Source organism: Triticum aestivum, chromosome 6B (assembly GCF_018294505.1).
Source record: "Triticum aestivum cultivar Chinese Spring chromosome 6B, IWGSC CS RefSeq v2.1, whole genome shotgun sequence".
Taxonomy (NCBI): domain Eukaryota; kingdom Viridiplantae; phylum Streptophyta; class Magnoliopsida; order Poales; family Poaceae; genus Triticum; species Triticum aestivum.
This window is the reverse complement of record NC_057810.1, coordinates 208,926,356-208,998,444: the sequence shown is the minus strand read 5'-3', so window position 1 is coordinate 208,998,444 and position 72,089 is coordinate 208,926,356.

The window sequence follows — 72,089 nt, the reverse complement described above, 5'->3', positions numbered from 1 at the left end:
GTGTAACTCCCGGATACCGTAGGAGTGCTTTGGGTATGCCAAACGTCACAACGTAACTGGGTGACTATAAAGGTAGACTACGGGTATCTCCGAAAGTGTCTGTTGGGTGACATGGATCAAGACTGGGATTTGTCACTCCGTATGACGGAGAGGTATCACTGGGCCCACTCGGTAATGCATCATCATAATGAGCTCAGAGTGACCAAGTGTCTGGTCACGGGATCATGCATTACGGTACGAGTAAAGTGACTTGCCGGTAACGAGATTGAACGAGGTATTGGGATACCGACGATCGAATCTCGGGCAAGTAACATATCGATAGACAAAGGGAATAGCGTACGGGATTGATTAAATCCTCGACATCGTGGTTCATCCGATGAGATCATCGTGGAGCATGTGGGAGCCAACATGGGTATCCAGATCCCGCTGTTGGTTATTGACCGGAGAGTCGTCTCGGTCATGTCTGCTTGTCTCCCGAACCCGTAGGGTCTACACACTTAAGGTTCGGTGACGCTAGGGTTATGAAGATATGTATATGCAGAAACCCGAATGTTGTTCGGAGTCCCGGATGAGATCCCGGACGTCACGAGGAGTTCCGGAATGGTCCGGAGGTAAAGAATTATATATAGGAAGTGCTATTTCGGGCATCGGGACAAGTTTCGGGGTTATCGGTATTGTACCGGGACCACCGGAAGGGTCCCGGGGGTCCACCGGGTGGGGCCACCTGTCCCGGGGGGCCACATGGGCTGTAGGGGGTGCGCCTTGGCCTAGATGGGCCAAGGGCACCAGCCCCTATAGGCCCATGCGCCTAGGGTTTCCACCATGGAAGAGTCCATGTGGTGGAAGGCACCCCTAGGTGCCTTGGGGGGGAGGGAAACCTCCCCTTGGCCGCCGCCCCCCCTAGTAGATGCCATCTACTAGGGCCGGCGCCCCCCCTGGCACCCCTATATATAGTGGGGGGAGAGGAGGGATTTTACACCAGCCCCTGGCGCCTCCACCTCCCCCCGTTACGTCTCTCCCTCGTAGTCTCGGCGAAGCCCTGCTGCTGTGACGCCCTGCATCCACCACCACGCCGTCGTGCTGCTGGATCTTCATCAACCTCTCCTTCCCCCTTGCTGGATCAAGAAGGAGGAGACGTCTCCCGTCCCGTACGTGTGTTGAACGCGGAGGTGCCGTCCGTTCGGCGCTGGTCATCGGTGATTTGGATCACGTCGAGTACGACTACATCATCACCGTTCTTTTGAACGCTTCCGCTCGCGATCTACAAAGGTATGTAGATGCATCCAATGACTCGTTGCTAGATGAACTCCTAGATGATCTTGGTGAAACGAGTAGGAAATTTTTGTTTTCTGCAACGTTCCCCAACAGTGGCATCATGAGCTAGGTCTATGCGTAGTTCTTCTTGCGCGAGTAGAACACAATTTGTTGTGGGCGTAGATTTGTCAACTTTCTTGCCGTTACTAGTCCTTTCTTGCTTCAGCGGTATTGTGGGATGAAGCGGCCCGGACCAACCTTACACGTACGCTTACGTGAGACCGGTTCCACCGACTAACATGCACTAGTTGCATAAGGTGGCTGGCGGGTGTCTGTCTCTCCTACTTTAGTTGGAGCGGAATCGATGAACAGGGTCCTTATGAAGGGTAAATAGAAGTTGACAAATCACGTTGTGGCTTTAACGTAGGTAAGAAAACGTTCTTGCTAGAACCCTAATTCAGCCACGTAAAACTTGCAACAACAATTAGAGGACGTCTAACTTGTTTTTGCAGCAAGTGGTTTGTGATATGATATGGCCAAAGTTGTGATGAATGATGAATGATCTATATGTGATGTATGAGATGTTCATGCTATTGTAATAGGAATCACGACTTGCATGTCGATGAGTATGACAACCGGCAGGAGCCATAGGAGTTGTCTTTATTCTTTTATATGACCTGCGTGTCATCAAGAAACGCCATGTAAATTACTTTACTTTATTGCTAAACGCGTTAGCCATAGTAGTAGAAGTAATAGTTGGCGAGCAACTTCATGGAGACACGATGATGGAGATCATGATGATGGAGATCATGGTGTCAAGCCGGTGACAAGATGATCATGGAGCCCCAAGATGGAGATCAAAGGAGCTATGTGATATTGGCCATATCATGTCACGTTTATTATTTGATTGCATGTGATGTTTATCATGTTTTGCATCTTGTTTACTTAGAACGACGGTAGTAAATAAGGTGATCCCTCATACTAATTTCAAGAAGTGTTCCCCCTAACTGTGCACCGTTGCGACAGTTCGCTGTTTCAAAACACCACGTGATGATCGGGTGTTTTATTCAGACGTTCACATACAACGGGTGTAAGACAGATTTACACATGCAAACACTTAGGTTGACTTGACGAGCCTAGCATGTACAGACATGGCCTCGGAACACGGAAGACCGAAAGGTCGAGCATGAGTCGTATAGAAGATACGATCAACATGAAGATGTTCACCGATGTTGACTAGTCCGTCTCACGTGATGATCGGACACGGTCTAGTTTAACTCGGATCATGTAATACTTAGATGACTAGAGGGATGTCTAATCTAAGTGGGAGTTCATTAATAATTTGATTAGTTGAACTTAATTATCATGAACTTAGTCTAAATATTTTACAATATGTCTTGTAGATTAAATGGCCAACGTAGTCCTCAACTTCAACGCGTTCCTAGAGAAAACCAAGCTGAAAGACGATGGCAGCAACTATACGGACTGGGTCCGGAACCTGAGGATCATCCTCATAGCTGCCAAGAAAGATTATGTCCTACAAGCACCGCTTGGTGACGCACCCGTTCTCCCTGCAGAACAAGATGTTATGAACGCTTGGCAGGCACGTTTCGATGACTACTCCCTCGTTCAGTGCGGCATGCTTTACAGCCTAGAGCCGGGGCTCCAAAAGCGTTTTGAGAGACATGGAGCATATGAGATGTTCGAAGAGCTGAAAATGGTTTTCCAAGCTCATGCCCGGGTCGAGAGATATGAAGTCTCCGACAAATTCTTCAGCTGTAAGATGGAGGAAAACAGTTCTGTCAGTGAGCACATACTCACTATGTCTGGGTTGCATAACCGCTTGACTCAGCTGGGAGTTAATCTCCCGGATGATGCGGTCATTGACAGAATCCTCCAGTCGCTTCCACCAAGCTACAAGAGCTTTGTGATGAACTTCAATATGCAGGGGATGGAAAAGACCATTCCTGAAGTATTTGCTATGCTGAAATCAGCAGAGGTAGAAGTCAGGAAGGAACATCAAGTGTTGATGGTCAATAAAACCACTAAGTTCAAGAAAGGCAAGGGTAAAAAGAACTTCAAGAAGGACGGCAAGGAGGTTGCCGCGCCCGGCAAGCAAGCTGCCGGGAAGAAGCCAAAGAATGGACCCAAGCCCGAGACTGAGTGCTTTTATTGCAAGGGAAGCGGTCACTGGAAGCGGAACTGCCCTAAGTACTTAGCGGATAAGAAGGCCGGCAAAACAAAAGGTATATGTGATATACATGTAATTGATGTGTACCTTACTAGTGCCCGTAGTAGCTCCTGGGTATTTGATACCGGTGCAGTTGCTCACATTTGTAACTCAAAGCAGGGGCTGCGGAATAAGCGGAAACTGGCAAAGGACGAGGTGACGATGCGCGTCGGGAATGGTTCCAAGGTCAATGTGATCGCCGTCGGCACGCTACCTCTGCATCTCCCTTCGGGATTAGTTTTAAACCTTAATAATTGTTATTTAGTGCCAGCTTTGAGCATGAACATTGTATCGGGATCTCGTTTAATTCGAGATGGCTACTCTTTTAAATCTGAGAATAATGGTTGTTCCATTTTTATGAGAGATATGTTTTATGGTCATGCTCCTATGGTGAATGGTTTATTCTTTATGAATCTCGAACGTGATGCTACACATGTTCATAATGTGAGTACCAAAAGAAGTAAGGTTGATAATGATAGTCCCACATACCTGTGGCACTGCCGCCTTGGTCACATAGGTGTCAAACGCATGAAGAAGCTCCATGCTGATGGACTTTTAGAGTCTCTTGATTATGAATCATTTGACACATGCGAACCATGCCTTATGGGTAAAATGACCAAGACTCCGTTCTCAGGAACAATGGAGCGAGCAACCGACTTATTGGAAATCATACATACTGATGTGTGCGGTCCAATGAGTGTTGAGGCTCGCGGTGGCTATCGTTATGTTCTCACCCTCACTGATGATTTAAGTAGGTATGGGTATATCTACTTAATGAAACACAAGTCTGAAACCTTTGAAAAGTTCAAGGAATTTCAGAGTGAGGTTGAAAATCAACGTGACAGGAAAATCAAGTTTCTACGATCAGATCGTGGAGGAGAATACTTGAGTCACGAGTTTGGGGCACACTTAAGAAAATGTGGAATAGTTTCACAACTCACGCCGCCTGGAACACCTCAGCGTAATGGTGTGTCCGAACGTCGTAATCGCACTCTGTTAGATATGGTGCGATCTATGATGTCTCTTACCGATTTACCGCTTTCTTTTTGGGGCTATGCTTTAGAGACTGCCGCATTCACTTTAAATAGGGCTCCGTCGAAATCCGTTGAGACGACACCGTATGAATTATGGTTTGGGAAGAAACCTAAGCTGTCGTTTCTAAAAGTTTGGGGATGCGATGCTTATGTCAAGAAACTTCAACCTGAAAAGCTCGAACCCAAGTCGGAAAAATGCGTCTTCATAGGATACCCAAAAGAAACTATTGGGTACACCTTCTACCTCAGATCCGAAGGCAAGATCTTTGTTGCCAAGAATGGGTCCTTTCTGGAGAAAGAGTTTCTCTCGAAAGAAGTAAGTGGGAGGAAAGTAGAGCTTGATGAAGTATTACCTCTTGAACCGGAAAATGGCGCAACTCAAGAAAATGTTCCTGAGGTGCCTGCACCGACTAGAGAGGAAGTTAATGACAATGATCAAGATACTTCTGATCAAGCCCCTACTGAAATTCGAAGGTCCACAAGGACACGTTCCGCACCAGAGTGGTACGGCAACCCTGTCTTGGAAATCATGCTGTTAGACAACGGTGAACCTTCGAACTATGAAGAAGCGATGGCGGGCCCGGATTCCGACAAATGGCTGGAAGCCATGAAATCCGAGATAGGATCCATGTATGAAAACAAAGTATGGACTTTGACTGACTTGCCCGTTGAGCGGCGAGCCATAGAAAATAAATGGATCTTTAAGAAGAAGACAGACGCGGATGGTAATGTGACCATCTATAAAGCTCGGCTTGTCGCTAAGGGTTATCGACAAGTTCAAGGGGTTGACTACGATGAGACTTTCTCGCCGGTAGCGAAGCTGAAGTCCGTCCGAATCATGTTAGCAATTGCCGCATTCTATGATTACGAAATATGGCAAATGGACGTCAAAACGGCATTCCTTAATGGTTTCCTTAAGGAAGAATTGTATATGATACAGCCGGAAGGTTTTGTCGATCCTAAGAATGCTGACAAAGTGTGCAAGCTCCAACGCTCGATTTATGGGCTGGTGCAAGCATCTCGGAGTTGGAACATTCGCTTTGATGAGATGATCAAAGCGTTTGGGTTTACACAGACTTATGGAGAAGCCTGCGTTTACAAGAAAGTGAGTGGGAGCTCTGTAGCATTTCTCATATTATATGTAGATGACATACTTTTGATGGGAAATGATATAGAACTCTTGGACAGCATCAAGGCCTACTTGAATAAAAGTTTTTCAATGAAGGACCTTGGAGAAGCTGCTTATATATTAGGCATCAAAATCTATAGAGATAGATCAAGACGCCTCATAGGTCTTTCACAAAGCACATACCTTGATAAGATATTGAAGAAGTTCAATATGGATCAATCCAAGAAGGGGTTCTTGCCTGTGTTACAAGGTGTGAAATTGAGCTCAGCTCAATGTCCGACCACGGCAGAAGATATAGAAGAGATGAGCGTCATCCCCTATGCCTCAGCCATAGGTTCTATTATGTATGCCATGCTGTGTACCAGACCTGATGTTAACCTTGCCGTCAGTTTGGTAGGAAGGTACCAAAGTAATCCCGGCAAGGAACACTGGACAGCGGTCAAGAATATCCTGAAGTACCTGAAAAGGACTAAGGAAATGTTTCTCGTTTATGGAGGTGACGAAGAGCTCGTCGTAAAGGGTTACGTCGACGCTAGCTTCGACACAGATCTGGATGACTCTAAGTCACAAACCGGATACGTGTATATTTTGAATGGTGGGGCAGTAAGCTGGTGCAGTTGCAAGCAAAGCGTCGTGGCGGGATCTACATGTGAAGCGGAGTACATGGCAGCCTCGGAGGCAGCACATGAAGCAATATGGGTGAAGGAGTTCATCACCGACCTAGGAGTCATACCCAATGCGTCGGGGCCGATCAAGCTCTTCTGTGACAACACTGGAGCTATTGCACTTGCCAAGGAGCCCAGGTTTCACAAGAAGACAAGGCACATCAAGCGTCGCTTCAACTCCATTCGTGAAAATGTTCAAGATGGAGACATAGAGATTTGTAAAGTACATACGGACCTGAATATAGCAGATCCGTTGACTAAACCTCTCCCTAGAGCAAAACATGATCAACACCAGAATTCCATGGGTGTTCGATTCATCACAATGTAACTAGATTATTGACTCTAGTGCAAGTGGGAGACTGTTGGAAATATGCCCTAGAGGCAATAATAAAAGCATTATTATTATATTTCCTTGTTCATGATAATTGTCTTTATTCATGCTATAATTGTGTTATCCGGAAATCGTAATACATGTGTGAATAACAGACACCGACATGTCCCTAGTGAGCCTCTAGTTGACTAGCTCGTTGATCAACAGATAGTCATGGTTTCCTGACTATGGACACTGGATGTCATTGATAACGAGATCACATCATTGGGAGAATGATGTGATGGACAAGACCCAATCCTAAACATAGCACAAGATCGTATAGTTCGTTTGCTAGAGTTTTCCAATGTCAAAGTATCTTTTCCTTAGACCATGAGATCGTGTAACTCCCGGATACCGTAGGAGTGCTTTGGGTATGCCAAACGTCACAACGTAACTGGGTGACTATAAAGGTAGACTACGGGTATCTCCGAAAGTGTCTGTTGGGTGACATGGATCAAGACTGGGATTTGTCACTCCGTATGACGGAGAGGTATCACTGGGCCCACTCGGTAATGCATCATCATAATGAGCTCAGAGTGACCAAGTGTCTGGTCACGGGATCATGCATTACGGTACGAGTAAAGTGACTTGCCGGTAACGAGATTGAACGAGGTATTGGGATACCGACGATCGAATCTCGGGCAAGTAACATATCGATAGACAAAGGGAATAGCGTACGGGATTGATTAAATCCTCGACATCGTGGTTCATCCGATGAGATCATCGTGGAGCATGTGGGAGCCAACATGGGTATCCAGATCCCGCTGTTGGTTATTGACCGGAGAGTCGTCTCGGTCATGTCTGCTTGTCTCCCGAACCCGTAGGGTCTACACACTTAAGGTTCGGTGACGCTAGGGTTATGAAGATATGTATATGCAGAAACCCGAATGTTGTTCGGAGTCCCGGATGAGATCCCGGACGTCACGAGGAGTTCCGGAATGGTCCGGAGGTAAAGAATTATATATAGGAAGTGCTATTTCGGGCATCGGGACAAGTTTCGGGGTTATCGGTATTGTACCGGGACCACCGGAAGGGTCCCGGGGGTCCACCGGGTGGGGCCACCTGTCCCGGGGGGCCACATGGGCTGTAGGGGGTGCGCCTTGGCCTAGATGGGCCAAGGGCACCAGCCCCTATAGGCCCATGCGCCTAGGGTTTCCACCATGGAAGAGTCCATGTGGTGGAAGGCACCCCTAGGTGCCTTGGGGGGGAGGGAAACCTCCCCTTGGCCGCCGCCCCCCTAGTAGATGCCATCTACTAGGGCCGGCGCCCCCCCTGGCACCCCTATATATAGTGGGGGGAGAGGAGGGATTTTACACCAGCCCCTGGCGCCTCCACCTCCCCCCGTTACGTCTCTCCCTCGTAGTCTCGGCGAAGCCCTGCTGCTGTGACGCCCTGCATCCACCACCACGCCGTCGTGCTGCTGGATCTTCATCAACTTCTCCTTCCCCCTTGCTGGATCAAGAAGGAGGAGACGTCTCCCGTCCCGTACGTGTGTTGAACGCGGAGGTGCCGTCCGTTCGGTGCTGGCCATCGGTGATTTGGATCACGTCGAGTACGACTACATCATCACCGTTCTTTTGAACGCTTCCGCTCGCGATCTACAAAGGTATGTAGATGCATCCAATGACTCGTTGCTAGATGAACTCCTAGATGATCTTGGTGAAACGAGTAGGAAAATTTTTGTTTTCTGCAACGTTCCCCAACACATGCATGGTTTGGAAAAATAGATGCACTGTACTTATTGGATTGTTGTTGTGTTTGTGGGTGTGGGTGTGTGGGTGTGTGTGTGTGTGTGTGTGGGTGTGGGTGTGCATTTGTGTGTGTGGTTATATGTTTGCTACATACAAAGTTTTCTCACCGCCATATTGTTCATCTTTTAAATTTGAATTTGTAATGAAAAACTTACTAGGGATACCATGAAATGTGAAATCCACGTTGAGATCACTATATCACAAACTCACTCTAATTCAAGAACTCGTCATAAATCAATTACCACGTTGAGATTACTATTTGCAAGGAAAATACGGGCATTGTAATACACTTAGATTCGTTCGGCAATTTAAAAGATTCCTTTCGTATTCTCGAATGGTAGGACCCAACAGTGTACCAGCCAGACCTTGGCTTGTGTTGATCCTAAAAAATCGGGCTCGTGTCCTTCTGGTGGCGTGCGTGGTACACACATTAGGCAAACCCAACCAGTCAAGCCTCCGTATTTCGAGTCAAAATATCTGGCGGCCAGAATTCCAGCCCTAGGAAATTTCCCTCATGTCCCCGGTTCATAATGACTACTGATTAACAATGGAGGGATGCTTTAGTAACTAGAAAACGTTACCTATCGTGCCTAGCACGGTTCAATTCCCTCGGTCGCTGCTCCCCAAGGTCACCCGTCAACTGCATTGCCTAGTACTACTACTACCACACCAGGATGAGCACAGAATTGAGCCCATTTGTTCGTGCCTAGTACTTGAGTTAATATATCAGGCAATGCACTAGTGCTGAGGGATTATCCTTTTACTCTGCATATATAACTTGTCTGAAGTCTAACTAAGAAAAATGTTTGACCAAATCCTTTCTTAAGAAATACAACAGGACAGATGTATCGCTTGAAAATTTATTGCATGATGCAGGTTATGATATTGTTTCAAATCCTGGATTTTAAATTTCAGAAAATCCAAAAGTGACCAGAAATTCATGAAACTGAGCATGGTCACGTGATATGGCACAAATATTCCATTGTGATTTTTTCTTCAATTTGAGACAAGCTGCTTATGACAAGTTGCACAAATGAAGAGCCAAGATATTTTGGAACAAAGACATGTCACGTTAAGGCGAACGCTTTCACTATTGAAACCATGGGCATTTACGTGCCGCCACGAGTCCCGCTTCTCATCGGCACGTGTCGTCCAAGCAAGTGTGTGAGTTGACAGGTGGCGTGAGAGCAGACTGCTGTGCCGGCTGACAGGGACGTGTGCGAGCAGATCGCTGCACAGGCTCACCGGGAGGCGAGCCCTTTGACCAAGCTCTGCCGCCCACCTTCGTCCCAACTGCTCCCACTTTTAATGTCGCCGGCGCCGTAGTTTAAAATTAACCCCGCACTACCCGGTATCGATACAATCTTCTCTCTTCCTCTCCGATTCTCCTGTCATCTACGTCCAACCAGCCTGACCTAAACCTACGCCATGCCACATCACGATGCTCTGCCCTTAGTCTTCCAGTTTCCTAAGGAAGACACCCAGCCGGAGTCTCAAGAACATAAGGCGCTTTGGGACGAGCTTGAACCGGCCTTGCGGGAAGATGCCGCGCCTGTCCCCGCTCCCATTTCGGCTACCATCACCCCGACTGCGCCAGCACCCATCCCCTGGCATTGATGGGCTGGGAGCCGCACATTGTCACCAAGCTTGACGCAACGGAGTTCCACGAGGTCCCCGCCGACTTTCACGTGCCGATGCACCTGCCAGCGCATGTGCCTGCGCATGCACTAACGCGCACGCCCGTGCTGGTGCCCGTGCACCTTCCAGCGCATGCGCCTGCACGTGCACTGACGTGTGTGCCCATGCCGGTGCCCGTGCACACGAATGTCTACGCCGCGCCGTTGCCAGCGCATGTCCCCGCGCGGGTGCCAATGCCCCCCTCAGCGGCATGGATGGCCGCAGTCAGCCGCTTCATTGCACCAACGCCAGTCGCCTCCTCCCACCAGTTGACTCGCTCCCGGAGACCAAAGTCCAGAACATGGTGGCCTTCCTCGAAGCTAGGACCAATGTCCAGGAGTACGCCAACAACGGTGCAAGATGCCGCCGTCGCCGTTGGTCAGTGGCTCGACGACACACAGAGCACGGCAGAGGAGCCACTTCCCACCGCAAGACGCCCCCGCTGCCGCCGCGTAATCTAAATTTGCCATGAAAAATGTTCGGATTGCCATGCTTAAAATCCAAACATTTATCATTTCCATTTATTTTAGATCGATCATCGTATGAATGTAAAGTCGGAGTCAGACTGAATGAAATCTATGGTTTGATCGATTGAATGTTCTGCTAGAGCCGTATCAAATTAAATATAAAAAGTCATCAAGCCACATGTATTCCTTCTCATCCAATGACCTAGACTGCTTCAATGTCGAGCGCTCAACACGTTTAGCGTGCAGTTAATTTCATGCCAAAAATAGTGCTAATCACATAATAACACGCAAATAATATCCTACTTACTATCTGTGTGCACTTAATATACTTCCAAATTAACGTGCATTGCACGTACACATTGACTAGTGCTACTAGTATGTGAAACTGGTGCCGTAACTTGTGAACGCGTCTAGATATAGTCAACGGCAACATCGCCCGCGAGTTCTTCGTGTTTGCCCGTGCGTCTAAATGTAGAAGGGGAGGAGAGAGAGAGCATACATGGAACCCACCAGTAAGTGAAGGCGAATAGTACGTGCTATCGAGCCGGTCCCGGTAATGTACTAAAAATAATATTACATGTTATCCATTAAATAGGTTGTGGTAATATAAAAACATTATATGAACAAACGGGGGTACAACAAACATTGATGTTCTATGTATGTTGCCTATTGACGTGCGGCTTGAAGGCCCTGGTCGCATGTTCAATCCTCGTCCTTTATTTTTTAATTTGTATATGGGTCAAAAAATTCATGACAGGTGGGCCCCTTGGTGTGTAGTTTGTAGCACTTTAATTTGTGGGTCGAAATTTGTTCCATTCCAAGTGGGCTATCAGTGTGTAGTTTTGTAGCTTATTTGTAATAATTAAAGAGAACAACAGAGTTTTTTGCAATAATACCATGGTGTGACGTTGAAGGCGAGAAAGGATGTGCGAGAGAGCGATGACTGAGCCAGGGGGAATCAACTGGGGAAGGTGCGGGGGTTGCAATGGTGTTTGGAGTAGTTGTGGGCCGAATGATACGAAAATATAATCTAAACCCACCGGAATAAATGCCTACACAAATTAATCCAAGGTTGGAGTCCCCCTCGCAATGTAAATAGCTCGGGCTTTGCGAGGGATGGAGAGGTAGCTTCAATGTGTGGAAGATACGGTGTGAGAAAGTGAGGTCAATCGAGAGACATATAGATAGAGAGACAAAGTGAGTGTGGTCCGACATTCATTGTAAAGATATATATGCTCTGGAGATGTATTGTCCGATTGAGCTTTTGGGAAGGGTGAGGGCTGTAAGATAGAGCTTGAGAGATGATCCAGTCACAGACATGTAGATATACTTTTTGTGTGGGAGGAAGCAAGGTCAATCGATTACATATATAAAGGGAGAGAGATTGAGCGAGTGTGGGTCGTCGTGCGATCAAAAGAGTGAGACGGGTTGGAAAGGGTGACCTAGATAGACAATGTGCGTGAGAGAGTATACAATATGAATATGTCAAATTGGGCTCAAACATGGAGATATATTGTTTGTGTCCATGAAAGAGCGAGGTCAATCAAGACATATATATATATATATATATATATATATATATATATAGAGAGAGAGAGAGAGAGAGAGAGAGAGAGATTGAGCGAGCGTGGCCCGCCATGAGGTCGAAAGAGTGCGGGCGGCTTGGATGGACTGACCTAGATAGATAATCTGTGTGAGAGAGTATAGAGTGTGTCGATCGAGGCCCGAACAGGGAGATATATCATTTGTGTGTGAAAGAAAATGAGGTTAATCGAGACTCAGATAAAGAGAGCGAGATTGAGCGAGTGTGGCCCGCCGTGCGGAAGAAAGATTGAGTGTCAGGACCCCGACTCGATGTCACATCGATCTAGCTGGTAACACCTCATATCACTTTGCGGCCTCACGCACGGTATCCCCACGGGTGTCGTCTTACCTTTTCCCGGGACCGTTTGCGCCTTTTGGCTCACGTATATGATAGTGTCGCTAGCATCCATATGATAAGGAGCCCGGGCTGACATGACTAGTCGTAAACCCAAAGTGGCACAGACTTACAGGGACAGGCATCCATGACCCAGCTTCGAACGTGTCGGTCATCAGCAAGTGGGTCCGGGCTGTAGCACTGGGCTAGCAGGACTCCGGTAAACCGGGCTGTAGCGGGCTAACAGGACTCCGGTACTCAAAGCGTGACATTTCCCCGAAGGGACAGACACAGGAACGAAGAAGGACACATGTCGGCCAGCCTAAGTGTTCCAGAGCAGTAGCAAGCTACCATGGCTCAGCGGTAACACTAGGAGACATTTCCCGGTAAGAGAGGCTACTAAAGATAAACAACTAGATAGTCAGATCCCGCACATACCAAGCATTTCAATCATACACACAATATGCTCGATATGTGCAAATACAACGAAGCATCACAACATGACTCTATGACACAAGTACTTTATTTAAGGCTCAGGGAGCCATACATAACATTCACAAAGGTACGGGTCTCACGACCCAACATACAAGTCATACAATCATACAAGCCAGCAGCGGAAGTACATTGTCTGGGTACAGACAACTAGTAAAATAAAAGAGGCTTGGAAAGCCTAGCTATACTACGTGGTCCATCGCAAGCTCAGGGTCACCACCTGGGTCTTTAGCCTACTCGTTGATGTCAACGTCTACATAGAACCCATCAGAAGGGGTTGCAGCGTCTTCTGTAAAAATGTAGATTATAGCAACATGAGTACAAAGGTACTCAACAAGACTTACATCAGATCCTACATACATGCATATTATCAAGAAGGGTTGGTGGAGTTATTGCAGCAAGCCAGCTTTGACTCTTGGCTAGACTATCCTACGATACTCCAACTTGAAATGTTTTGCGCACACGAGTCCACTACTCACCACTTCAATACACTACCGAGGATCCACCTCCGTCTTCCTACGGAAGAGCCATCCTCGGCACTCACACTTATCTTGAGGCTTTTAGCAGTTTCCATTTACTTGTCTATGAACTGTATAGGCAACCAAGTAGTCCTTTACCGCGGACGCGGCTATTCGAATAGATCATGTTAACCCTGCAGGGGTGTACTTCTTCATACACGCTCTCACCACTTACCGTCGTTTACACGACATGTACTCGGCAACCTTCAAGCGGAAGCCCAACGTGGGTGTCGGCCACGACCTACCTAATCACCTAAGCCTCCAGTCCAGGTTTATCGCCTATTCAGGTTCCATCCGCAGGGAGTCCGGCCGAGGTTTCCCATACGGCCCCGAACGATGTGAACAGGGTTCCCGAGATACCTAACGGGTATTCGGTACACCCGGCCACGTACCTACCGCATCACAGCCCACCCCTACGGTCAGCGATGTCCACGGCCTCCAGTAGGCTACAAACACCAGAAACTACTTGCAACTCCTGGACGGAGAACTAGGGTGAATAAGAAGCCGAGAGGGTCCATTGGTTTCGGGCCCAATGCATGGTAGTAGCTGATTCTTAAATCACACATACAGATCTCAGTGCTTAAGGTCGGCTTCAATGAAACAACCCACCATGTACTCCTACATGGCCTCTCATTGATACCTTTACCAAATCGTGTTCACCACACCACTCTCCTTACCGACATAACATTTCACTCCAGCCCATCACCCAGATGAACCAGACCTGACACGACTCTAAGCATAGCAGGCATAGCAAGGTAGGAACAACACATACATAGGGCTCAATCAACTCCTACACATGCTAGTGGGTTTCATCTAGTTACTGTGGCAATGACAGGTCATGCAGAGGAAATGGGTTCAACTATCGTAGCACACAGCAGTTTGAATCGCGTTGTCTTAATGCAGTAAAAGAGAGCAGGAGCGAGAACATGGGATTGTATCGATATGATCAAATGATTGGTTGCTTGCCTGATGGTTCGATGCACTGATATGGTTCTTCGTTAGGGTAATCACGGTACTCCTCGGGGGCAGAACCTGTCGCAAAGGACATCGATACACAAGCATCACCAAACAATGTGCAACAATATGATGCATGCATGCAACATGGCAATATGAGTGTGTTGGGCTAATGCAACTAAAACCAGAGGGGTTTGAACAAATTTGAATCAAGGATTCAAATTTCAAATTCAAATATGGCCTTTTAAAGTGCTTTTCCTTGTTCTGCTTAAAACTTCAATTTAACTTGTTTGATCATGCATGAAAATAGTACAGATGGATAGATTGGATTTTTCTGATCATTTTTCATATATAATTTGTCCAATTTGGAGTTACAGAATAAAAGTTATGAATTTTTGAAGTTTAAATAATATTCTGGAATTTCCTGATTTAATTTAAATCCAGAAAATCAATTACTGCGTCAGCCTGACGTCAGTGTGACGTCAGCAGGTCAACGGAACAGGTCTGGGTCAAACCTAACAGTGGGTCCCGCATGTCAGGGTGATTATTTTAATTAAAATTTGATTAAAACTAATCCTGTTTAATTAACAGGGCTGGGCCCCACCTGTCATTGACTCAGAGGAGTCAACCAGGGCCCACCCGTGGTCAAAGTCAAAGTCGGCTGCCGGCGTTTAGCCGCCGGCGAGCCCGACGCGGCGGCGGAAGTGGTTTTTGCCATTTCGGCCACCAAATGGACCGCGGAGGCCACCGGAGTGGAGCTGAGGACAACCCGCAGCTCTTGGCGGAGTCCGTTGGGGTCGGGGTGGCCGGAGTCGACGCCGGCGACGACTTTGGCGGCCACCGAGGTTCGGTCGGAGGTGAACTTGGTGCTAGAGGGTTCGGTGAGGCTCGTGGAGTGGCTAGCTAGGTGCTGTGGGACGCGGTGAGCAAGATGGACACCATCTTGTGGCCGGAGGATGACCAGGAGCACGTCGGCGACGAGGTCCACGGCGGTGGGTGCGGTTGAGCTCCGGGAGGTTGCTACACGGCTCGGGAGCAAGAACGGAAGGGAGGGGAAGATGGCTAAGCTCACAGTGAGTGCGACGGAGTCCCTGGTGCGGCCGGAGATGGACCGGAGCGACGGTGGCGTTGAAGGGGATCTCCGGCGACGGTGAGCTCGGGCGAGGTCGGTGCGGTGGTCTCGGGCGTTGCGAGCGCTCGGGGCTCGGCTGCTCGATGAAGTGGACAGCGGCGGAGCTCCTGGACACGGTGAGACGGCGTGGGGTGGTCGGAGGGCGTGGCTATGGCGAGGGGGTGGCGGCGATGGCGTCGGCCATGGCTGGGGCGTGCGAGGGGGAGGAGCTGGAGAGGAGAGGGGGTGTCTGGGGGGTTCAGGGGAGAGAGAGAGGCCGATCCACGGCGTTAGCCGGGCGAGGGAGGCGGCGAGGCGGCGAGCAGCTGCGTGGCGAGCTGCGGTGCCGCCACCGAGCACCTTGGCTGCCTGCCTGGCGAGCCAAGCAGCTCGCTGGAGCGGTGGCCGGGCTGGGCCGGCCAGGTGGGCTGGCTGGTGGGCCTGCGGTGGCGCCAGGTAGGTTTTCCCCCTTATTTTCTGTTTCTGTTTTTATTTAATATATCTGCAACTTTGTTGAATTAAATAAAATACCTAGGCAACTTCAAAAATCACCAAACTATTCCTGGCCCATAGTTGGATTATTTCCAACATGAAACATTTTAGTTTGGAGATATTTGAGCATTTAAATATTTTATATTATTTTAAATGCCCAAATTCAAATATTTATGATTTAATTCAAAAACCCTAGGATGGCCTAGGAAAATGTGCACCATTTTTGGCAGAGGTTCTGAACCAAGACAAAAATGATGGCCATTTTAGAAGGGCATTTCAGGTTCATTGAAAAATTATTTCAGTAACCCTAGTTGGTTTCAGAGGGGACTGGGGGTTCTGTCATCCCCATTTCAAGTTTCTGATGAATGAGTAAACATGATGCAACACTCTAATGCATGACTAGCTAGGGTGTGACATTGAGACAGTCTCGAGGGAGTGACCTAGATAGACAACATGTGTGCATGTGCACGAGAGGTTGGGGGGCTAGATAGGCAATGCATGTATCTAGCGTGAGAGGGTGGGAGAGAGAGAGAGAGAGCTTGGCATGGGGTGCAATGGCGGGTGTGTGAGGTAAATACCTTTGGTAACAGAGTGGAAAAAGGGGGTTGTGTAGTTGATAGAGTTAGAGATCGAAACATGGAGAGAAAGAATGAACGTGTGTTGAAAACCGATAGCTTCCTAAGGTGGCCAGGAGAGGAAGATTGATCGATACAGGAAGTATGAGCATGTGTGCTGGGGGGGCTAAAAACAATATTTGAATGTATATAGTATGAGACTTAATATTGATGTTTCAATTTAATGTACATTGTAAGATTTGACTGAGGACCATGCATACGGGTAATTATTTCGAATGCGTGCCATATTAGGTTTGGAAAAGTTGACATTGACTCGATTGTTGTGCTATTTTGTAGGTCATATGTTTGAAACCATCCAAAAGTTTTCTCACTACCATGGTGTTTATCATATACATATGAATTTGTATTAAAAAAGTAGTGTGGATACAATGAAATGCGAAATCCATGTTAGAATTGGAGATCGCTATGTGACACACACTCTAATTCGAATAGCTACTTATGTGACACACACTCTAATCCACGTTAGCGTGGATACCGTGGATACTGTATCGATTTTTTTCAAATAACTCCTCATTAATTAATTTATAGTATCTCGTTTTGAATGACTAATTATTTGCAAAGAAAACATGGGCATGGTAATACATACAGATTCATTTGCAAATGAAAGAAGATTCGTTTGCATTCTCAAATGTAGGCGCACCAGGCACACCCGGGTCGTACCGTGGTGGTCGCGTGTGTCGGACGGACGCTTAGCACCCATCCACCCACCCCCCTCCCTCCCTCCCCCCTCCCCCCCCAAAGGATAACGACAAAATAAGTTCACGCTTCCACGTTTCGGATTGAAATATCTGGCGGCCCCAATTTCAGCCCTGCAAAATCTCCCTTCTCCACCGTCCCTTCCACGCCCAGATTGCTCAAATCCCTAATTCGCCGCCAACCCAAGCAAAGTTCGAATCGCCCCTCGTCTTGTCTCTTTCCCCACATATGTGCCGAACAACAATGATGAAGACGACGGTCGCGCTTCACCATCGCACCGGGCTACTACATCTACGCTCTCATCCACCGCACCGGGTGGTCCACCGACAATGTCGGCCGCCGCAACCGATGTGCCTCGCAGACACCGACTTCCACTGCATCAGGTGCGCTTCACCGACGCCGTGTCCCACCTCACCGGGCTACTTCACCGAGCATATCGTCGCACCTCCGCCCCCCGAGGCCGTTGGGGCTTCACCAACGGTCTCGTCCACCGCATCATAGCGCTTCCCTGCCACTCAAGATCTACATCCGTGCGCGGCCAGCCAGCGCATCACCCTCAACGGCTCTGAATTGGCCCGCACTCTAGCTAGGTGAGCATGCCCAAATGCCTGCCCGAACTAGGTATCCACACATCACTCGCTTGTGCACTGTTCCGATGATGTTTGGATATCCTTTCACTGCTCTCTTAGCTTACACACGTATGCAACTCTGACTTTAACTCTTATTTCTTCTGGACATATCATCTGAAACAAGCAAAACCATTTTTTAGCGAAGCAAGACGGCGCTACGGGATCTGGTACACATCCTGCACACCCGTATAACCTTGTAAGTATCTGTCCTCCGGTACAACAGCAAGGTCGATTCCTCTTATTTGATCAACCATTCGCCATGTCAAAAATGTAGAGCGGGTGCAAGGAGCATAAGGCATGCACATCCAAGCAAGTGGTAACATGGACTTGTACATGGAACATCTCAAGCGCAAGCAGAGCTGCAGTGAGCATGTACAATGAGCTAGCGTAAGTCCCTGCATTTCACTTAATTCGTACTGGCATGCGTGTATGATTCATGTGCAGTGGAGGATCCATGAATTCAAGTTACCAGGGGCGAACATCTAACTTAAAAAGTATGAAGGCACATGCACCCCAGAAATCAACATAACTTGAAAAATGTGAAGCTACATGCACTTTGAAAACCAGCTAATGATCCCAAGTAGTTCAGATTATAAAACACTAAATGATGCAAGCACCAAAAAATACAAAATGCAACATGGTGTACATGGACTACAAACATGGTATGTACCTTCTTGAATTATACGTTCTCTGGCTGAAAATATCGAAGTGTAATTGCACATATAACCAGTGCGCAAACTGCATATCAATATATCTATCCTGCACAAGTATGCCAATAGTTTCAAACAACAGATTAGAAAAGTATTTATGCTACATTGTCATGATACGGGGACTTTTTGGTAGATGGCCTTGATGTTTCCTCAAGCCATGAAAATGTACTATAATTTGTGTGTCATCAATGCCTGCAAATCTCTATGTCTCTCTCAATATAGCAGATCATCATTAGACACTAAATCCTTCAATTGGAGCTTGCAAAATGCTTGCATTAGATCCCTCATTAGACACTATATGTTCATCACCAGGAGTATGTAAAATGTTTGCATCAAATCCTTCATTAGCAGTCCGTTCATTAGACACTCTAGGCTCAAGAACAACATGAGCTTGTATGTTTGCACCGGAAACTTGATTAGATACATCAGATTTAGTCAGTTCAGTATTGATTAGGGGATTTATAAAATAAGCAGAAATTGGTTTCATTTTCTCATAGATTCCCTACATACAAGCAATTTTACAACACCATCATGTTTAACTATTGGCCAGAAATTGAATAGTTGAGTTTGGTATAATCAGGGATATGATGTACCTGCTCATTGCACATGCTACTCTTGCAAGCTGCGACTGTCCGTTTGGGCAAGCTCGATGCCATGCTCGTGCTGCCGCCACTACCTCCCACGCAGGCTACACCTAGGGTTGGATCCTCATATTCTTGTCCTTCCGTTCGCTTGAAGCCCGGTGACCGCCCTCCAACGAGGGCATGAGGAAGTGTTGTGTCGGTCTATCCAGCGGCGGCTAGGTTATGAGTGAACCAGACTGGAGGCTGAAGCGAATGAATTGGGATTTTTCCTGCTGTCGATCGATATGGTAGGCGCTCGTTTCGGCCGCGAGCCTGCTATAGGGCATGTCTTGCATTTATGTTATTGGCCCATCCAAATTGAAACATTTTTCTTCATTTTTTACATTGCCTGCTCGTGCGTTGGGACGAACAAAACTAGCTTGGGCCAACCTGGACGACTCAAACTAGGTGCACACTTTCCGGCCACCTGAGGCGGCCGCCCATACCAGCCCCTATGGTGGCATCACCCCTTTTTGCGTGTATGATTGGGGTAGTGAAAAATATTCTAGTGGCACTTTTTATTTACCCATAGAATGGTTGAATTGCTTGTTTCTATGAACTGAGTTCGCCAATAATGTGAACGATGCCAGTCTTTTCATCCTATTGTAGATTGCTTAGATCTCGATATGCCAAATGTAATCGCATGAAATATACAGTAAAACCTAGTGTGATGTGTGTGGCTACAACTAGTCTGACTACACGTCCTCATATAACATATCAAGGACGCACCATCTTACCAGATTAACCATTCGACTTACCAATGTAGTCTAGGAAGAAAGAAGTATTGGGACTATGTCTCCAAGCAATTGATGCCATGGACTCCTTCGTAGAACCTTGTAAGAGAAAAAGAAGTTGCAGTGTGCCTGTACAAAGAGCTAGCATAAGTTCAGTTACCTACTTCTCTGAATTTTAGTTAGCCGCTTTTTGGGAAATTGTTCAATTACGTTGCTTGGCTTAATTTAGTTTGCTACTGATTACATAATGCCATAGCCTGTTAATCCTATTATAGACTATGCCTATCTATGTGTTTGATACTTACTGTTAAGAATTACCTGTTTGCCTGAACTTAAATAGCTACTTGTTTGTTTAACTGCTTTGATGCTGCAACAACCGGTTACAATGATGTTAATAACTACTTTTCAGCATCCAATTGAAACACGTTAATCCTTGTTTGTTTAACTAGTTTGATGTTATAACTCCCAGTTGAGATGTTTTGCTAACTTCAACTTTTCTGAATCCAGTCGGAACTTTAATGGCGAAACAGGTAGCCCAAGATCAAAGAGAGAGGTCCCCATGGACGTTGTATCATCCCACAGCTATGGCACCGGCCCAATCATGCATTATGAATTGCCAACTGCTAATGCTCTAGAGAGATTCTACTTCTCCACTTAGAGATGAAGTTGACATGTTGAGGAAGCAAACAGCACAATCACAAGCAGTACTCAAGACAAACATTAAATATTTGGTGGATTTCAAAACGCAGCAAGCTGAGACTGACCGCATTGTTAAGGTCCTGAAGAAAAAAGGAAATTAAATTACCACTTGGTAAATCATAGGTGGAATGTTCTTTCCATCGTTGAATAACCTTTGTGCTGTTTGTTCATGTAATCAATCAAACCATTTGTTTTAGAAATCATGTAATAATTGTTTTTTGTTTTTTGGTTTGTAATTTTGTTTGAGCACAAGTCTGTATTAATTGATAAGACTCGGAGACATTTCATTTTGATTGTTGTGCCAGACCTACAAATATGCCAATCGGGATGAATTTGCATTCAGCAATAATAGTAGTATAGATGGACCATAAGTGGCACGCATCAGAAAGGGCCAAGATGTTGTAGTAGCTTTGCTAAAAAAAGGATGTTGTTCTAGCAAAAAAAGTACAGCGGTCTGGCTTATGTATGTTAGTTGATATTATTGATCCATATACTCTATAAGTGTTTATATGTCTATTAGTTCTGTAAATTCTTGGTTGATTGACTCGGTATTTGTATCTTGATACATCGCTTGTGTACATATCTAAATGGGAGTACACATTATGATGCGTGTGACATTTGAGTTGGACATAAAGTGTTCCAAATACTCGAATTCACCTTAAACTGGATTCTAGCTTCTAAATTTGAGTATCGTCATTTGTAAATCATATTCATATATGATAGTGGAATACATCTTTGCCATGCTTTTGAAGATATATAAAAACACATAGAATGATTTATAAACATTCGTATAGGAATACAAAATGGATTCGAATTTAGTTGCCAGGGTAAACGTGGATGCTTATTGTCCCAAAATTCAAAAGAAGCGGCAAAATGTCCACTCCCACGTCGGCTGCCCGAAGCCAAGTGTTTGGGAGATGGAAATTATTGTCTACCCATTACACGGACAATCATCGGCATGATTTCCACTGCTCTCAATAGGGGTAGATTAGTAACTTCAATTAGACGTGACACGACCGCAACTAAGTCCATTCCGACACGGTGGGCGGCAAAACACATTTGATTCAAGCTCGTCCGAAAGACCTTTGTTTCTCCCTCCATTTACCCATTCATACACGGTGGCGGCAAAATAAACTCGACTCGGCCGAAATCGATGTAGGCAAATATTTTCAATAGGGGCAGGTTTGTAACTTCACTCATACGTGACACAACCACCCTACCTGTCAGCCCCGTTCATACACCGTGGGCGCCAACCATGGGTGCCAAACACCCTCTCCTCGCACGAAACCGCTCTGGGAAAATATTAGCAAGATGTGAGATTAATGTCCTATCCCCAACCGACGAGACGTCCAAATTTTAAACGGGGGCTAAGTTCGTAACTTTCCCGTATTTCAGACAGGCGCGTCCCAAAAACATGGCTCCCCGTACCTCTCCCTCCATTTTCCCATTCATACACCATCCGTGCTAGAACACCATCCCCACACCATCCTCCTCCGTCCGCCACTCCATCCATCGCCGCCGTCCTCCACCCCATCCATCGGCACCGTCCTCCACCATGCTGGAGTGCCTACCAAGACCACGTCGTCCACTGCTAGAGATGTACTTTTCTCATCCACAGCGATAGACCAAGAGCCTTGCATCGAGTCCTCTCGCTTCATCAGCGTCGTCGTCCTCTTTGTCGGGGCCGCTCACACGACCTTCTCTTCCACCACAACGGGACTTATACCCCGATGCACTCATCTACCATCGCAGATCTGCTTCAATGCCACCGACAGCCATCGCACCCCCGATGCCTACACGCCGCAAGAGAGGTGGTACTTCATATCTCCTCAACTTTTTGATCTCAACCAGAAAATAGATCGTAACTTGGTTACTCTACTTTCTTTTCAGCTCTTAGAAAGTTCTTAGTTTGAAGCAAACAATGGATGCTAAATAACATTTCTTCGGTTTGCAGCTTCAAACCTACCATGGCACAGTCATAATACGGTTTAATTGATCATGCTTAGGGTTTAATTGATCATGTTGGTTCCGTGGTGGTTTATTTAATAGAAATCGAAGGGGAAACCCTCTTTTGCTAAAAAAATATGCTTAGGGTTTCCCCCTTTTATGATCACTATACGATCAGAATACGTGCTTCATGTCATAATAGCACTGCTCCACTATCAAGCTAAACAAGCTTAGTTGCTCAAATACGAATCTGGTATTATTAAAACAATGTCGTTTAATTGGTCAGCTAAATGTTCCTAATTTAGTTTCGAAAATGCATGTTCGCCGCTCGGGTGTGTATCTCTACAGGGTGCCCACGGTGGGCCATGGCCCACCCTGGGATTTTGGGTCATCCTAGGCCCCGATTCCCCTCTATTCTGTTGCGCGCTTCCGATCTCTACTCGCCCCCAGCCGCCTGCCTTGCCGGCGACTTGCCGTCCCCGGACGGCATGACTCTAGGAGGAGACATCGGACTAACAGGAGGTCAGGAGCCGCTCGCCCAACAGCGTCACCGCTGCCCGGGCGCGCCGCCATGCCTACCTTCCCAGTCCGTTCAGGGCTCGGGCGTGCAGCACCCACTAAGCCAACCCGATTTATCCTGAGATACGTCCTCAACACTCAACAGCCAGTCCTCATCACCCATTTTCTAATTGATTCATTACTCATTAGGCAGGACTGTCATTAGGGTTTGTTGTGTGCTGAGTGCTACCTACACTTAATGGTTTAGATGTATTTCAGTAATCTTTAGTACCTGTAAAGTTCACAGGGTTTCAAAATTCCGGCCATAGGAACAGACACTAGTCATTTTGGATTGTTGGTCATAGTGACATTGACCCAGATTACTACTGCAAGCCAGGTTTGTTCACAATTTTACTTGTATTTCTTACTCATTTGATATAATATCCAATTATTCATGTCGATTAGTTGCAAACAATAAGTGCTAGACAAACTTCTTGATTCAAATTTTGAACGGTCTCTTACTGCAGTTACAATTCTGCATACTTGTCCTAGTAAGCTCACAAGGAAATGATTGATTCACTACATCTATGCTTGCCTTGTCATATTTGTTTTCAATATTCTTTTATGGTGGACCACCCTATTTCAAAATATTGGAACCGTAGACATGAGTGAATAGTATTTCTCTATGTGATCTCTTCCATCATGTGTGGGCAACGAACACTGCATTGTATAGAAAGAAAGTGTCATTTCCAGCTTTTACATAGGCTTCGGTCTTTTACATGGAATACAATCTGCCTACTTGCTTTGTGTCGCACTACCAACACTCCACCCTTGAAGCTAAACATTATGCCACTCATAATTCCTTAGTTTATTTGTTCAAATACGAATTTGATATGATTCTAATGTGCCTACTTTAGTTTTGAAATGTGTGTCTGCCTATTATAGAGATATAAGGGGTTTGTATTTCTGTTTGTGGTCTGGTCAGCACGGTTGGGGGGTGAACTTTGCGTATGCAGGGGTTTATAGGGAGACACTCTTCGAGTTGAATCCGCAATGCATTCCATAGATAATCTGACTACTTTTTATGTTTTCATGAACCTCAGATTCTGAATAGCATCATAATGATTATGAGCTTGCGCGCATAAAAAGAATAAAGCAGAACAATGCCATGGTTGTCAAACTTGGTATTAAGGGACTGAAATTAAGTCTGGATGCAATGTAATGCAAACGCTCTCTACCTACAGATTCATGCTCAGAATATGATCCTAACAGTGATTCTGAGCTAGAGGGAGACCTAAGTCAATATAGCTCCCTAGCGGAGGAGTCAGAGGTAAATGCCCTATCTTATTCACCCATCAAGGTGTTTGCTCTAACTTTCCAAGGTTATATTGGTCGCACATATCTTGCAACTGATGCTTTGCATTGCTTCTACTTTGTTGAACTGCCATTAGCTTAGTTTACACATCGTGTATGTGAATACGCCCTGCCTATCCATTTTTAGTACATATTCCATCTGTCATCATACCATATTTATCCATTCAAATGTTGTTCTTGTGTATCAGACGTTCAAAAGGAAGAGGGCGATTGCTGATCGTGGAGGAGCACAAGCAAAGTATTTGGAAAGGTAGTGGCACCTGATAAATCAAATAGCCCATTAGGTGTAGTTGCAATATCACCTGACCCACAAAACACCCCAACTCTAGCAGACTCTAGCCCTACTACACTGGCCATTTCTGATGCCCCAACTCAGCAAACACCAACTGCAGCAAACATTATGATGATGCCAGTTGACATAGCACCAGCTCTACGATGCAAAACCCCCATTCCAGAAAAGTGTACACCATATCCAGTTGCCAAATCCCTTTTCGAACCAGAGAGAGCTCCAATTGCAGCAAATAGGACCCTTGTTCCATTTCTTCCCAGTTTAGAATACAAAGCTTATATTGTTGTTAGGAACTTTGTGCGCACCTTTCCTTCATGGAAAGATTATACCGCAGACACAGAACAATTTCCAGTCTTCCTCCGCAACTTACGTGTAAGTAATGTACTAATGTTATTCATGGTAATTACTGCATATGTTTCTGCTAACAGAAGACACAAGATTTCATTATTTTGAATGGACGAGGACCAAACTGGGTTGTCAAGATGAGCAAGAGTTGGTTGCGCTTTTCAAGCACTCGTTGATGAAGTATTGTTCCTAACTGAGGCAAGTGCACTTCGATGGCAAGCCTCTAAATGAAATTTCTGTAAAGTCTCTGTTGCTACATTTATCCGACGGTGACTGGAATAATCTTGTTACACATTGGTCTCGTCTACAGCATAAGGTACTGTCTATGATATCACAACACAATTTGAACTACATTTCTGCATTTGACATAACGTCTCACTTATACGAAAACTGTTAGTAGAAGAACATTTATTCTCAAGGGACTACAGAATCTCGCTACTATATTGCACACTGCATTGCTCTTGTGAGTACCTCTTGCCCTGTATGACCATACTTACTTTCATAGTTGTTTGATTATGTAGCATCACTGCACATGTTAGCCTCGTTATCGTCCATTTGGTGGACATTATGAGATCCGTATGGACTCTTACATAAATTTAGAATCAACCCAATGCTTTTGAAGAGGTTTAGCTCTGCGGTCCTCTTGTAAGGACTGAACATCGTCTATCACTGTACTTACATTAATAGCTACTCCCTCCATCCTATAATATAAGAACATTTTGTACAGTACACCAGTGTTCAAAACACTCTTGTATTATGGGAAGAGGGATTGGTTCATTGTGTAGCATTCTGCATCTTATCTCCCTCGCCCACCATTTACTAAAAAAGATTAGATCTATATTAATCTTACCAAAAAGTAGAATATACAGACAATGCGAGTACAGAAGTGTAGCACAATGCTCTTGTCAGTACATTTTGTCATGTAACGCTTGTACTTCTAGGGATTGGTAGTTGATTATGTAGCACCAATCTGCATCTTATCTTCATTATCCTCTATCCCTTCCAGTATTATCATATCTATAACTACTCTCTAAAAAATGTAGAGTATAGGCAATGCTTATGAAGAAGATTTTGTGCTGAAATTCTTGAGTTATCCTTCCCTTGACATGGAGAAGGGCATTATAAAGCCGGTGTTAACTGTTAATGTAAGTCAGTCCTTCTAAAGCCTTTATCCTCAATTGTTGTTTAATTTGCTCATACTCCCTATCGTTTACTGCTATTTAGTTTGCTATTTCTATCGAAATGCATGTTCTCAAGAACCATAAGTTCTAAGTTTACTTGTAAAACCAAATTCCTTATTCATACCATGCACATTACTCAATGCATGTATGCTTGTTTTTGTGGATCTATAATCCAGTGTGTGGTGAAGCAGCCCACATTTACACCTTGTTATCTCCTGGTTTAACTTACCAATGTGGTTGATGATATGAACAACATGCAATGCACATTAACTAAAATAGATACAATGATTGTTTTTGCCCTTCATCTATGCTTGCTATATTGACATGGTAATCCAATAGTGTGGTGAAGCTCCCCGCATTATGAACAATGCCAAATTATGTTATTGATATTTTTGAACTTACTCCTTATTTTCTAATTTGAATTGGATGGAATTGACAGCACAGTTATAATCTTTGTTTATACCCATGCAAAACATGTCATCTCTCTGCTTGTTTCAGGGTGATATGCTTGATGGAATGCACAAGTCTGCTGAAGGATGTGAGACAAACCCAACATATATTGCAGCAAAGAAGGCAAAACATCTTGAAGATAGCGAGACAACCCCAAAGTCTTGTCTTGATGCAGTGTTCAAGTTACTTGAGACTAGCAGTCAGACAAGCTCATAGAATTCGCTGTCTGAATTAGTTCGACTTCTTCAGTCCCAAGTTCTAGCAGAAAGGCATTCTGCAACTCCACTTCAACTTGAAGTCCTATCTCTAAGAAAGGTTGCGGAGAACACCAATGAGAACCTCTACTAAATAGCTACACCTGGAAGCTATGACCGACATGCTAGGCTGGTCTCACAGCCTTGCTCAGCAGCTTGCACAGCAGTTCCCGCGCAAAGCTAACCTTTCTTGAATTGTCTTGGAAGTGGTCTCGGTTCAGTATTATTTTGTTACGCTATAGTAGTGCCCAGTTTTTGTAATCTGCTTCTTCGTTACGCTTTATGATCACTGGTGGCAAACTTAGATGCCCAGTGGATGTAATATACCATAAATCCTTTATTGTATAGTGTAGGTTTATTATTAGTTACTATGTCATAATTTCTTTATTGTATAGAGTAGGTTTGTTCTTAATTCCTACTAGTTACTGCCATCATTTGCTATCTGGAAAAAAAATTGATGTAGTGGACAGGGCTGAAACATTCGCCTCTAACGGGCTTGGTTTTTAGCGGGCCACAATTGGTCCGGCATGCATCTTTTCGTGGCCTGAATGATTGGGTCCTTCATAGTTTGCGCCAGGCCCACAACTTACTCCAGCCTATATTCGACCCAAATTTTAGGTGGGCCTTTTGTGGACCCAACGCTTAGTTTGGCCCAGGTAGCGTTGGGCCATTAACAGGCTGAATGTTCTACTGGCCTGTTATGGCCCAGAAGAAACCATGGGCCTTTAGCAGGCTGAAATGCATGTTGGGCCTCAATTTTCACTAGTCATCGACGGGCCTTCAGCAGGCTGAAATGTAGACTGGGCCTTTTTGGGCCTAGTTATATGACGGGTCGTTACTAGACCGAAACATAACTCGGGCCTTAGTTAGCCCACTGATATCATGGGCCTTTAAGAGGCCGAAAGCTTACTACAGGCAACAACAGGCCGAATTATATGACAGGCCTTTAACAGGGCCAAAGTCACGTTGGGCTGAACTGTTGCCACCTTTATCACGGGCCATTAGTGGGTCGGATGTCGCACCAAACCATATATGGCCCATGGGCAGCACGGGCCATTCCTAGGCCAAAAGACAAACCGGGCTGAAATGTGCCCATGTCTACATCGGGCCTCTATCAGGTCGTAAGTCACTGGATTGTAGTTGGGCCCAAATATTCGGCGACCAATTAACGGGCCAGATCTAGCTTCGGGCCGTAAATGGGCCTTTATTAAACAGGCCGTTATTGGGCTGGCCCACTAGTACCTACTACGGGCCTTTGACTAGGCCGGCCTTTTTAACCTATATGGGCCTCTGTTGGGCCCTGGCACATGTCAACGTATCATAGGCATGTCTCCTCCAATGGACGGGCGACATCTGGCCCACTAACAAGCTAACACATGTTTCCTTCGGCCAATCAGAATTTTACACGTGGAAATTTCCCATTGGTATGGGTTGTTAACGGGTTATCGGATCCAAAACCAGACCCGATAGCTTAACGGCGTTCCGTTAACGTGGATGTCACGTGTCGGTCTCCCTTGATGAAAGCACTTCTGTGACACGCAATTTATCGTCATGGAAGTGGACACTTCCGTGATGATAATTTTGGTGATGTCATGGAACACTTCTACGACAACACAAGTATGACTATCTTGATTCTGTCATAAAATCGTCATGCATGTACATGCATGACAGAAAACGCGACCTACCGTGACAAACACGTATCATCACGAAAGTGCATTTTTTTGTAGTGAGTGATAGCCTTAATTTTCTCCGGATTAGCTTCAATGCCTCTCTTAGAAACCAGGAAACCCAATAGCTTGCTCGCTGGCACGCCAAAGACACACTTGGCCGGGTTAAGCGTCATCTTATAAACCCGGAGATTATCAAAGGTCTCTTTCAAATCATCTATCAAAGTCTCCTTTTTCCTGGATTTCACAACAATATCATCCACATAGGCATGAACATTGCGTCCAGTCTCGTCATGAAGGCAATTCTGAACACACCATTGGTAAGTCGCCTAGGCACTCTTGAGCCCAAAAGGCATAGATACATAGCAGAAGTCTCCAAAGAGAGTGATGAAAGTTGTCTTCTCTTGGTCCTTAACCGTCATCTTGATCTGATGATAACCAGAATAAGCATCCAAAAAGCTTAAACGCTCACAACCCACCGTAGCATCAATAATCTGATCAATACGACGGAGAGCAAAAGGGTCAGCTAGGCATGCCTTATTAAGATCTGTATAATCCACTACGCCAACTGTCATTTTTCTTAAGTACCAGCACCGGGTTAGCCAACCACTCAGGATGAAAAACTTCAATGATGAACCCTCCCGCCAAGAGCAGGGCCACTTCTTCACCAATTGCCTTGCGCCTCTCTTCATTAATACGACAACGGAATTGCTTGACCAGCTTAAACTTTGGATCCACATTAAGAGTGTGCTCAGTGAGTTCCCTCGGTACACCTGGCATGTCAAAAGGTTTCCATGCAAAGATGTCCCAGTTCTCACGACTGAACTCGATGAGCATGCTTTCCTATTTCGGATCCATATTAGCACTGATGCTGATCTGCTTGGACGAGTCACCAGGAACAAAATCAACCATCTTAGTGTCATCTGCCGACTTAAACATTAACAGGGGGTCATTCTCTATAGTTGGCTTCTTGAAAGGCATTGATGACCCACAAGTGTAGGGGATCTATCGTAGTCCTTTCGGTAAGTAAGAGTGTCGAACCCAACGAGGAGCAGAAGGAAATGATAAGCGGTTTTCGGTAAGGTTTTCTCTGCAAGCACTGAAATTGTAGGTAATAGATAGTTTTGTGATAAGATAAATAGTAACAAGTAACAAGTAAACAAAGTAAATAAGGTGCAACAAGGTCGCCCAATCCTTTATGTAGCAAAGGATAAGCCTGGACAACTTCTAATAATGATAAAGGAGCTCCCAAGGACACATGGGAATTATCGTCAAGCTAGTTTTCATCACGCTAATATGATTCGCGTTCGATACTTTGATAATTTGATATGTGGGTGGACCGGTGCTTGGGTACTGCCCCTACTTGGACAAGCATCCCACTTATGATTAACCCCTATTGCAAGCATCCGCAACTACAACAAAAGTATTAAGGTAAACCTAACCATAGCATGAAACATGTGGATCCAAATCAGCCCCTAACGACGCAACGCATAAACTAGGGTTTAAGCTTCTGTCACTCTAGCAACCCATCATCTACTTATTACTGCCCTATGCCCTCCTCTAGGCCCAATAATGGTGAAGTGTCATGTAGTCGACGTTCACATGACACCACTAGAGGAGAAGACAACATACATCTCATCAAAATATCGAACGAATACCAAATTCACATGACTACTAATAGCAAGACTTCACCCATGTCCTCAGGAATGAAAGTAACTACTCACAAAGCATATTCATGTTCATAATCAGAGGTGTAATAATATGCATTAAGGATCTGAACATATGATCTTCCACCAAGTAAACCAATAAGTATCAACTACAAGGAGTAATCAACACTACTAGCAACCCACAGGTACCAATTTGTGGTTTTGGATACAAGATTGGATACAAGAGATGAACTAGGGTTTGAGAGGAGATGGTGCTGGTGAAGATGTTGATGGAGATTGACCCCCTCCCGATGAGAGGATCGTTGGTGATGACGTTGGTGATGATTTCCCCCTCCCCGAGGGAAGAGTCCCCGGCAGAACAGCTCTACGAGAGCCCTAGATTGATTCCACCAAGGTTCCGCCTTGTGGCGGCGGAGTTTCGTACCGTAAGCTTGCCCACGATTTTTTCAGGGTAAAAGCGATGATATAGCAGAAGATGGACACCGGAGGCCCACCAGGGGGCCCAGGAGATAGGGGGCGCGCCCTATAGGGGGGGTGCCCCCTGTCTCTTGCACAGGGTGTGGGCCCCCTGGTGTATTTCTTTCGCTCAGAAATTCTTATTAATTCCAAAAGGTTGTTTCATGGAGTTTCAGGACTTTTGGAGTTGTGCAGAATATGTTTCCAATGTTTGCTCCTTTTCCAGCCAGAATTCCAGCTATCGGCATTCCCCCTCTTCACGGTAAACCTTGTAAAATAAGAGAGAATAGCCATAAGTAATAAGATATAATGTGTAATAACAGCCCATAATGCAATAAATATTGATATAAAATCATGATGCAAAATGGACGTATCAACTCCCCCAAGCTTAGACCTCGCTTGTCCTCAAGTGGAAGCCGATAACGAAAAATATGTCCACATGTTTAGAGATAGAGGTGTCAATAAAAATAAAATACGGACATGAGGGCATCATGATCATTCTTATAACAGCAACATATAAAATTTCATTATATAATTTCTTATGCTCAAGTAACAATCAATTCACAATATCAAGTATGGTTCACAAACTTCATTAAGAACTAGCAAACTATAATCTTAGTCATTGAAGCAATCACAATTTATCATAACCTCAGAAAGAGTCAATAATAGAGCTTTTCAGCAAGTCCACATACTCAACTATCATATAGTCTTCTACAATTGCTAACACTCACACAATACTTGTGGTTATGGAGTTTCAGACGGACACTGAGAAACATAGGGGCTTATTTTGTTGCCTCCCAACATATTCACCTTTAGGTGATGTCAACAATAATAGCCCATGCTAACGAACATCCAATTGGATATGTATATCACGATCTTTCAACCACGAGGAGCTTGCCAAAGGATAAAATGAAAAAGGGAAAGGTGAAGATCACCTTGACTCAAGCACAAAATAAAAGCATAAAGTAAGAACATGAAGTAAAAGATAGGCCCTTCGCAGAGGGAAGCAGATGTTTTCATGCGCTTTTAGGGTTGGATACACAAAATATTAGTATGAAAGAACGTCACTTTATATGTCACTTGTGTATGGACCTTTATTATGCAGTCCGTCGCTTTTATTGCTTCCATAACAAGATTGTATAAAGCTTATTTTCTCCGCACTAATAAGTCATGCATATTTAAGGAGCAATTTTTATTGCTTGCACCGATGACAACTTACTTGAAGGATCTTACTCAATCCATAGGTAGATATGGTGGACTCTCATGGCAAAACTGGGTTTAAGGGTATTTGGAAGCACAAGTAGTATCTCTACTTGGTGTTGGGAATTTGGCTAGCATGAGCGGGAAAGGCAAGCTCAACATGTTCGGAAGGTCAATGACAACATACTTTAACTGAGATGTGAGAAAACATAAACCATTACGTTGTCTTCCCTGTCCATCGTCAACTCTTTTAGCATGTCATACTTAATGAGTGCTCACAATCATAAAAGATGTCCAAGATAGTGTATTTATATGTGAACCTCTCTTCCCTTATTACTTCCTATTAATTGCAACGATGACCAAAACTACGTTTATCAACTCTCAACAACCTTTATGCCTCATACTTTCTATGTGTGGAGTTATTACAATCCATAAGATCAATATGAACTCCTTTATTCTTTTTATTTTTCTCAAGATCATAGCAACAAAGCAAAAGCCCTTGACTCAACACTAATCTTTATTATAGATAACTCACGGACTCGATTACAGAAAAAGATCACTAAGCAAAACTCAAAACTACTTGATATCAAAACTTCAATCTACTAGATCAAGATACTACTAAAAGGATCGAACTAAATAAAGCGGTAAAGATAGGAGTGTGATGGTGATACGATACCGGGGCACCTCCCCCAAGCTTGGCAGTTGCCAAGGGGGAGTGCCCATACCCATGTGATTATTTCCTCGTAGGTGATGGAGGTGGTGATGATGATGGTGGATAATCGCACATCGAGCGTAAAAGCTCCTCCAACTTGCGGATAATGCCCTTGAGTCCGGTGATATGATCCTTCAACAAAATATTCTCCTGTGTGAGATACTTATTTTGTATGCGAGCTAACTCAATCATCTTGAAAGCTTCAATCTCAGTTGGAGTAAAAAGGTTAGGTAAGGGTTGAGGGATGTCTTCTTCTTTCACTGCCGGGGCTTGAACCTCCATGGCCTTCTTGATCCCTTCATCCTTGTTGATCTCTTCTGGTTCTTCTCTTTTCAGCTCTATCTTCAATAGCCAAGCATCCTTGTCTTCATTGTTGAAGGAGGGTGACGCCATGGTTCTCTAGATCTATAACAGGAAGCAGCTCAAAACGAAAACAGAGGATATTTGCGTGATACGGTGGTCAAAACCTTTGGGAGTATATATAATGAATTTTTACCGACCAAAATATGTAATATGCAAGAAAACGGAGTCCGAGAGGCACACGAGGTGCCCACGAGACAGCGGGCGTGCCCAGTAAGGGGGGGGCACCCTCCACTCTTGTGGGAGCCTCGTGTCCCTCTCGGACTACTTCTTTCTTCCTAAAATTCTTAAATAATCCAAAACTGATAAAAATTGCCATTGGAGTTGTTTTGGAGTCGGTTTACTTACCATACCACATACCTATACCTTTTCGGAGTCTGGAATGTTCTGGAAAGTGTCCCTTATTTATTCCTCCGGGGCTACGGTTTCAATAATATTAGTTTCAACATTAATAGGATTACCTGAAATATAATGTTTAATTCTTTGACCGTTTACCACCCTCGGACTTGTGCCTTCGAAGTTGTTGATTTTTATGGCACCAGAACGATAGACCTCCTCAATAACGTAGGGGCCTTCCCATTTAGAGAGAAGCTTTCCTGCAAAAAATCTTAAGCGAGAGTTGAATAATAACACATAATCACCTACGTTAAACTCACGCTTTTGTATCCTCTTATCATGCCAGCATTTGACTTTTTCTTTGAAAAGCTTGCCATTCTCATAGGCTTGGGTTCTCCATTCATCAAGTGAGCTAATATCAAACAACCTCTTCTCACCGGCAAGTTTGAAGTCATAATTGAGCTCTTTAATAGACCAATATGCTTTATGTTCAAGTTCAAGAGGCAAATGACACGCTTTTCCATAAACCATCTTATAGGGAGACATACCCATAGGATTTTTGTATGCAGTTCTATAGGCCCATAATGCATCATCAAGTTTTTTGGACCAATTCTTTCTAGATCTATTCACAGTCTTTTGCAAAATTAATTTGAGCTCTCTATTGCTCAACTCTACTTGATCACTAGACTGCGGATGATAAGGAGATGCTATTCTATGATTGACATCATACTTATCAAGCATCTTACGGAAATCACCATGAATGAAATGTGAACCACCATCAGTCATAAGATATCTAGGGACTCCAAACCTCGGAAAAATAACTTCTTTAAGCATTTTAATAGAAGTGTTATGATCAGCACTACTAGTTGGAATAGCTTCTACCCACTTAGTAACGTAATCAACAGCAACTAAAATATGTGTATAACCATTAGAGGCAGGAAAAGGTCCCATATAATCAAAGCCCCAAACATCAAATGGTTCAATAACAAGAGAATAATTCATAGGCATTTCTTGACGTCTACTAATGTTACCTATTCTTTGACATTCATCACAAGATAAGACAAACTTACGAGCATCTTTGAAGAGAGTAGGCCAATAAAAACCAGATTGTAGTACCTTGTGTGCAGTTCTATCTCCAGCGTGGTGTCCTCCATAAGATTCAGAGTGACACTTACGTAGAATCTGTTCCTATTCATGCTCAGGCACACAACATCTAATAACACCATCTAGTCCTTCTTTATAAATGTGTGGATCATCTCATAAGTAATGTCTTAAATCATAAAAGAACTTTTTCTTTTGCTGGTATGTAAAACTAGGTGGTATAAATTTAGCAACAATATAATTAGCATAATCATCATACCAAGGAGCAGTATGAGAAGCATTGGCGACCGCTAATTGTTCATCAGGAAAGCTATCATTAATAGGCAGTGGGTCATCAAGAACATTCTCTAACCTAGACAAGTTATCTGCAATGGGGTTCTTATCTCCCTTTCTATCAATAATATGCAAGTCAAATTCTTGGAGCAAGATAACCCATCTAATGAGTCTAGGATTAGCATCTTTCTTTTCCATAAGATATTTAATAGCAGCATGATCAGTGTGAATAGTATCTTTGGAATCAACAATATAAGGTCTAAACTTATCACATGCAAGCACAACTGCTAAGAACTCTTTTTCAGTAGTAGCATAATTTCTCTGGGCAGTATCAAGAGTCTTACTAGCATACTGGATAACATTCAATTTATTATCGACTCTTTGCCCTAGAACAGCACCTACAGCATAATCACTAGCATCGCACATAATTTCAAAACATAGATTCCAATCAGGTGGCTGAACAATAGGTGCAGTGATCAAAGCTTTCTTAAGAACTTCAAACGCTTATACACAATCATCATCAAAGACAAAAGGAATATCTTTTTGCAATAAATTAGTCAGAGGCCTAGAGATCTTAGAAAAGTCCTTAATGAACCTCCTATAAAAACCGGCATGACCAAGGAAACTTCTTATACCTTTTATGTCCTTGGGACATGGCATCTTTTCAATAGCATCAACTTTGGCTTTATCAACTTCAGTACCTCTCTCGGAGATCTTGTGCCCCAAGACAATGCCTTCATTAACCATAAAGTGACACTTTTCCCAATTCAGGATGAGACTAGTGTCTTCGCATCTCTGCAAAACTCGATCAAGGTTGCTCAAACAATCATCAAAAGAGGATCCATAGACGGAGAAGTCATCCATGAATACCTCACAAATCTTTTCACAAAAATCAGAGAATATAGCCATCATGCATCTTTGAAAGGTAGCAGGTGCATTACATAAACCAAAAGGCATATGTCTATAAGCAAAAGTACCAAAAGGGCAAATAAAAGTAGTTTTAGATTGATCATTCGCTGACACAGGTATCTGAGAGAAACCAGAATAACCATCTAGAAAGAAAAATGTGTATGTTTGGATAGCCTTTCTAGCATTTGATAAATAAAAGGTAAAGGGTAATGATCTTTCTTGGTAGCATTATTTAACTTACAGAAATCAATTACCATCCTATAACCTATAATAATTCTTTGCGGGATCAATTCATCTTTATCATTAGGAACAACGGTAATACCTCCCTTTTTAGGGACACAATGGACAGGGCTTACCCATTCACTATCAGCAACGGGATAAATAATACCTGCCTCAAGGAGCTTTAGTATCTCCTTTCTTACCACTTCCTTCATCTTGGAATTTAATCGTCTTTGAGGATCTCTAACTGGTTTGGCATATTTCTCCACTGAAATCTTGTGTTGACATAATGTGGGACTAATGCCCTTAAGATCATCCAGAGTATATCCAATAGTTGCTCGGTGCTTGTTCAGAGTTTTCAATAATCTTTCTTCTTCTTTCTCTGAAAGGTTAGCACTAATAATAACATGATATATTTCTTTTTCATCAAGATAAGCATACTTAAGATTATTAGGTAATGGTTTGAGTTCAAAAACGGGATCCCCCTTGGGTGGAGGAGGATCCCCAAGAATTTCAATGGGAAGGTTATGTTTCAAGATAGGTTCCTGTTTAAGAAATAATTCATCTATTTCCCTTCTTTCTTTCATAAACATATCATTTTCATGGTCTAGCAAATATTGTTCTAACGGATCAATAGGAGGCATGACAATAGAAGCAAGACCAATTATTTCATCTTTACTAGGTAATTCTCTATCACGGGGTTGTCTACGAAATTTAGCAAAATTAAATTCATCATATCGTCTAAGCCAATCGTAACAACATCCTTTTCACAATCAATCCTAGCTTTAACAGTGTTCAGGAAGGGTCTACCAAATATAATGGGACAAAAGTCATCTTGAGGGGAAGTAAGAACAAGAAAATCAGCAGGGTATTTAACCTTCCCACACAAGACTTCAACATCTCTAACAATCCCAATTGGTGAAATAGTATCTTTATTAGCAAGCTTAATTGTGACATCAATATCTTCTAATTCAACAGGTGCAATGTCATGCATAATTTCTTTATATAAGTCATAGGGTATTGCACTAGCACTAGCACCCATATCACATAAGCCATGATAGCAATGATCTCCTATTTTAACAGAAATAACAGGCATGCCTACAATGGGCCTATGTATCTTAGCATCTGGTTTTGCAATATTAGCAGCTTCATCACAGAAATAAATAACATGCCCATCTATGTCCTCATCCAAGAGATCTTTAACCATAGCAATACTAGGTTCAACATTAATTTGCTCAGGAGGTGTATAAGTCCTAGTATTACTCTTACGAACAACAGTCGAAGCTTTAGCATGATCCTTTATCCTAACAGGAAAAGGAGGTTTTTCAACATAAGCAGTAGGAACAATAGGATCACTATAGGTAATAGTCTTTTCTTCGACCGTAATAGGTGCAACTACTTTAACTTCAACAGGAGGATTATATTTAAACCACTTCTCTTTAGGGAGATCAATGTGAGTAGCAAAATATTCACAAAAGGAAGCTACTATCTCAGAGTCAAGTCCATACTTAGCGCTAAATCCACGAAAAACATCGGTATCCATAAAAGATTTAACACAATCGAACTTAGGTGTCATACCTGACTCCTTACCATCGTCGGAACCCCAATCCTCAGAGTTGCGTTTAATTCTTTCCAATAAGTCCCATTTGAAATCAATAGTCTTCAGCATGTAAGAACCAGCACAGGAAGTATCGAGCAGGTTGCGATTATCAAGACAAAGCCAAGCATAAAAATTTTGAATAATCATTTCCCGAGAGAGCTCATGATTGGGGCATGAATATAACATTGACTTAAGCCTCAGCCAAGCTTGAGCGATGCTTTCTCCTTCGCGAGGCCAGAAATTATATATGTAATTACGATCACGATGAACAAGATGCATAGGATAGAACTTCTGGTGAAATTCCAACTTCAATCGCTTATAATTCCAAGATCACGTATCATCACATAGCCTAAACCATGTCAATGCATATCCCTTCAAAGATAAAGGGAAGACCTTCCTTTTGACAACATCATCGGGAATACCTGCAAGCTTAAATAATCCACAGACTTCATCCACAAAGATAAGGTGTAAATCGGGATGCAATGTTCCATCTCCTGCAAATGGATTAGCTAGCAGTGTCTCTATCATAACTGAAGGAATCTCAAAGTAAATATTTTCATAAAGTTCAGTAGGTTGAGGAGCAACTCTTTGCTCTTCTGGATGGGGTGAAGATACCCCAAACAAGCCCCTCAAAGGACTAGTTTCCATAGTGACAAGTAACTGAAAATTTCAGCACACTATATAAATGTTTCCTTACCAAGTTCCACTCACCAAAAGCGCTACACTCCCCGGAAATGGCGCTAGAAAAGAGTCTTGATGGCCCACAAGTGTAGGGGATCTATCGTAGTCCTTTCGATAAGTAAGAGTGTCGAACCCAACGAGGAGCAGAAGGAAATGATAAGCGGTTTTCAGTAAGGTTTTCTCTGCAAGCACTGAAATTGTAGGTAATAGATAGTTTTGTGATAAGATAAATAGTAATGAGTAACAAGTAAACAAAGTAAATAAGGTGCAGCAAGGTGGCCCAATCCTTTATGTAGCAAAGGATAAGCCTGGACAACTTCTAATAATGATAAAGGAGCTCCCGAGGACACATGGGAATTATCGCCAAGCTAGTTTTCATCACGCTCATATGATTCGCGTTTGGTACTTTGATAATTTTATATGTGGGTGGACCGGTGCTTGGGTACTGCCCCTACTTGGACAAGCATCCCACTTATGATTAACCCCTATTGCAAGCATCTGCAACTACAACAAAAGTATTAAGGTAAACCTAACCATAGCATGAAACATGTGGATCCAAATCAGCCCCTAACGAAGCAATGCATAAACTAGGGTTTAAGCTTCTGTCACTCTAGCAACCCATCATCTACTTATTACTTACCTATGCCCTCCTCTAGGCCTAATAATGGTGAAGTGTCATGTAGTCAACGTTCACATGACACCACTAGAGGAGAAGACAACATACATCTCATCAAAATATCGAACGAATACCAAATTCACATCACTACTAATAGCAAGACTTCACCCATGTCCTTAGGAACGAAAGTAACTACTCACAAAGCATATTCATGTTCATAATCAGAGGTGTAATAATATGCATTAAGGATCTGAACATATGATCTTCCACCAAGTAAACCAATAAGTATCAACTACAAGGAGTAATCAACACTACTAGCAACCCACAGGTACCAATTTGTGGTTTTGGATACAAGATTGGATACAAGAGATGAACTAGGGTTTGATAGGAGATGGTGCTAGTGAAGATGTTGATGGAGATTGACCCCCTCCCGATGAGAGGATCGTTGGTGAGGATGTTGGTGATGATTTCCCCCTCCCGGAGGGAAGTGTCCCCGACAGAATAGCTCTACCAAGGCCCTAGATTGATTCCGCCAAGGTTCCGCCTCATGGCGGCGGAGTTTCGTCCCGTAAGCTTGCCCACGATTTTTTCCAGGGTAAAAGCGATGATATAGCAGAAGATGGACACCGGAGGCCCACCAGGGGGCCCAGGAGATAGGGGGCGCGCCCTATAGGGGGGACGTCCCCCTGTCTCCTCGAAAGGGTGTGGGCCCCTGGTGTATTTCTTTCACTTAGAAATTCTTATTAATTCCAAAAAGTTGTTTCGTGGAGTTTCAGGACTTTTGGAGTTGTGCAGAATAGGTTTCCAACGTTTGCTCCTTTTCCAGCCAGAATTCCAGGTGCCGGCATTCCCCCTCTTCATGGTAAACCTTGTAAAATAAGAGAGAATAGCCATAAGTAATGAGATATAATGTGTAATAACAGCCCATAATGCTATAAATATTGATATAAAAGCATGATGCAAAATGGACGTATCAGGCGTCATATCCGTCGGGTGAACATTATCTTTATAAAATTTAACTCCTCAGTGGCACAGGCTGACTCAGCATATGCAGCATCACCCTCTTCACAATCCAGAGTGATCTTTCTATCACCATGCACCGTGATGGTGCCCTTATGACCCGGCATTTTAAGCTGCAAATAAACATAACAAGGTCGTGCCATAAATTTTGCATAAGCCGGTCGCCCGAACAAAGCGTGATACAGACTCTTGATCTTAACCACCTCAAAGGTCAGCTTCTCTGCTCCGGAATAACAGTCATCTCCAAAGGCCACCTCTAGTGTTATCTTACCCGCCGGATACACAGATTTACCAGGCACCACCCCATGGAAAATAGTAGAAGATGTCTTAAGATCTTTGTCAGTCAAATTCATACGATGAAAATTCTCATAGTAAAGGATATTGATACCGTTGGCCCCATCCATGAGCACCTTTGTAAGCTTATACCCTCCTACCTGAGGAGCAACCACCAATGCCAACTGACCTAGATTGTCAACCCCAGGTGGGTGATCCTCACGGCTCCATATAATAGGCTGCTCAGACCACCTCAAATAACGAGGCACTGTTGGCTCAATGGAATTCACCGCCCGCTTATGGATTTTCTGATCTTGTTTGCACAGACTTGTGTTGAACACATGATATTAACCACTATTCAGTTTCTTTGGATTGCTCTGATAATCGGACTGCTGCTGCTGATTCCCTTGGTTGGATTGCTGATTAAAACCACCTTGATTGCCTTGGCCCTGGAAACTAGAGCTTGAACCGCCACCTCCAAACCCAGGTCCATGAGAGTCGGATCCTGAACCGCCATGCATGACGTGATTATTCTAGAAAAAATTAGAGTTTCTGTACTCCCTCATGATGAAGCAATCCTTCCACAGATGACTTGTCAGCTTATCCTGGGTTCCGTGCTTTGGGCAAGGCAGATTCATCATGGCCTCAAGGTTGAACTTTGGCCCTCCAAACCAGGGCGCCGGTGTTTTCCCCTTACGACACTGGTTTATACTCTACGTATTTGTGTTAGCCACGAAGTCTAAACCACCGTCCGCCTTACTTTTACCATTGCCACCTTGACTCGTCGTGTTATGATGTCCCTTTGCATTGCCACTCTTCTTCCCTTTCCCAGTCTTCTCCTCATCAGACTCAGGGTCTTTAGTGCTATCAGAGTCGGCATACTTATGAGAGCTGCCATGAGCTCCCCCATATCATTGCAATTGTGCTTAAGCCGCCCCAACTTCTGCTTAAGGGGAAGAAAATGGAAATTCTTTTCTAACATCAGGACTGAACCGGCATTGATATTGCATGATAAGTGTATAACAGTTGGGATCCGGCGCACCCAATTGGTTGTTGACTCACCCTCACCCTGGACGCAAGAGTCCAAATCCAAAATTGACATAGGTTGCATGCATGTGTATTTGAAATTTTAAATAAATCGCTTTTTCAACTCCACCCATGACCCAATGGAGTTAGCGGGCAGCCCTTTTAACCAAGTACGAGCCGGCCCATCAAACATCATGGTAAAATACTTAGCACATGCAGCATCACGAACATCCAGCATCTCCATAGCCATCTCATAACTCTCAATCCAAGCCTCTGGGGGCTGATCTGCCATGTAGTTAGGCACCTTGCGAGGGGCCTTGAAATCCTTAGGCAAGTGCTCGTTGCATAGAGCCAGCACTAAACATGGATCACCAAAGGTTCTAGAGGTCACTCCTACCTCCACAGACGTTGACGGATAAATCGTAGATTGCTGTTGAGCCGCCAAATGGGCCGCCAGCTCAGCCTCACGTCGCGCTCTGCCCTTGTCCACCAAAGCATGTGCATCATTACCAGCACGCGGCAGGTCAGGCCTACCAGGCTGATTGCGGTGCCGCTCACTGCTTGATACAGTCGGTTCATCAATGTGTCTGCTATAACTCCGGCTTGGATGTGGGGTTGAATGAATTCGATGACGACTGTATGAATAAGCCACCTGTTGAGCCACAGCCGTCTAAAGAAGTTCTCCGGCTCGCCGTATTTCCATCGCCGCTAGTGACTCATCCTGAACCTGGAGAGCCGCCAATCGAGTAGCCGCAACTATCATGTTGTCCAAAGTATTAGAATAATGACCTGGGGGCGTCGAAACATGCGGAGGATGGGTCAAATTCAAACATGGGGGGTCTGCAGCATGTGGTTGAACTGGTGCCCCAGCCGTCGGCGCCTCAACGGCCCGATCCACACCAGGCGGGTTACTGGTTCCTGCCCGAGGCGTGTTGAAAAGGCTCCTCGCATTGTAAACCAGGGGTAAACGGCTCACATGCCTTCTGTTAAAGACAGCGGTTGATGCATACCGGTCCAAGCTCAAGCAAAAATTCTCTGCTTGAAGCCGATCTACCTCCCTCTCCAAGGCGGCGCTCTCTCTGTCGCCATCTGGGTGTTCTCGGCGTTTAAATCCTCCTTGGCTTGGGCTATCTCATCATGTAATTTTGCAACGTACATGTTATGTTGTGTTTGGTTTACCGGGGTCACCTCTGCCATTAAAAACATTGCCAGAGCCTCCAACAGATCAGATAAAACTTGACCCGGTGGGCGCACAGGGCCTCCTGCCCCAGTTGCCTTTGTCGTTGCTGAACTGGAGATCATTGTTGCTGTAGTTGAAGAATTCTGCCCTGGCTGTGTACCGGCCATGAAGATTGTAACCCGGTTTGGCGGCTCGTAGGGGTCCAGAATATTGTCACCATCGGAACAGCCCCCAAGCCCACCATTCTAAACTTGATACATGGAATTGGTCCCTCCGGTTGAAGACTCATCGCCTGAATAGATGGTTGTCTCACCACCGGATTCAGATTCTCCTTCCAGATCTACTCCTTGAGTAAAGCCAACAAAGACATGCTTCGGGGTCGCTTGAACCTTGGCGGGTCGCGCATGCTGAGCCGTCACGACGATGTCGGTGCAAGTGTCCGGCTTAGCTTCCGACTCACCAATCTTGTCGATGAAGAAATGAATTCCGCCAAAGGGGACCCGGTACCCGTACTCGATTGAGCCGGCCTCGGGGCCCAAGCCTGCGTCGTTGATGTAGAGCTTGCCGCGATGACTCTTGGTCATCCGTCCCACGACGTATCCCTTGAGCCCCGCGAAGCTGCCTTCAAGAACTCGAAACCACCATGCACTGGCCCCACGATGGGCGCCAACTGTCATGGAATTGTCATGGCAGAGGCCCTAGCATGAGGACTTGGGTGTGGAGCCATCGCAATGTAGTTAGCTTGAAGGGGTTAAACAAGACAAGGGACACAGAGAGTTTTACCCAGGTTCGGCCCCTCGCAACAAGGTAAAGGCATGCTCATGCTTTATGTTGTATTGCTTGGGTTTCAATTACCAGGGAGCGAATATGCTTGACCTAGTTCTCGACTTGTTGTTTTCTTGCCCTAACCCGCCGCCTGGTCACCCCTTTATATACACAGGCTGATGCCCGACGGCTTACAGAGTCTCGGCCGGCTCATACACCATGTGTCTGGCTCGGTGACAAAAGTAAACCTTCCTTAACATACAAGTTAAACATATGGAGGTTTATACCCATGGGCCTCAAGTCTCCTCCGGGTCTTGGGCCTTCAGAAAGCTTGCTTCATAAACCACCATATTTAACATCTTCTTGGGCCTTCTCATTATGAACCGCCAGTGGTATGACCCGGCCCCTCCTGGGCGGGTCATACCCAATAGTTATATCCCCAACACATCCCCTCTTTCTTCTACCAATTACTGGTAATTTTACTTGGAGCTATATTTTTATTCGTCACATATCATGAGTTTTGATTGGAGCATCGTGTATTATATGAGTATTTGTTTCTTTTTTCTTTATTTTTAGTTTGTCACAATCATCTTTGCTGGACACATTTATTTGAGAGAGCCACATGTTTATCATGATTTGTTAGAACACTCTATGTGCTTGACTTAAATCTTTTGAGCTAGGAGTTGCTCTACTGCTTAAATTATATCTTTTTTAGCACAGTGGTGATTAAATTTTGTAGAAATATTTTCACTCTCATGCTTAACTTATATCTTCTGCAGAGTTTATAATAGTAATGGTAATTTGCACGAGATATGAATTTGGTCCAAAAGTGATGAATATTCAAGAGGGATATAATAAACCTTTCATATAGATCATTGGTTATAATAAGTTTCATTCCTTGCAATAGTTTTGCGATATGGAGATGATAATATGTGAGTCATGTTAGTGAGTAATTTTGGTTTAGTAAGAATATTGGTGCTAAGGTTTGTGATTCCCTATGCATGCATGTAAAGTCAATAGTTATGAAACAAAATTGTGAAGGAAATATGTCCTAGAGGCAATGATAAAGTTGTTATTTTATATTTCCTTGTATCATGATAAAATTTTTATTATTCATGCTATAATTGTATTAACGGAAACTTGATACATGTGTGGATATATAGACAAAACATTGTGTCCCTAGTAAGCCTCTACTAGACAAGCTCGTTAATCAAAGATGGTTAAATTTCTAACCATAGACATGTTTTGTCATTTGATGAACAGGATCACATCATTAGGAGAATGATGTGATGGACAAGACCCATCCATTAGCTTAGCATTAAGATCATTCAGTTTTATTGTTATTGCTTTCTTCATGTCAAATACATATTCCTTCGACTATGAGATTATGCAACTCCTGGATACCGACGGAATGCCTTGTGTTCTATCAAATGTCACAATGTAAATGGGTGATTATAAAGATGCTCTACAGGTATATCTGAAGGTGTTTGTTGGGTTGGCATAGATCAAGATTGGGATTTGTCACTCTGAGTATCTGAGAGGTATCTCTGGGCCCTCTCGGTAATACACATCATAAGAAGCCTTGCAAGCAAACTGACTAATGAGTTAGTTGCAGGATGATGTATTCCAGAATGAGTAAAGAGACTTGCTTGTAATGATATTGAACTAGGTATGAAGATACCGATGGTCGACTCTCGGGCAAGTAACATACCGATGACAAAGGGAATAACATATGTTGTCATAACGGTTCGACCGATAAAGATCTTCATAGAATATGTGGCAGCCAATATGAGCATCCAGGTTCTGCTATTGGTTATTGACCGGAGAGGTGTCTCGGTCATGTCTACATAGTTCTCAAACTTGTAGGGTCCACATGCTTAACATTCGATGACGATATAGTATTATATGAGTTATGTGATTTGGTGACCGAATGTTGTTCAGAGTCCCGGCTGAGATCACTGAAGGAAATATGCCCTAGAGGCAATAATAAAGTTATTATTTATTTCCTTATATCATGATAAATGTTTATTATTCATGCTAGAATTGTATTAACCGGAAACATAATACTTGTGTGAATACATAGACAAACAGAGTGTCACTAGTATGCCTCTACTTGACTAGCTCGTTAATCGAAGATGGTTATGTTTCCTAGCCATAGACATGTGTTGTCATTTGATTAACGAGATCATATCATTAGAAGAATGATGTGATTGACATGACCCATTCCGTTAGCTTAGCACTCGATCGTTTAGTATGTTGCTATTGCTTTCTTCATGACTTATACATGTTCCTGTAACTATGAGATTATGCAACTCCCATTTACCGGAGGAACACTTTAGGTGCTACCAAACGTCACAACGTAACTGGGTGATTATAAAGGTGCTCTAAAGGTGTCTCCGAAGGTACTTGCTGGGTTGGCGTATTTCGAGATTAGGTTTTGTCACTTCGATTGTCGGAGAGGTATCTCTGGGCCCACTCGGTAATGCACATCACTTAAAGCCTTGCAAGCATTGCAACTAATGAGTTAGTTGCGGGATGATGTATTATGGAATGAGTAAAGAGACTTGCCGGTAACGAGATTGAACTAGGTATTGAGATACCGACGATCGAATCTCGGGCAAGTAACATACCGATGACAAAGGGAACAACGTATGTTGTTATGTGGTTTGACCGATAAAGATCTTCGCAGAATATGTGGGAGCCAATATGGGCATCCAGGTCCCGCTATTGGTTATTGACCGGAAACATGTCTCGGTCATGTCTACATAGTTCTCGAGCCCGTAGGGTCCGCACGCTTAAACGTTTCGTTGACGATATAGTATTATATGAGTTATGTATGTTGGTAACCGAATGTTGTTCGGAGTCCCGGATGAGATCATGGACATGACGAGGAACTCCGGAATGGTCCGGAGATAAAGTTTGATATTGGGATAATAGTGTTTGATCCCCGGAAGGGTTCCGGAATTCACCAGAAGGGGTTCCGGATGTTTCCCGAAATGTTTGGGTACGAGAACACGTTATTTGGGCCAAAGGGGAAAGCCCACAAGGTTTTTGGAAAGCGCAAAAGGAAGTTTTGCAGAGTCCAAGGGCCAGACGCCAGGGTCCCTGGCGTCTGGGTCCAGACACCGGGAACCCTGGCGTCTGGCCCTGGAGTCCGAGAAGGACTCTTGCCTTTCGGGTGAAACCGACTTTGTGGAGGCTTTTACTCCAAGTTTCGACCCCAAGGCTCAACATATAAATAGAGGGGTAGGGCTAGCACCAAAGAGAGGTCAAGAAACACCAAGCCGTGTGCCGGCAACCCCGTCCCCTCTAGTTTATCCTCCGTCATAGTTTCCGTAGTGCTTAGGTGAAGCCCTGCGGAGATTGTTCTTCACCAACACCATCACCACGCCATCGTGCTGCCGGAACTCATCTACTACTTTGCCCATCTTGCTGGATTGAGAAGGCAAGGACGTCATCGAGCGGAACGTGTGCAGAACTCGGAGGTGCTGTGCGTTCGGTACTTGGATCGGTCGGATCGTGAAGACGTACGACTACATCAACCGCGTTGATAAACGCTTCCGCTTAGCGATCTTCAAGGGTATGAAGATACACTCCCCCTCTCGTTGCTATGCCATCACCATGATCTTGCATGCGCGTACGAAATTTTTGAAATTACTACGTTACCCAACAGTGGTATCAGAGCCTAGTTTTATGCGTAGATGTCATATGCACGAGTAGAACTCAAGTGAGTTGTGGGTGATACAAGTCATACTGCTTACCAGCATGTCATACTTTGGTTCGGCGGTATTGTGAGATGAAGCGGCCCGGACCGACATTACGCGTACGCTTACGCGAGACTAGTTTCACCGTTACGAGCACTCGTGCTTAAAGGTGGCTGGCGGATGTCTGTCTCTCTCACTTTAGCTGAATCGAGTATGGCTACGCCCGGTCCTTGCGAAGGTTAAAACAGCACCAACTTGACAAACTATCGTTGTGGTTTTAATGCGTAGGTAAGAACGGTTCTTGCTAAGCCCGTAGCAGCCACGTAAAATTTGCAACAACAAAGTAGAGGACGTCTAACTTGTTTTTGCAGGGCATGTTGTGATGTGATATGGTCAAGACGTGATGCTATATTTTATTGTATGAGATGATCATGTTTTGTAACCAAGTTATCGGCAACTGGCAGGAGCCATATGGTTGTCGCTTTATTGTATGCAATGCAATCGCCATGTAATTGCTTTACTTTATCACTAAGCGGTAGCGATAGTCGTAGAAGCAATAGTTGGCGAGACGACAACGATGCTATGATGGAGATCAAGGTGTTGCGCTGGTGATGATGGTGATCATGATGGTGCTTCGAAGATGGAGATCACAAGCACAAGATGATGATGGCCATATCATATCACTTATATTGATTGCATGTGATGTTTATCCTTTATGCATCTTATCTTGCTTTGATTGACGGTAGCATTTTAAGATGATCTCTCCCTAATTATCAAGAAGTGTTCTCCCTGAGTATGCACCGTTGCCAAAGTTCGTCGTGCCCAGACACCACGTGATGATCGGGTGTGATAAGCTCTACGTCCATCTATAATGGGTGCAAGCCAGTTTTCCACACGCGGAATACTCAGGTTAAACTTGACGAGCCTAGCATATGCAGATATGGCCTCGGAACACGGAGACCGAAAGGTCGAGCGTGAATCATATAGTAGATATGATCAACATAATGATGTTCACCATTGAAAGCTACTCCATTTCACGTGATGATCGGTTATGGTTTAGTTGATTTGGATCACGTGATCACTTAGAGGATTAGAGGGATGTCTTTCTAAGTGGGAGTTCTTAAGTAATATGATTAATTGAACTTAAATTTATCATGAACTTAGTCCTGGTAGTATTTTGCAAATTATGTTGTAGATCAATAGCTTGCGTTGTTGCTTTCATATGTTTATTTTGATATGTTCCTAGAGAAAATTGTGTTGAAAAATGTTAGTAGCAATGATGCGGATTGGATCTGTGATCTGAGGTTTATCCTCATTGCTGTGCAGAAGAATTATGTCCTTGATGCACCGCTAGGTGACAAACCTATTGCAGGAGCAGATGCAGACGTTATGAATGTTTGGCTAGCTCAATATGATGACTACTTGATAGTTTAGTGCACCATGCTTAACGGCTTAGAATCGGGACTTCAAAGACGTTTTGAACGTCATGGACCATATGAGATGTTCCAGGAGTTGAAGTTAATATTTCAAGCAAATACCCGAGTTGAGAGATATGAAGTCTCCAACAAGTTCTATAGCTAAAAGATGGAGGAGAATCGCTCAACTAGTGAGCATGTGCTCAGATTGTCTGGGTACTACAATCGCTTGAATCAAGTGGGAGTTAATCTTCCAGATAAGATAGTGATTGACAGAATTCTCTAGTCACCATCACCAAGTTAGTAGAACTTCATGATGAACTATAGTATGCAAGGGATGATGAAAATGATTCCCGAGTTTTTCATGATGATGAAATCGATGAAGGTAGAAATCAAGAAAGAACATCAAGTGTTGATGGTTGACAAGACCACTAGTTTCAAGAAAAGGGCAAAGGGATAGAAGGGAACTTCAAGAAGAACGGCAAGCAAGTTGCTGCTCAAGTGAAGAAGCCCAAGTCTGGACCTAAGCCTGAGACTAAGTGCTTCTACTGCAAAGGGACTGGTCACTGGAAGCAGAACTACCCCAAGTATTTGGCGGATAAGAAGGATGGCAAAGTGAACAAAGGTATATTAGATATACATGTTATTGATGTGTACTTTACTAGTGTTTATAGCAACCCCTCGGTACTTGGTACTGGTTCAGTTGCTAAGAGTAGTAACTCGAAACTGGAGTTGCAGAATAAACAGAAACTAGTTAAGGGTGAAGTGACGATGTGTGTTGAAAGTAGTTTCAAGATTGATATGATCATCATCGCACACTCCCTATACTTTCGGGATTAGTGTTGAACCTAAATAAATGTTATTTGGTGTTTGCGTTGAGCATGAATATGATTTGATCATGTTTATTGCAATACGGTTATTCATTTAAAGTCAAAGAATAATTGTTGTTCTTTTTACATGAATAAAACCTTCAATGGTCATACACCCAATGAAAATAGTTTATTGGATATCGATCGTAGTGATACACATATTCATAATATTGAAACCAAAAGATGCAAAGTTAATAATGATAGTGCAACTTATTTGTGGCACTGCAGTTTAGGTCATATTGGTGTAAAGCGCATGAAGAAACTCCATGCTGATGGGATTTTGGAATCACTTGATTATGAATCACTTGATGCTTGCGAACCATGCCTTATGGGCAAGATGACTAAAGACTCCGTTCTCCGGAACAATAGAGCGAGCAACTGACTTATTGGAAATAATACATACTGATGTATGCGATCCGATGAGTGTTGAGGCTCGCAGCAAGTATCATTATTTTCTGACCTTCACAGATGATTTGAGCAGATATGGGTATATCTACTTAATGAAACATAAGTCTGAAACGTTTGAAAAGTTCAAAGAATTTCAGAGTGAAGTTGAAAATCATCATAACAAGAAAATAAAATTTCTACGATCTGATCGTGGAGGAGAATACTTGAGTTACGAGTTTGGTCTACATTTGAAACAATGCAGAATAGTTTCGCAACTCACGCCACCCGGAACACCACAGCGTAATGGTTTGTCCGAACGTCATAACCGTACTTTATTGGATATTGTACAATCTATGATGTTTCTTACCGATTTACCACTATCGTTTTGGGGTCATGCATTAAAGACAGCTGCATTCACGTTAAAAAGGGGCACCACCTAAGTCCGTTGAGACGACACAATATGAACTATGGTTTGGCAAGAAACCAAAGTTGTTGTTTCTTAAAGTTTGGGGTTGCGATGCTTATGTGAAAAAGTTTCATCCTGATAAGCTCAAACCCAAATCGGAGAAATGTGTCTTCATAGGATATCCAAAGGAGAAAGTTGGGTACACCTTCTATCACAGATCCTAAGGCAAGACATTCTTTGCTAAGAATGGATCCTTTCTAGAGAAGGAGTTTCTCTCGAAAGAAGTGAGTGGGAGGAAAGTAGAACTTGATAAGGTAATTGTACCTTCTCCCTTATTGGAAAGTAGTTCATCACAGAAATTTGTTCCTGTGACTACTACACCAATTAGTGAGGAAGCTAATGATGATGATCATGTAACTTCAGATCAAGTTACTACCGCATCTCGTAGGTAAACCAGAGTAAGATCCACACCAGAGTGGTACGGCAATCCTGTTCTGGAAGTCATGCTACTAGATCATGATGAACCTACGAACTATGAAGAAGCGATGGTGAGCCCAGATTCCGCAAAATGGCTTGAGGCCATGAAATCTGAGATGGGATCCATGTATGAGAACAAAGTATGGACTTTGGTTGCCTTGCCCGATGATCGGCAAGCCATTGGGATTAAATGGTTTTTTAAGAGGAAGACAAACGCTGATAGTAGTGTTACTGTCTACAAAGCTAGACTTGTCGAAAAAGGTTTTTGACAAAGTTCAAGGTGTTGACTACGATGAGATTTTCTCACTCGTACCGATGCTTAAAGTCTGTCCAAATCATGTTAGCAATTGCCGCATTTTATGAAATCTGGCAAATGGATAAACAAAACTGCATTCCTTAATGGATTTATTAAAGAAGAGTTGTATATGATGCAACCAGACATTTTTTGTCAATCCTAAAGGTGTTAACAAAATGTGCAAGCTCCGGCGATCCATCTATGGACTGGTGCAAGCATCTCGGAGTTGGAATATACACTTTGATAAGTTGATCAAAGCATATAGTTTTATACAGACTTGCGGTGAAGCTTGTATTTACAAGAAAGTGAGTGGGAGCACTACAAAATTTCTGATAAGTATATGTGAATGACATATTGTTGATCGAAAATAATGTAGAATTATTCTGCAAAGCATAAAGGAGTGTTTGAAAGGAGTTTTTCAAAGAAAGACCTCGGTGAAGCTGCTTACATATTGAGCATCAAGATCTATAGAGATAGATCAAGATGCTTGATAAGTTTTTTCAATAAGTACATACCTTGATAAGATTTTGAAGTAAGTTCAAAATGGAGCAGTCAAAGAAAGAGTTCTTGCCTGTGTTACAAGGTGTGAAATTGAGTAAGACTCAAAGCCCGACCACGGCAGAAGATAGAAAAAGAATGGAAGTCATTCCCTATGCCTCAGCCATAGGTTCTATAAAGTATGCCATGCTGTGTACCAGATCTATAGTATACCCTATACTGAGTTTGACAAGGGAGTACAATAGTGATCTAGGAGTAAGATCACTGGATAGCGGTCAATATTATCCTTAGTGGAATAAGGATATGTTTCTCGATTATGGAGGTGAAAAAAGGTTCATCGTAAAGAGTTACGTCGATGCAAGTTTTGACACCAATCTGGATGACTCTAAGTCTCGATCCAGATACATATTGAAAAGTGGGAGCAATTAGCTAGAGTAGCTCCTTGCAGAGCATTGTTGACATAGAAATTCGCAAAATACTTACGGATCTGAATGTGACAGACCCGTTGACTAAAATTATCTCACAAGCAAAACATAATCACACCTTAGTACTATTTGGGTGTTAATCACATAGCGATGTGAACTAGATTACTGACTTTAGTAAGCCCTTTGGGTGTTGGTCACATGTCGATGTGAACTATGGGTGTTAACCACATATAGATGTGAACTATTGATGTTAAATCACATGGCGATGTGAACTAGATTATTGACTCTAGTGCAAGTGGGAGACTGAAGGAAATATGCCCTAGAGGCAATAATAAAGTTATTATTTATTTCCTTATATCATGATAAATGTTTATTATTCATGCTAGAATTGTATTAACCGGAAACATAATACTTGTGTGAATACATAGACAAACAGAGTGTCACTTGTATGCCTCTACTTGACTAGCTCGTTAATCGAAGATGGTTATGTTTCCTAGCCATAGACATGTGTTGTCATTTGATTAACGGGATCACATCATTAGAAGAATGATGTGATTGACATGACCCATTCCGTTAGCTTAGCACTCGATCGTTTAGTATGTTGCTATTGCTTTCTTCATGACTTATACATGTTCCTGTAACTATGAGATTATGCAACTCCCGTTTACCGGAGGAACACTTTGGGTGCTACCAAACGTCACAACGTAACTGGGTGATTATAAAGGTGCTCTACAGGTGTCTCCGAAGGTACTTGTTGGGTTGGCGTATGTCGAGATTAGGTTCTGTCACTCCGATTGTCGGAGAGGTATCTTTGGGCCCACTCGGTAATGCACATCACTTAAAGCCTTGCAAGCATTGCAACTAATGAATTAGTTGCGGGATGATGTATTGTGGAACGAGTAAAGAGACTTGCCGGTAACGAGATTGAACTAGGTATTGAGATACCGACGATCAAATCTCGGGCAAGTAACATACCGATGGCAAAGGGAACAACGTATGTTGTTATGCGGTTTGACCGATAAAGATCTTCGTAGAATATGTGGGAGCCAATATGGGCATCCAGGTCCCGCTATTGGTTATTGACCAGAAACGTGTCTCGGTCATGTCTACATAGTTCTCGAACCCGTAGGGTCCGCACGCTTAAACGTTTCGTTGACGATATAGTATTATATGAGTTATGTATGTTGGTAACCGAATGTTTTTCGGAGTCCCGGATGAGATCATGGACATGACGAGGAACTCCGGAATGGTCCGGAGATAAAGTTTGATATATGGGATAATAGTGTTTGATCCCCGGAAGGGTTCCGGAATTCACCGGAAGGGGTTCCGGATGTTTCCCGAAATGTTTGGGTACGAGAACACGTTATTTGGGCCAAAGGGGAAAGCCCACAAGGTTTTTGGAAAGCGCAAAAGGAAGTTTTGCGGAGTCCAGGGGCCAGACGCCAGGGCCCCTGGCGTCTCGGTCCAGACGCCGGGAACCCTGGCGTCTGGCCCTGGAGTCCGAGAAGGACTCTTGCCTTTCGGGTGAAACCAACTTTGTGGAGGCTTTTACTCCAAGTTTCGACCCCAGGGCTCAACATATAAATAGAGGGGTAGGGCTAGCACCAAAGAGAGATCAAGAAACACCAAGCCGTGTGCCGGCAACCCCGTCCCCAATAGTTTATCCTCCGTCATAGTTTCCGTAGTGCTTAGGCGAAGCCCTGCGGAGATTGTTCTTCACCAACACTGTCACCATGCCGTCGTGCTGCCGGAACTCATCTACTACTTCGCCCGTCTTGCTGGATCGAGAAGGCGAGGACGTCATCGAGCTGAACGTGTGCAGAACTCAGAGGTGCCGTGCGTTCGGTACTTGGATTGGTCGGATCGTGAAGACGTACGACTACATCAACCGCGTTGCTATGCCATCACCATGATCTTGCATGTGCGTAGGAAATTTTTGAAATTACTATGTTACCCAACAATCACGGACATGATGAGGAGTCTCGAAATGGTCGAGAGGTAAAGATTTATATATAGGACGATGGTATTCGTACACCGGAAGTGTTTCGGGATGCACCAGGTACTTATCGGGTCACCGGAAGGGGTTCCGGGCACCCTCGACAAAAGATATGGGTCTTATGGGCCAAGAGGGGAAACGCACAAGCCACAAAGGGGATGGTGCGCCCCCCCCCCCCTATATGGGCTGGCCAAATTGGAGTAGGAAAGGGGAAGGAGGAAAGGAAAAAGGGAATAGGATAGCAGAGGGGGGTTGGCCGAATAAGGGAGGACCCCAAGTAGGATTCCTCCTACTTGGGGTGCCCCCTTGGCTTCCTATCCTCCCCTCCAACCTATATATATGTGGGGAAGGGGGCGCCTACAATATACGATATCAACTGTTAGCCGTGTGCGGCACCCCCCTCCATAGTTTACACCCCCGGTCATCTTGTCGCGGTGCTTAGGCAAAGCCCTGCGTGGATCACTTCACCATTACCGTCACCACACCATCATGCTGATGGAACCTATCTACTTCCTTGACAACTTGCTGGATCAAGAGGGCGAGGAACATCATCGAGCCGAAAATGTGCAGAACTCAGAGGTGTCGTACGTTCGGTACTTGATTGGTCGAAGCTAGAAGAAGTTCGACTACATCAACCGCGTTGTCTAACTCTTCCGCTTTCATTCTACGAGGGTACGTGGACACACTCTCGCCCTCTCCGTACTATGCATCTCCTAGGTAGATCTTGCATGAGCTTAGGAATTTTTTTGAAATTGCATGCTACATTCCCCAACAATGGCATCCGAGCCAGGTCTATGCGTAGATGATATGCATGTGTAGAACACAAAGAGTTGTGAGCGGTGATCGTCATACTGCTTACCACCAATTGAGGGAGTCCCAGACTAAGGGGTCCTCAGGCGTCCGGCCTATGTGATGTGGGTCGGACTGATGGGCCATGAAGATACAAGATAGAAGAACCTTCCCTGTGTCCGGATGGGACTCTCGTTTACGTGGACGGCAAGCTTGGCATTCGGATCATGTACTTTCCTTCCTCTATAACCGACTCTGTACAACCCTAGATCCCTCCGGTGTCTATATAAACCAGAGGGTTTAGTCTATTAGGGCTCATCACAATCATACATGCTAGACATCTAGGGTTTAGCCATTATGATCTCGAGGTAGATCAACTCTTGTAACCCCTGTATTCATCAAAGTAAATCAAGCAGGAAGTAGGGTATTACCTCCATTAAGAGGGCCCAAACCTGGGTAAACATCATGTTCCCTGCCTTCTTGATACCTTCGATCCTTAGACGCACAGTTCGGAATCCCCTACCTGAGATCTGCCGGTTTTGCCATCGACATTGGTGCTTTCATTGAGAGTTCCACTGTGTCGTCACCAGAAGGCTTGATGGCTCCATCAACCATCCACAACAATTCTTCCTTGAGGGAGACTTTCTCCCCAGCCAAATCTTCTATTCGGCAGCTTCGTACTGCGCGCCAATTCGATTGGTCATCTAGAGCAGATCGACAGCTACGCCCCTGGTCATCTGATCACGTTTGGAAACCTAAGCTACGTCGTTGATATCCGGGGAGACTTGATCTTCCAAGGGTTCGTGGCCTCAACCATGGCTCTGGCCTCAGATCCGGAGCACCTCATCAAGTCCGAAGACAGGACTTTAGAACCCGTTGGACTCCCCGCAGCCATAGAGCTCAACACCGAAGATGCGGAGGGGATCATTTCACCGGCTAGCCCGGAGTCACTCCAGGCTCGCTCTATCCCCGTCGAGCCGGAATCACCTCCATACACCAACTCCGAACTCTCGAGGTCTGTGTTATATGAGCTCGGATAGGGAACTCCTGTCCTGCCCCGCTCCACTGATTCTCACTTCTGTGTCCAGACCCCACTCTTAAACGAGGCTCTGGACTTAATGCGATCTCTCACCACTATAGAAGGATCGCTGCCGAACTATGCCCAACCCGCACTCGGGGCTGAGAGCGGGGAATTTGGCGTCCCACCCACCACCCACTTCATAGCCATTGTCGAGGACTTAACCAACATGCTAGATTACGCTTCCGAGGACATCGACGGCATGGACGACAATGCCGGAGAAGAGCAAAGCCAGAACCCGCCGCTTACCAGACGATGGACGGATACTTCCACATATGACGTGTATATGGTGGACACACCCAAAGAGGATGACGGCGAAGGTGGGAAAGACCCAATTGAGAATAATTCTCCATTGGCACCACCAAAGCGTCGTCGTCAGCGGTGCCGCTCTAAACCGCGCTGAGCAAAAGATAGTAATACGGGCACCGGAGACAACAATACTCTGGATAACGCCGAAGACCAAGAATCCCCCGTCGATCCAACATCCGAGTAGGATGATTGGAAAGAGGGGCAAGTCAACCCCGATGATCCTATCGGGGACGAGGGTTCGGAGGATAGTAACTACCTACCGAACTCTGAAGAGGATGAGAGCCTGGGCGACGAAGACTTCATCGTACCAGAGAACCCCCTCGAACAAGAGCGCTTCAAGAGCCGGCTAATAGCCATAGCAAGAAGCCTGAAAAAGAAGCGGCAGCAACTTCAAGCCAATCAGGATTTACTCAACGATAGATGGACTAATGTCCTCGTAGCCGAGGAATACGGCCTCGAGCGCCCAACTAAAAGTTACCCAAAGCGTAGGTTTCTCTCCCAATTTGATGAGGAGGTCCCAGAACCTATGCTGACAGTGCGTAATGCAGCTGACGGACCTGACCGACCACCTCATGGTCGGGACAGAGAGGCAACCCAAGCCGAACACCAACCTGCACCACCTCGCCCTAGAGGCAGAGAAACAGCAGTCGTAGGACGCACGCACGACCTGCGATAGGACATGGACAATAGAGCCGGTCATACAAGATCATTTTATGGATCACGAGGGTGTGCACCAGCGCAGAAGATGGCCACCAAGACTAGCGCGATAAACACAACTTCACATGGGCCGAAAACCGCATACAGACTCCATCCGAACTGCATCATGACATCGCCCAATACAGAGGAACCACACACCCTTTATGCTTCATCGATGAAGTAATGGAGCACCAGTTCCCACAAGGGTTTAAACCCGTAAACATTGAATAATATGATGGCACCACAGATCCTGCAGTATGGATCGAAGACTTTCTTCTCCATATCCACATGGCCAACGGTGATGACCTACATGCCATCAAGTACCTCCCCCTAACACTTAAGGGACCAGCACGGCATTGGCTAAATAGCCTCCTAGAAAACTCTATTGGAAGCTGGGAAGACTTGGAGGATGCCTTTAGAGACAACTTCCAAGGTACCTATGTTCGGCCCCCGGATGTCGATGACCTTAGTCACATAATCCAGCAACCCGGTGAATCAGCCCGGAAGCTCTAGACTAGGTTCTTAATTAAAAGTAACCAGATTGTGGATTGTCCAGATGCCGAAGCCCTCGCGGCCTTCAAACACAGCGTCCAAGACGAGTGGCTCGCCCGACACCTCGGCCAAGAGAAACTTAAGTCCATGGCAGCCCTTACCGCACTTATGACTCGCTTTTGCATGGGAGAAGATAGCTGGCTCGCTCGTAGAAGCAATAGCACTAGTGACCCAGGCACCTCTGAAGTCAGAGATGGCAATGGAAAACCACGACATGACAAGAACAAGCGTCGAAACAATACAGAAGACACGGCGGTGAATGCCGGATTTAGTGGCTCAAAATCTGATCAACGGAAGAAGCCATTCAAAGGAAACAAAGATAGTCCATCTAGTTTGGACAAAATACTTGATCGGCCTTGCCAGATTCATCGCACCCCCGATAAACCTGCCAATCACACCAACAGAAACTATTGGGTGTTTAAACAGGCCGGCAAGCTTAATGCCATACACAAGGGGAAAAGGCCACCCAGCAAGGACGATGATGAAGAGCCTTGCCCACCGAACACAGGGGCAGAAGCAATTTCCCCCTAAGGTTAAAACAGTAAATATGATCTATGTCACACACATCCCCAAACGAGAGCGCAAGCGCGCATTAAGGGACGTCTACGCCATAGAGCAGGTTGCCCCAAAATTCAACCCATGGTCAGCTTGCCCGATCACCTTCGATCGAAAGGACCACCCGACCAGTATCCATCATGGAGGATCGGCAGCTTTGGTCCTTGATCCAATCATCAACGGATTCCAACTCACGCGAGTCCTCATGGATGGCCGCAGTAACCTTAATCTGCTCTATCAGGACACCATCCGCAAAATGGGTATCGATCCGTCAAGAATCAATCCCACGAAAACTACCTTTAAAGGAGTAATACCTGGTGTAGAGGCCCGCTACTCGGGCTCAATAACATTGGAAGTTGTCTCGGCTCTCCCGACAACTTCAGCTGTGAAGACTTGATCTTTGATATCATGCCCTTCCAAAGTCGCTACCATGCACTGCTCGGACGGACCACTTTTGCTCGATTCAACGCGGTGCCGTATTATGCTTATCTAAAGCTCAAGATGCCTGGTCCACACGGTGTTATAACAGTCAATGGAAACATGGACCGCTCCCTCCGCATAGAGGAGCACACCGCAGCTCTTCCAGCCGAGCTACAGAGCGGCCTACTTAAGCCGCACACCTCATTGGTCATCAAGCCGCCGGACTTTTCCGGTCAGTCCCACAAACTAGTGGCTCGATACATCTAGAGCTAGACTAGCAGTTCCACCTCCGTCGATCGCCGTGTACACCTGCGGAATTCGTACCGTGCATGCATCATTACGCACTCAAAATACCTTGGGCATCGATAAAGGCACAATACGGGAAGGTCTATAGTACGGCTCGGCCCTATACGATCTCCCACCTTCTTTTCGCTTACCTTTTTACCACAGGTGCATTTGAGCCCATGTATCCGACAGACTTACAAGGACTCACTCTGATCCCGGTTCCGTACGGCAAACAGAAGTTTCCTTCAAGAAACCCCTCTCTACAGGACGAAAGCGGCGCAGACGTGGGGCGGGACATCCAAAGGACTCTTCGGACCAAACCATATTTAGAAGGACCTGTACTGAGCTTTTCTCCTTATTATTAGACCCTAGCATGTAAAATGATTTTGCTTCTTATGGTACCCTTTGTAAGATCACGTCTTGATGTATCAATTAGATTCTAGTAGTGACAATTCTTTCGGTATCAACTTTATAAAACTGTAGTCCGTCTCTCCAGTTGTCACACATACCTCGACACCCATTGCTAGGGGCTCTGTACGGCCACTTATGAGTCGTTAAACGTAAGCCCGGACAGCTTTGTAGTAAACTTCGTTGTCCCGAGCTTGGCATTATATGCATCGGCTCCGAATCATGTCTTTGATCAATAGTTGGGTTGCCCGGCTCCTGTGTTTGCTACCTTGCGTTCTGTTTGTTCGGCTATAGTAGTAAAGGGAGAACTATCGTGATTGTGTTTCTGGTTCATCTAATAAAGCACCTCAGTAGAGAAAGCCAAAAACTGACTGTCATGATGCGGCGAGAGCTGGTTAGCCGTTTGATGACTTGCTAAATCTTTAACGATTTTCCCATTTTAAACGAAGGACTGTTTTTTTCAGTCATACACATAACGCAACCGCACTCGGATAGTCACATGCGTACTAGGGGCTATTTTATAGCCCCATCGTCAAACTCCTATGGCTAACTGAGAGCGGTAAAGCCGTATAGTCTGATTGCCTGGTTCGACGCACTGACACCTCCGTCACGGACCAAGACGTTGGGTTAAGAGTGTTAATGTGCCATTTTGAACACCCCCATAGCATTTACGTGGGCGTCGAAGCCGACGACTGGAAAACTCTCAGGCATTGAAAACAACGGCGACATAAGAGGAAACCAATTTTAGATACTGGTGCAAATATATTACAAAGCCTTAATATCTACAATACACACGATCGGGTCATTTGATTACATTCATTCTAATATGATGTCCTTTGAGCATTGACCCTCTATCAAACGAGCACCCTCTAGGACGTCGCTCAAATAACACTCCGGTGTGCGGTGGTCCTTGCCTTTGGGAGGACCCTCCACCGCGACAACGGCGGCTTTCATCTTGGCCCAATGCACCTTGACACGGGCGAAAGCCCTCTGTGCACCTTCTATGCACACCGACCGTTTGATGGCATCAATGCGGGGCACGACATCGACGAGTCGCTGCACCAGGCCAAAGTAACTACTCGGAATGGATTCATACGGCCACAGCCGGAGTATAACCTCCTTCATGGCCACTCTGGACATATTGTGCAGCTCGGCCCACTGTGCCATCTGATCGTTCAGCAGTGTCGAATGCTCCTGCGTCGCATATTGCGACCAGAACAGTTTCTCTATCGCATGCCCCTCCTGGACCTGGTAGAATTGCGCTGCGTCAGCTGCGGTCTTCGGTAGATCCGCAAAGGAGTCTGGAGAACTCCATAGCCGATTAACTAAGGCATACCTATGATCGCCAAACTTATACTGTAAAAGAAAGGGCTTACCAGCCGCTATCTGTCTGGCCTGTCGGAGCTCCTCGCGAGCCACGCGGGATTCAGACCTCGCCTCTTGGGCGTCCTGAAGGGCCTTGGCGAGTTCGGCCGCCTTTGCTTTATTACCCTCCTCGAGGAGCTCACACTTGCGAGTTGCGTCCTTGAGCTCTTGCTCAATCTTGGATACGCGCTCCTTGAACTGGCGCCGTGTGGCATGTTCATCCTTTAAATCGGTAGCCGCTTTCTCAGCGGCCACATTGCTCACCCTTGCCTTCTCCTTCGCGCGAGAAAGGTCACTCCTGAGGGTCTCAACCTCAGCAGCGCCATCTACAATTATGCATATAGTAGCGCGTGAGCCTCACTTAAGCATTCGCAAACTAATTCAATGGAATATGGAGCACTCGAAGCATACCTTGCGCTTCATCGAGCCGCTTGTTAATCCGGATATTGTCCTAATCGACCAGCTGCAGTTTCCGCTTTAATTCAGAAACTTCGGTGGCCTGAGCGGTCGCTGCTAACAGAGAAGCCTGATGATTATCAAAAAGGCTAAATATGTTATTTACTGTGGGTACCTATAGACCCTCTGTTCGCCCTCCTTCATTGGCCAAACAGAGTTTCAGGGGCTACTATCTATACATAGACGGATTTTTATTGAAAGCGGCTAAAATACATTACATTGCATACCTCGAAGCCTGTTAGTAGGCTCGTGAAGGCTTCTTCCAGTCCGCTCTTAGCAGACTGAACTTTTTTAACCACCATATCAATTAAGGTACGGTGGTACTCCAAGACGGATGCACCTTGCAGTGCATCCATCAGCTTGTTCGATGCCTCTGTATTGGTAGAGGTCGCCGTCCCCCCCCCCTCCTGCAGAGGGGGCTGCCGATCCGATTCCGGGACCGTATGGGTCTCTGGAACCGTATCCGGCTGAGGGTCTGATGACCCCGAACCCACATGGCCGGTCTCCATAGGGGTTGGCCCCTCCCCCCCCCCCCCATGTCCTCGGCAGCCTCCAGTATCGCATTGGTCGCCCCCCCCCCCCCCGCACTTCTTCAGAGCTCGGAGAAACCCTTTGGGACGACACCTCGGGATCGTCCGCCTAGGAGGCGAGGAAACTCATGGAGGCGTCTCGCTCTCCATCTTGTCCGGCGAAAGATCCCCCCATGACGACGATCCTTGAGGAATGTCACAAGCCGGACTGTGATAGGAAATTTGATATTATTCTCATAATCTATAAATAGGATTAGATGTGTACAAGGCATCTAAAGGTACTCATGATTCGGCAAGGGGCTTGGTGTCGGAGCGGTGCTTGGGAGCGTCCTCGGTGCCCGTATCTGACTCATCGGAGAGGGATACCCTTCCCCTCTTGGAGCCCCCTCCTCCAGATCTATGGAGGTCGCTCTCTTTTTCCCCTTGGGAGGACGGTTCTTTGCTTCCTCCTCCTCCTCCCCCTCCTCGTCCTCGTCTTCGTCTTCCTCGCCAGAGGAAGGACCTTCGATTCCTCCGGACACGGCGCGAAGTCTCTTCGGGGTGGAGGTCGTCTTGGGTCTCCTTGGTTTTCTTCTTCTTCTTGTCCTTCTTCGTCGGTGCTTGATAGGGCGCCGGGACCAGCATCTTCATTAACAGACGATTGGCTGGGTTTTCGGGGAGCGGGGCCGGACACTTGATCCGCTCGGCCTTCTTTAGCCAGTCCTATTTAGGAGATGGAATTTTCAGGACCCCTCCCTAAGATTGACAAGCTAAGTAGTGTTCGGCAGTATAATGCTTACTGGGGATGCCGGATTGTTGTAGTCGAGGCCGGTGTCGTCGGACGTCCATGGCCACATCTTATGCTTCTTAAAAAGAAGCTTCCTGATATTTTTGTGCGTCATGCCATAGAAGCGCTGCAGAGTCCGTGGCCCCTCCGGATTGAACTCCCACATTTTGAGAGGTCGTCGTTGGCAAGGGAGAGTTCGGCATATGAGCATCACCTAAATCACATCAGCAAGAGTGATGTCCTTGTTTATCATGCTCTTGACACGCTTCTGTAGCGCCGACATGTTGTCCGGGGACCCCCAATATAGGCCCTTGTTGGTCCAGGATGCGAGCCGCAGCGGAGGTCCAGATCTGAAGGCAGGAGCAGCGGCCCACTTGCTGCCGCGGGGTTCGGTAATATAGAACCACTCCTGCTGCCACACCTTGACAGTGTCTACAAATCTTCCTTTGGGCCAGGTAACTTTGTTGAGCTTGCTCACCATGGCGCCATCGCACTCGGCGTGTTGGCCTTCAACCACCTTCGGCTTCACATTGAAAACCTTGAGCCATAAGCCGAAGTGTGGAGGGACGAGAAGAAATGCTTCGCACATGACGATAAATGCTGAGATGTGGAGGAAGGAATTCAGAGCCAGATCATGGAAATCCAACCCGTAGTAGTACATGAGACCTCGGACAAAGGGGTGAAGGGAGAATTCGAGTCCTCGTAGGGAGTGAGGGATAAAACCCACCCTTTCGCCGGGCTCCGGGGTGGGGATGATCTGCCCTGGGGTTGGAAGCTTATGTTTGATCTCCGCTGTCAGGTACCTCGCCTCCCGCGGATCTTGGATGTTCTTCTCCGTTACGGCGGAGGCCATCCACTTGCCCTGAAAGCCAGATCTGGCCATTGCTGGAGAAGATGGGTCAGAAAGAAAGTTTGGGACTTGGGCGCTGGAGCTCTAGGGATTAAAAGGAAGAGGAAGGAGAAGGCATGAGGTGAACAGATGAGTCTTTTGTCCTCTTATAGAGGCATCGAATATCAAGCGCCTCCTCATAAGCCTTAATATCGCCTGTTCCCAAGGGGGGCATGCGAACGGCATGGTTGGATTACCCAAAAAATCCTATTGATGAGAATCCCGTAATAAGGGGACACAATCTCTGTTTTGACAAGACGTGTCATTGGTCGTACCTCAAAATATGAAACGAGGCTAAAAAACAGTTCAGAATAATAATAAGGCCAGAACATAACGTCTTGCTGAAAAAGTGGCCCATGGATGTGACTTATTTTAAGTATTATTGCTTTTTACAGCTTGGGATTGTACGTGTTAAACAAAGATGGACACAGCTCTTGTGTGCGGAAAACTACGTTGGAGTATTCAGAAAAGGAGAACCCGCCTTGTAATGCCGAAGACAGTCCGCATGTCGGATACATCATCATTGAAGCCTAGTTCAGGGGCTACTGAGGGAGTCCTGGACTAAGGGGTCCTCGGGCATCCGGGCTATGTGATGTGGGCCGAACTGATGGGCCATGAAGATACAAGATAGAAGAACCTTCCCCATGTCTGGATGGGACTATCCTTTGCATGGATGGCAAGCTTGGCGTTCAGATCATGTACTTTCCTTCCTCTGTAACTGACTATGTACAACCCTAGATCCCTCTGATGTCTATATAAACCAGAGGGTTTAGTCTATTAGGGGTCATCACAATCATACATGCTAGACATCTAGGGTTTAGCCATTGCGATCTCGATGTAGATCAACTCTTGTAACCCCTATATTCATCAAAGTCAATCAAGCAGGAAGTAGGGTATTACCTCCATTAAGAGGGCCCGAACCTAGGTAAACATCATGTCCCCTGCCTCCTTGTTACCTTCAATCCTTAGACACACAGTTCGGGACCCCCTATCTTAGATCTGCCGGTTTTGACATCAACACCAATGTCTTTCTTTGATTCGGCGGTATTGTCGAATGAAGTGGCCCAGACCAACTTTACATGACCACGTTCATGAGACTGGTTCCACCGATAGACATGCAACTAGTTTTGCATAAAGGTGGCTAGCGGGTGTCTATTTCTCCTACTTTAGTTGAAACAAATTTGACTAAGGTCGGTCCTTGTTGAAGGTTAAAACAAAAAACTTGATAAATCACCATTGTGGTTTTGATGCGTAGGTAAGAACAGTTCTTGCTAGAAGCCTGTAGCAGCCACATAAAACTTGCAACAACAAAGTAGAGGACGTCTAATTTTTTTTGTAGGGCATGTTGTGATGTGATATGGTCAAGACTTGATGCGATATACATTATTGTATGAGATGATCATGTTTGGTAAAATTTATCGGCAACCGGCTGGAGCCTTATGGTTGTCTCTTTATTGTATGAAATGCAAACACCATGTAATTGCTTTACTTTATCACTATGTGTTAGCGATAGTTGTAGAAGCAATAGTTGGCGAGACGACCACGACGCAGCGATGGAGATCAAGGTGTCGAGCCGGTGACGATGGAGATCATGATGATGCTTTGCATATGGAGATCAAAAGCACGAGATGATGATGGCCATATCCTGTCACATATTTTGATTGCATGTGTTGTTTATCTTTTATGCATCTTATTTTGCTTAGTACGGCAGTAACATTATAAGATAATCCCTTAACTAAATTTCAAAGTATAAGTGTTCTCCCTGAGTATACACCGTTGCGACAGTTCTTTGTGCTGAGACACCACGTGATGATCGGGTGGGATAGGCTCTACGTTCACATACAACAGGTGAAAGACAGTTTTGCACATGCAGAATACTCGGGTTAAACTTGGCGAGCCTAGTATTTACAGACATGGCCTCGGAACACTGGAGACCGAATGGTCGAATATGAGTCATATAGTAGATATGATCAACATAGAGATGTTCACCATTGAAACCTACTCCATCTCACGTGATGATCGGACATGGTTTAGTTGATTTGGATCATGTATCACTTAGACAACTTGAGGGATGTTGATTTAAGTGGGAGTTAATTAGTAATCTGATTAATTGAACTCAAATTTATCATGAACTTAGTCCAGATAGTATTTACAAATTATGTTGTAGATCAATAGCTCTCGTTGTAGCTCCCCTATTTTTGATATGTTCCTAGAGAAAACTAAGTTAAAAGATTATTGTAGCGATGATACAGACTGGGTCCGTGATCCGAGGATTATCCTCATTGCTGCACAGAAGAATTATGTCCTTGATGCACCGCTTGGTGACAGACCTATTGCAAGAGCAGATGCATACATTATGAATGTTTGACAAGCTCGATATGATGACTAATTGATAGTTTAGTGCGCCATGCTTTATGGCATAGAATCGGGGCTTCAAAGACGTTTTGAATGCCAAAGAACATGTGAGATGTTCCAAGAGCTGAAATTGGTATTTTAGACTCATGTCCGTGTCGAGAGGTATGAGACCTCTGACAAGTGCTTTGCCTACAAGATGGAGGAGAATAGCTCAGCTAGTGAGCATGTGCTCAGAATGTCTAGGCACTCAAATCGCTTGAATTAAGTGGGAGCTAATCTTCCAGATAAGATAGTGATTGACAGATTTCTCTAGTCACTATCACCAAGCTACTAGAACTTCGTGATGAACTATAATGTGCAAGGGATAAAGAAAAAGATTCCTGAGCTCTTCGCGATGCTGAAATCGGCGAAGGTAGAAATCAAGAAAGAGCATCAAGTGTTGATGGTTAACAAGACCACTAGTTTCAAGAAAAAGATCAAAGGAAAAGAAAGGGAACTTCAAGAAGAATGACAAGAAAGTTGCCACTCCCGTGAAGAAGCCCAAAGTTAGACCTAAGCCTGAAACTAAATGCTTCTACTGCAAAGGAAATGGTCACTGGAAGTGGAACTGCCCCACATATTTGGCGGATAAGAAGGATGACAAGCTGAACAAAGGTATATTTGATATACATGTTATTGATGTGTATTTTACTAGTCTTCATAGTAACCGCTAGGTATTTGATACCGGTCTTGTTGCTAAGATTAGTAACTCAAAATAGGAGTTGCGGAGACTAGTTAAAAGCAAGGTGACAATGTGTGTTGGAAATAATTCCAAGGTTGATATGATCACCATCGCACACTCCCTCTACCTTCGGGATTAGTGTTGAACCTAGATGAATGTTATTTGGTGTTTGCATTGAGCATGAATATGATTAGATCATGCTTATTACAATGCGGTTATTCATTTAAGTTAGAGAATAGTTGTTATTCTATTTACATGAATAAAACCTTCTATGGTCATACACCCAATGTAAATGGTTTATTGAATATCGATTGTAGTGATACACATATTCATAATATTGATGCCAAAAGATGCAAAGTTGATAATGATAGTGCAACATATTTGTGGCACTGTCGTTTAGGTCATATTGGTGTAATGTGCATGAAGAAACTCCATGTTGATGGGCTTTTGGAATCACTTGATTATGAATCATTTGTTACTTCTGAACCATGCCTCCTGGGCAAGATGACTAAACTCTATTCTCCGGAACAATGGAGCGAGCCAATGACTTATTGGAAATAATACATACTGATGTATGCGGTCCGATGAGTGTTGAGGCACGCAGCGGGTATCGTTATTTTCTGACCTTCACAGATGATTTGAGCAGATATGGGTATATCTACTTAATGAAGCACAAGTTTGGAACATTTGAAAAGTTCAAGGAATTTCAGAGTGAAGTGGAGAATCATCGTAACAAGAAAATAAAGTTTCTACGATCTGATCGCGGGGGTGAACATTTGAGTTACGAGTTTGGCCTTCATGTAAAAACAATGTGGAATAGTTTCACAACTCACGCCACCTGGAACACCATGTCGTAATGGTTGTCCGAATATCGGAACTGTACTTTATTAGATATGGTGCGATCTATGATATCTCTTACCGATTTACCACTATTGTTTTGGGGTTATGCATTAGAGACAGCTGCATTCACGTTAAATAGAGCACCGTCTAAATCTGTTGAGATGACGTCGTATGAACTGTGGTTTGGCAATAAACCTAAGTTGTTATTTCTTAAAATTTGGGGTTGTGGCACTTATGTCAAAAGGCTTCAGCCTGATAAGATCGAACCCAAATCGAAGAAGTGTGTCTTCATAATATACCCTAAGGAAACAATTGGGTACATCTTCTACCATAGATCCGAAGGCAAGATCTTTGTTGCCAAGAAGGGAACCTTTCTAGAAAAGGAGTTTCTCTCAAAATAAGTGAGTGGGAGGAAATTAGAACTTGATGAGGTAAATGTACCTTCTCTCGAATTGGAAAGTAGGACATTAGAGAAAAAATCCGTTATGCCTACACCAACTAGAGAAGAAGCTAAAGATGATGATCATGAAACTTCAGATCATGTTACTACTGAATTTTGTAGGTCAACCAGAGCAGGATCCGCACCAGAGTGGTACGGTAATCCTATCCTAGAAGTCATGTTACTAGACCAAGGCAAACATACGAACTATGAAGAAGCTATGATGAGCCCAGATTCCGACAAATGGCTTGAGGCCATGAAATCTGAGATAGGATCCATATATGAGAACAAAGTGTGGACTTTGGTGGACTTTCCCGATGATTGGCAATCCATAGAGAATAAGTGGATCTTCAAGAAGAAGACTGACACATGACGGTAATCTTACTGCCTACAAAGCTCGACTTGTCACAAAAGGTTTTTGACAAGTTCAAGGGGTTGACTACGATGAGACTTCTCAACCTTAGCGATGCTTAAGTCCATTCGAATCATGTTAGAAATTGCCACATTTTATGAAATCTGGCAAATGGATATCAAAATTGCATTCCTTAAATGTATATCTCTAAGAAGAGTTGTATATGATGCAACCAGAAGGTTTTGTCGATCCTAAAGGTGCTAACAAGGTTTGCAAGCTCCAGCGGTCCATCTATGGACTGGTGCAAGTATCTCGGAGTTTGAATATACATTTTGATGAGGTGGTCAAAGCGTATGGTTTTATACAGACTTACGGTGAAGCCTGTATTTACGAAAAAGTGAACGGGAGCACTACAACATTTATGATAAGTATATGTGGATGACATATTGTTGATCGGAAATGATGTAGAATTTCTGAATAGCATAAAAGGATATTTGAATAAGAATTTTTCAAAAGAAAATACCTTACATATTGGGCGTCAAGATCTATAGAGATAGATCAAGACACTTGATAAGACTTTCAATGAGTACATACCTTGATAAGATTTTGAAGGAGTTCAAAATGGATCAGTCAAAGAAGGAGTTCTTGCCTTAGTTTTAAGGTGTGAAGTTGAGTAAGACTCAAAGCCCGACCACGGCAGAAGATAGAGAGAGAATGGAAGTCATTCCCTATGCCTCAGTCATAGGTTCTATAAAGTATGCTATGCTATGTACCAGACTAGTTGTGTGCCTTGCTATGAGTATGGAAAGGGGGTACAATAGTGATCCAGGAGTGAATCACTAGACAATGGTCAAAATTATCCTTAGGTGCCTAAAGAGGACTAAGGAAATGTTTCTTGGATATGGAGGTAATAAAGGGTTCGTCATAAAGGGTTACGATGATGCAAGCTTTAATACTTATCCAGATGACTCGGAGTCTCAATCTGGATACATATTAAAAGTGGGAGCAATTAGCTAGGGTAGCTCCATACAGAGCTTTGTAGACATAGAAATTTGCAAAATACGTATGGATCTGAATGTGACAGACCCGTTGACTAAACCTCTCTCACAACAAAAACATGATCACACCTTAGTACTCTTTGGGTGTTAATCACATAGCGATTTGAACTAGATTATTGACTCTAGTAAACCCTTTTGGTGTTGGTCACATGGAGATGTGAACCATGGGTGTTAATCATATAAAGATGTGAACTATTGGTGTTAAATCACATGGTAATGTGAACTAGATTATTGACTCTAGTGCAAGTGGGAGACTGAAGGAAATATGCCCTAGAGGCAATAATAAAGTTGTTATTTTATATTTCCTTATATCATGTTAAATGTTTATTATTCATTCTAGAATTATATTTAACCGGAAACTTGATACATGTGTGGATACATAGACAAAACACTGTGTCCCTAGTAAGCCTCAACTAGACTAGCTCGTTAATCAAAGATGGTTAAGTTTCCTAACCATAGACATGTGTTGTCATTTGATGAATGGGATCACATAATTTGGAGAAATGGTGTGATGGACAAAACCCATCCGTTAGATTAGCATTATGATTGTTCAGTTTTATTGCTATTGCTTTCTTCATGTCAAATACATATTCCTTCGACTATGAGATTATGCAACTCCCGGATACCATAGGAATGCCTTGTGTGCTATCAAATGTCACAACATAACTGGGTGATTATAAATATGCTCTAGAGGTATCTCCGAAGGTGTTTGTTGGGTTGATATAGATCGAGATTGGGATTTGTCACTCCGAGTATCGGAGAGGTATCTCTGGGTCCTCTCGGTAATACTCATCATAAGAAGCCTTGCAAGCAAAGTGACTAATGAGTTAGTTGCAGGATGATGTATTATGGAATAAGTAAAGAGACTTGCCAGTAACGAGATTGAACTAGGTATGAAGATACCGACGATCGAATCTCGGGCAAGTAACATACCGATGACAAAGGGTATAACGTATGTTTTCATAACAGTTCGATAGAAAAGATCTTTGTAGAATATGTGGGAGCCAATATGAGCATCTAGGTTCCGCTATTGGTTATTGACCAGAGAGGTGTCTCAGTCATGTCTACATAGTTCTCAAGCACGTAGGGTCCGCACGCTTAACGTTTGATGACGATATAGTATTATATGAGTTATGTGATTTGGTGACCGAATGTTGTTCGGAGTCCCGGATGAGATCATAGACATGACAAGGAGTCTCTAAATGGTTGAGAGGTAAATATTTATATATAGGACGATGGTATTCAAACACCGGAAGTGTTTCTAGAAGCACTGGGTACTTATCGGGGCACTGGAAGGAATTCTGCGCACCCCCGGCAAAAGATATGGATCTTATGGGCCAAGAGGGGAAACACGCCAGCCACAAAGGAGCTGGTGCACCCCCCTCAGATGGGTTGGACAAATTGGACTAGGAAAGGGAAAGGAGGAAAGGAAAACGGGAATAGGATTCCCCCTTCCCCCTCTTCTCTTCCTACTCTGAATAGGAATAGGAGAGGGGGTGGCAGAACTGGGGAGGACCCCAAGTAGGATTCCTCCTACTTGGGGCACCACCTTGGATGCCTCTCCTCTCCTCCAACCTATATATATGTGGGGAAGGGGGCGCCTACAATATACGATATCAACTGTTAGTCGTGTGCGTCGCCCCCCTCCACAGTTTACACCCCCGATCATATTGTCGCGGTGCTTAGGCGAAGCCCTGCATGGATCACTTCCCCATCACCACCACCACGCCATCGTGCTGACGAAACTCATCTACTTCCTTGACACCTTGCTGGATCAAGAGGGCGAGGAATGTCATCGAGCTGAACGTGTGCAGAACTCAAAGGTGACGTATGTTTGGTACTTGATCGATCGGAGCTAGAAGAAGTTCTACTACATCAACCACGTTGTCTAACGCTTCCGCTTCCTGTGTAGGAGGGTATGTGGACACACTCTCCCCCTCTCGTTGCTATGTATATCCTAGATAGATCTTGCGTGAGCATAGGATTTTTTTTTTTTGAAATTGCATGCTACGTTCCCCAACAGTGGCATCTGAGCCAGGTCTTTGCGTAGATGATATGCACGAGTAGAACACAAAGGAGTTGTGGGTAGTGGTCGTCATACTGCTTACCACCAATGTCTTATTTCGATTCGGCGATATTGTTGGATGAAGTGGCCTAGACCAACCTTACATGACCACGTTCATGAGACCAGTTCCACCGACCGACATGAAACTAGTTTTGCATAAAGGTGGCTGGCGGGTGTCTGTTTCTCCTACTTTAGTTGAATCGAATTTTACTGCAGCCGGTCCTTGATGATGGTTAAAACAACAAACTTGATAAATCACAGTTGTGGTTTTGATGCGTAGGTAAGAACGGTTCTTGCTAGAAGCCCGTAGCAGCCACGTAAAACTTGCAACAACAAAGTAGAGGACGTCTAACTTGTTTTTGCAGGGCATGTTGTGATGTGATATGGTCAAGACATGATGTGATATACATTATTGTATGAGATGATCATCTTTGGTAGAATTTATCGGCAACCGGTAGGAGCCTTATGGTTGTCTCTTTATTGTATGAAATGCAAACACCATGGAATTGCTTTACTTTATCACTATGTGTTAGCGATAGTTGTAGAAGCAATAGTTGGCGATACAACCATGATGCAACGATGGAGATCAAGGTGCCGAGCCGGTGGCGATGGAGATCATGACGATGCTTTGAAGATGGAGATCAAAAGCACGAGATGATGATGGCCATATCATGTCACATATTTTGATTGCATTTGATGTTTATCTTTTATGCATCTTATTTTTCTTAGTACGTCGGTAACATTATAAGAGGATCCCTTAACTAAATTTGAAAGTATAAGTGTTCTCCCTGAGTATGCACCGTTGTGACAGTTCTTCGTGCCGAGACACCACATGATGATCGGGTATGATAGGCTCTACGTTCACATACAACGGGTGCAAGAAAGTTTTGCACATGCGGATACTCGAGTTAAACTTGACGAGCCTAGCATGTATAGACATGGCCTTGGAACACTAGAGACCAAAAGGTCGAGCATGAGTCATGTAGTAGATATGATCAACATAGAGATGTTCACCATTGAAGACTACTCCATCTTATGTGATGGTCGGACATGGTTTAGTTGATTTGGATCATGTATCACTTAGACAACTTGAGGGATGTTGATTTAAGTGGGAGTTCATTAGTAGTTTGATTAATTGAACTTAAGTTTATCATGAACTTAGTCCAGATAGTATTTACAAATTATGTTGTAGATCAATAGCTCTCGTTGTAGCTCCCCTATTTTTGATATGTTCCTAGAGAAAACTAAGTTAAAAGATGATAGCAGCGATGATGTGGACTGGGTCCGTGATCTGAGGATTATCCTCATTGTTGCACAGAAGAATTATGTCCTTGATGCACCGCTTGGTGACAGACCTATTGCAGGAAAAGATGCATATGTTATGAACGTTTGGCAAGCTCGATATGATTATTACTTGATAGTTTAGTGCTCCATGCTTTACGACATAGAATCGAGGCTTCAAAGATGTTTTGAACGCCAAAGAGCATATGAGATGTTCCAAG